Source organism: Lissotriton helveticus, chromosome 6, assembly GCF_964261635.1.
Source record: "Lissotriton helveticus chromosome 6, aLisHel1.1, whole genome shotgun sequence".
Taxonomy (NCBI): Eukaryota; Metazoa; Chordata; class Amphibia; order Caudata; family Salamandridae; genus Lissotriton; species Lissotriton helveticus.
Genome location: NC_136067.1, coordinates 349,994,369 through 350,066,457, shown reverse-complemented (window position 1 = coordinate 350,066,457; position 72,089 = coordinate 349,994,369).

Below are 72,089 nucleotides of genomic sequence, written 5' to 3'. Positions count from 1 at the left end.
AGGCTGTTGAGACCCCCCACCGTCTCCCTCCCGCCGTCCTGCTGTTATCAACATCCTCAGCGGGGCCGCCGAGTGGAGCGAGGCGAGGGGCTGCCTACAACTCCCGGCAGCCCTCGAGGTCTCCAGCCACACCCCCAGCACGCCGCGTCAGGAGGCGCATAAAGGGCGTCACTACTCCCTCTCGCGGGACGCGAGCGGGACGCTGGGCGAAGCCTGGGCCAAGGGTGGGCCCGTCCTAGCCCGTCACAGACCGGAGGAGACTGGGCTGGGCCCACCCCCCTAACATCCAAGACAAGGTAAAATTTCGTGTAAAAGCCTGCAACAAAGCTACAAAGTGTTTGATTACTATTCACGACACATCAACTATCTGAGGCTCATTCACTTCATTTTCCTTGGTCAAAAAACACACAATGTCACCAAGAGGCTCTAGAAGCAAAACCAAAAAAAAAAAACGTGACGACTACAGTCGGTCCCATTGAACAATTTCTTCATAAAGTAAACGAAACCATAGACCAAACAGTACTGATGATTGATCGCCGAGTCTCTTATGAGCTAGATCAAGCACGACGGTCATCCATGGGCATGTTGGCACAGGCCCAAACTCCAAATGCCGCACTTCAAAATAAGTCGACTTATCAGTAGCCTCGCAATTGTCTAATTCACAATCCTCTCAGGACCTCGAACAGACCCCCGATATTTTTGCAAGTTTACAGCCAACAAAAAATGATTTAACACAGCCAGAATCCAGAGGCGTCAGGGAGGGAGCAATCCCCAAACAACAGATTCATACAGAATCACCCCCTAAAACCCCAACACATATTATTGACACAAACTCTGACTCTGAACAATCTTTTAGTGACCAAAATCAACAGAATATTGTCACTATAGAATCTACTAATAACATTATTTCTGACGTACTCATAGTCGAAGACCACGTGAACAGGCCTAACTCTAAACATACTCGGCAAGATACGTTGGTTTCTCACCCGACAAGAACCACAAGACACACCAAGGTAGTACCATCCCTGCTAAAAGAAATCTTGGAAATAGTAAAATATCAGCTTCAACCTATACAAAAAAGTCTTGAAATAATAGAAAAGCAAATGGCTATACTAATCGCCACCGTCAAAACAACCACTAACCCAAGGAAAAATGACTTTCCACCCTCACTAGGCACAACCGCCAACCTCAGTAAAACCAATGCTACTAACACATCAAATCAATTAATGAATAATTCGGCTATCACAAATACCACAAATACAAATACAAGAGAACCGGAAAAAAAATCAACTAACCAAACTCTTTCTCTGAAAATTAAGCCCAACCAGGATAATGCTAAAATCACTTCTGGCCCTCAAAACCAATCACTTGCAAAACCTATTCCTGCTAAAGCACCACCGGTAACAACCCCTTCTATTCCATCTGCATCAAATACTTCCCGACAGGAACAACCACAGAGACAAATTAGTAAATCAGAACGACCTAATAAAAGATGGCCAAAATCAGTAAATCTCCCACCGGAAGCCGCACCCTTTGTAGCCATACTAACTGGGGTCCCAGAACTAAGTAAGGATACAGATGAACCTACCTGGTCCTTACTAAATAAAGCACGCTACTGGCTAAACAACAACAGGCCCAATCACCCAAATAACAACACCAGAATCATCACGGTGAGAAGGGCCTCTTGGATAGGTCACCAGCCAAAAACAATCCATGGTGATTGTATAATAGTTAACTTTGAGAACCCACGAGCAGTGGATTACATCTGTTCTTGGGGTACTCCAGAAAATAAAGAAGGAATAGACGTCAAACGTTTATCCTTTTTTTATCCTCGACAAAACCACCGTTTCGAGGATCCCAACTGGCCATCAAATTGGTCCTGGAGTCAACTGACCAAGGACCAAGAAACTGGAACCAGGGCGACAGGATTCAGGGAAATATCCAAAGGTACCACTCTCAGGGGGACTGGGGATACGATCATAGAGACCGAGGAGACTGGAATAATTATGGCAGGGGGGCATATCAACATTCCCACAGAGAACCCTGGACCGGAATTCCAACTTTCAATCACTACAGTTGTTTGGACATGGTCGATTGACCGTCTTCACACTCTCATACATCAAGATTTCTGCCCAATACTAGAGTATACCTACTTTCTCCAGTCAATAACCCAAAGATCAAGAAGCCTGAAAAGTCTCAAAGCCTACCCAAAGTCAGAATACATGACCAATCTTTAAAAACCACAATTCAAAATGCAGGTAGTCAGACTAAAGACCGTCCTCATCATACCAACTTTGACACCAGACAGCAGACTCTGCCACACCTCGCCTCAAACAAACGAAAATGCGAGGTAGCTTTGAATGCAAACCCTCCAAACATAACAGCAGAGGCAGAACCTCTCGACCCGTTGATCCAATCTGTTAACATTACTTCAGCAGTCGAGAGGAATATGTTATTCTGGAACGTGGCGGGCCTAGCAACTAAGTATATTGAGAAAACCTTCTTGGACTTGGTTCACACAAACGACTTAATCTGTCTTCAGGAGACATGGTTGAACGACCCAATCCATCTGCTGGGATACAGAACATACTTCTCCCATGCAACGAAATCACATTCAGGGAGAAGTAAAGGAGGCCTAATTACATATATCTCTAATCTTTGGCCTAGTCAAGAAACAACGCCTATAGTACTCCACCAGAATTACCAGGTTATCAACATTAAAGTAACTTATCAAGTTATCCACACTATAATAAACTTTTATAACAATATGAGTCCGACGGAATTAACCAAAGCTTTGAGCGAAATTAGCGATGTGATAAATGAGTTAAAAATTAAATACGCCAAAACTACACATTCAATAATTTGGGGCGGAGACTTCAACCTTCATATATGCAGCAAAAGTAACGCCCCCATATGTGGCATCATAGACGATCAAGATATCCCTTTAACTCATTTCTCTCACACGGAGGAAGGAAATAACATGCAGGCCATCATGTTCGAGCTAGATATAGGGTTTGCGAACATGATAATGACGCCGATTACCCAATTTACATCAACTTTTCATGGAAGAGGCGCTCAAACATTAATTGACTACATTCTAGTTTCCACTAACACTGCTACATGCATAAAGCACTTTGAAGTGAATAATAACGCACTCAGTGATCATTATCCACTCAGATTAACGTACTTAGAGCCTGATTATCACAAGAACCAAGCTAAGGATCATTTGGGTTTATTGCACCAAGATACACTCACATTAAACAGACTGAACGGTTTCACCCTAAAATGGGGTAACTTAGACCAAGAAACAATCAGCGCAAGAATAATTAAAAAATGCAGGACCCACATCGACAACTGCCTAAACCCCACCGCAACGGCATCTGAAATTCTGAACAACTACAATGCAATAGTGAAAATCATAGGGAACGAATTAACCAAACCCAGAAAACAAAACAATACACTAAGAAAAGGTTGGTTTAATACCCAGTGCACAAAAGCCTATACAGATTTAAAGAAAGCCCTAGCAAAGAAAGATCGAAACAGAGAAAAGATAGTGCAACTAAGGAAATCATATACGCACGCACTCAAACGAAGGAAAAAAGAGATACAGTGCAACCTCTGGACTCAACTTCTAAACAACAGCACTGAAAAAAACAGTGCAGCCTTCTGGAAAACAGTTAAAACCCCATTCTTGGCCGGAAACAACGAAGATCCCTCCCTAGATGTTGCAATAAATGCGGAGGACTGGGTGCAGCATTTCTCAGGGGTTTTTGGAGAGGTAAAATCCGGAGACTCAGCTCCTCCGCCTCTTCTTCCCTTGGTGAAATATCCGATAGAAATAGATTTCACCATCAATGAAACAATGAAAGCTATGAAGATCGCAAAAAATGGTAAAGCGCCAGGACCAGACTCCGTTCCTATGGACTTCTACAAACTCCTTCCTGATCTCTGGTCCCCTCTCCTAACCAAAGTTCTGAACGCAGCTAAAGAAATTAACCTCCCTAACTCTTGGTCAACATCGATCCTGGTACCCATTTTCAAGAAAGGCAACAGGGACAGTCCTTCCTGTTATCGCCCCATTTCCCTCCTGGACTCGGTCGGAAAGATGGCAGGGAGGATACTTCTCGACCGTCTCCAGGAGTGGTCCAAAGAACATGGGGCACTTTCAGATCTTCAATACGGGTTCAGAGCTGGCCTGAGTACCGTGGATCAAGTTTTGAATCTAACATTACTGGCTGGAAAGTACACAACAGCGAAAAAATCAAGCCTACACATGGTCTACGTTGACCTAACGGCAGCGTTTGACTGTGTGGAACATTCAAAACTCTGGTTAATAATGCTGCAAATGGGGATCCAGCCAGCAATTGTAGACTTTCTACGCGAGTTATATTCCGGCGCCATGGGAAAAGTACGATATGGGACAGAAGGCCAACTTACAGATAGCTTCCCAATACAGAAGGGGGTCAGGCAAGGGTGTGTGCTGGCCCCCTTCTTATTTACGCTCTACACTAATGGACTAGAAGCTGCAATGTTACAGGGCGTAACAGATTTTCCTGAAGTGGGCCGGCGACCAATCCCGGCATTGTTATACGCCGATGATGCGGTGATCCTCGCGCGAACCCCGATCCAGCTACAAAGGGCCCTAAATAACTACTGCACCTTCATGTCAAGTTTAAACCTAAAAGTCAATATAAAAAAAACTTATGTGATGCACGCCGGCATTAAGGGGAAAAAAGTGAAGACAATCTTCGTGGATAATCTGCCCCTTGAAAGAACCAAAACGTATTCATATCTCGGCATCACTATTGACGAAGAGTTTAAATGGAAAGAAGCAATCATCTCACGTAAGTTGTCACTTATAAGAACAGTCGGCGCTTTAAAAGCATTCTCTATCCGTCTAGGAAAAATACCCCTGGCCGAGATGATTAAGATCTATAATGTAAAATCCATTAGCACGGCGATCTTTGGAGCAGTAGTTTGGGGAATAACAAATGTCGAACAAATCCAGAAAGTCGAAAATTCCTTCTTAAAATTTCTATTAGCTGTCCCAAAGAGCACAACTACTTTTGGCTGCCATTTAGAACTTGGAGTGGATCATATCTCAGATCTTATTAAGATCCAGCCCATAATGTTGTGGCGCAGAATATAGGCCACGGATGAATGTCAGCTCACAAGAGCAATTATTGAGGACTGTACGAAACTAGAGTGTATGAAAAGGATAAAATGGTTATGCTATGTAAAATCTTTTTTGCAGATATTGGTCTTTTGAGGTTTTTTGATGAACCACAGTCAGTAACAGACATAACAAAAAAAGATCTAAAAAAGCTATGCCTGTCTCATCTAACCCAACTACGGATAATGACCGAAATAAGAAAGACATCAGTTCAACACTGTCTAATGATACAATCGGCTCCATTTATCCAACCGTACCTGCAGCATGACCTGACGCAATTTGAAAAACTCCTTCTCACCCGCTTTAGGTTTAATCTCTTTCATATTATGGTTTTATTTCCTTCCCCGAACGTTTGGACACATAATATGACAGCGTGCCCCTGTGACCTCATTTCCCCTCAGTCCACAATTCATGTACTTTTCTTCTGTAAATTTTATATGCCACTCCGTAAAAGGTGGATTTTACCAATTTTAAAAGTAATGAAGATTCGTAGATGCCGCCCTGCATACCTGGTGTTGCAGTTTTTGGAAAACAGCTTAGTGTCAAAATCCGTGGCACATTACCTAAAATTGTGCCTTAGGCATCGTATGAACTTATGAAAATCATAGAGCTGCCTTAAACATGGACTTTAGTAAATGTTTCGTCCTTTTTACGAGAGATCAATTTTAACATACCATGAGCTTAATGTTTTACAAAAAAGTTTTATCATTGTGTATCTTTGTACTTTTATGGCTTTCCCAATGAAAACCGAATAAAGTTGCTTTTGATTTGATTTGACCACCCTATTATTGTCGTCTATAGCAGGCCACTCACTTTCACCAGTGACTCCTTCTTAATCCTGGAGGTTGGTCATCACCCACCCTCTACCATTTTCTCAATAGGAAGAAAAAAAGTTTCACACTGTGCAAAATCAAAACAAAACCCAAAAGAGAGAAAAAGTAAAACTGCTCAACAGCTTTCCACCACCCTACTGGTCTCCTCCTGAACCCTTGGCATTAGTTAAAGCAGGTGGAGTGCCAGCATCCAACAAGATCCTTCCTCTTCTCTTCCGACATTGGTGTGCTCGAATATGTCCCTCGAAGTTGTTTTAATGTTGCCCAGGTCCCTTGCAAGTGAGAGAAGAGTTGTGTGTTCCATGAGGGCCATCCTCATCTTTTCTGGACCGCAGGCAATTTCCCCACCGATCCTTCCTGGGGTCAGTAAATCTTTTAATTCTCTTTATTCCAATTCCCTTGTGTAAGTCTTTCCTCTTTTTCTATTTTTTTTGCCGAAGGTGCTCTTTTCCTCTTTCAACTGTTTCACCTGGCCTGTCTTTTATTTTTAACCTTTCGTTCTTCTGTTTTGTAGGCTTCTGCTGTCCTGATGCTAGATGTAGTTATTGTGGGAGCATCTCCGCAATCTCAGTAAGTTTCACACTCCCTCGGCCCTCTCACAGCTTTATTTCTCTTTAGAGAAGTCAATTTGGATGATGGGCATGACAAAACATCCTCCTCATCACCACCTACCACGTCATTGATTACTAGGAGAGCTGAATTGACGTATACTTGAATCTCTGTATGAATGTTGACTTCGTATCAGGGCTAAGGAAGACAGACATGCTAAGGAAGACAGATTCCTGACTCATTCCTATGCCTTAAGGAGTCTCTTGTGTCCTGTAGTGGCTATCTATCTATCTATCTATCTATCTATCTATCTATCTATCTATCTATCTATCTATCTATCTATCTATCTATCTATCTATCTATCTATCTATCTATCTATCTGTCTGTCTGTCTGTCTGTCTGTCTGTCTGTCTGTCTGTCTGTCTGTCTGTCTGTCTGTCTATCTATCTATCTATCTATATGTCTATCTGTCTATCTGTCTATCTATATATCTACGGTATTCGGAGTGCAAAGAATGCTTTGCTCCACTCTGAGATGCTTGGTGGTGCTTTGCATCAAGTGAATGTTATTGGAGTGGATCAGCACAAGCACCCATATGTTCTGACACAAAGCCAGATCTAAAATGGCAAAACTGGGTTCTGCTTCAATATCTAACATCTACTTGAATCAGGTACTAGCATTTCTATAAACGTTCTACATATTGGATGTGTGCTGCACTGCACAGCACACATAAATCTCATGGAATATTTCAGAATTTAGCTCAACTTGGATTTTGTACTGAAAGGATATGCTTCCAGTACATATGCTATGCTAGACGTGAAGGAAATTACCCATTTAGGGTCACCCCGGTCACTAATGACCACCTCTCAGCCTTCCATACAAAATGAAGAGTTGGTCAGACAGTTGAGAATACAAACCAATAACTTTATTCATGTACACTCAGAGCGAAGCACAGTCTGCCCAGTCACTAAGAGTGCTGAAGGGGGACTGAAATCAACAAGCATAAAGATACATTATGTACGTTTCGTAACTGGGTTAGAACACGCCCATAGTGGACTTTTCCAGGCAGATACTGCTTAGGTAATGAAATACAAAGAAAATGATCTCAGCGCTCATATCGTACACAAAGTTGCCTCAGTCGGGCCCGTCACCAGACAAGTGTGAGAGGGCTTCTATCAAGGAAAAAAAGGTATGCTCTAATAAGAACAGTCTATTTATTAGTGAAACAAAACCCAACCTTGGAGAAACAAAACCTAACAGAGGCCTTTTCTCAGAAACAGCGAAGGACTGGTTTTGATCATGATTCAAAATGGCCCCTGAAATAGAAAATGGTGTCACGAATGTTAACTTACATAGAGCAATGTGAAAGCATAAACTTTTCTATTCTAATAGATCCTCCTTTTAGCATGAGCTAAAACATTTTCTACCAAGAATGAGAAAAACATAAAATCAGAGAACAGGAGACCGTAAATAGAACTACTTATGAGCACTCCATATTCTCATCAGGAAGGGAGACTGTAAAGAGGGAAGAAGTCTCAAAAATTACCTCTTCTATCGGCATTAGATCTTCTATCTCCTTCTGCAACATAATTGCAGCATTAGTGTCATGAATAGACCTTTTCCTTCTGGGGGTAAGAATAGTAGGGCATTAGGAACAACAAAAGGGAATGCACTGAACAAGGACACAGCAAAGGACCAATATCACCACAGGATAAATCACCTTTTCGAGAATCTAACCCCAGCTGCTGAATAGCGACTAACTCCAATTCCCACTTTCCAGTCCCCTGACATTTTCAAGAATGTCTAATATGTGTTTAGTGATATTCTTCTCCATATTCATGATCACGACTACACACTGATCGCCCACTAATGCTCATACACCACCACTCTAAGCTAAAATGAAGTCTACTGTGTACCTGGTTTGTTCTAAATATACTCGCATACTGTCCAGTTGGGTGGTGAAGTCACCCAAGACTGCTACTGTGGAATTAGACAATATCTGCAGCTTACATCCGAAATATTCTCTGGCTTTCTCACCACTGGAAATAGCAGTACCACCAAATGTAATTATGGAAGAAAGAATGTAACCAAAAGTGTTCCCATTACTATAATTATTGACCTCTAGATTGGTCACACCCTCATATAATTCTTTGGTCAAGGTCCTCTTAACGTTAGTCAGAAAGAAATTCCCTTTGGGTAAGGTAACAATAGTACAAAAATACTTACAAACAACCATTTAAGTCACCCACATATCACACGGAAGCAATGTAGACAGATGAAACTAATATATGTGAAAACACTCTAAAAATATTTTCTAAAAACAATTTATTCAGGATGCATTACATTAAATAAAAACAGAATCAGAAAATGGGAAACACACAAAAGACGATGCATTAAACAATAAAAACCACATTCAAGTAAAAAGGAGTATACGGGGAAAAGGATAGAACTCAATCAAAAAGACAACAATTTTGAATTCCTCCTTAGTTTGTATTCCCAGATTCACTCCTTAGGCGTCGACGCGTTTCGGCGGTGTATTCATTTAAATCCGCCTTCATCAGGACAGTAATAACGTTTCCCAAATAAATTCTGAAATTAAATAAAACCAATCTTGAGCTTACTCGCTAAAGATGAAATATCCACTTAATATACAGAAACCTCGAAACACTTTTTAAAAAACGTAATGCTTCCAACTAATTATGCTACCACAAATATATATACATTGCTTCCAAACCAAAACACATAGTGCATCATTCATGCTCATATAAGTATACAGAATTCATAATCTGACAGTAATAATTCAACACTTTTGATGATAGTCACAGCATTAAAGGCATTAGAATATATCTTTTCAAGCCTTAGAAAGAATCCAGGAACATTTGATTTTCCATGAGTATTGGTACGCTACAATTACCAAAGCTTAATATACTAGAGGTGGCACGAAAAGAGAGCAATGATACAGCACCTACCTCAGACACAAGACAAGTCTGACAGATATTGTTAGGGGTATTCAGCCTCCTTCGTATCACCACAACTTATTCGTCCAGCGAATTCGTTATTCTTTTATACATAAAAACCTATTTAGAAAAAAACCTATTTAGGAAAAATGAAGTGGTGGTTGGCCCTCTATATTCCATAACTCACGATTTACAAGGAATTTGACTTATGTGTCTCCATTTGTATCTAACTATTCAGCACTCTCCGCTATTTTCCTATGCTAATACATTAGGAAGTTGGACTTTTTTTTTATTTTTCAAATACTTACTGGTTAAAAATTGATGGTATGAGGCGTAAATACGTCTTTTTGACTCATGGAGATCTCCAGCTGACTGACTGGTAGCTGAGGAAATACACAGTAATAGGCTATTATTTAACTGACTGCCACGCTGTAAGTACTAGTTACTGTGCCGAATTCTAGAGGCATACTTACAAATAATTAAAAAACTAGTGCCTAAGCACGCAGTAGTCAGGTATTCAATTCCAACTTCGGTCTTTTTAATCAGGCTTTTGCATGGGTTCTGGAGGTATGATCCAAAGATACCCGCTGTACAAGGGAAGCCTCCTTGTCAACCCTACATCAGGCTATTGCGCGTTTGGTCACAGCATGGGTTCGGGGAGTATAATCCACATATACCCGCTGTACGAGGGAAGCCTCTCGGTAAGCCCTGCATATTATAACAGGAAAAGGGCAAATATACTCGTTACGAGCGTGTTCGAGAGGATGCTAACGCACTATCATCTAGAGCCCCCATTCAATGCAGTTACCTTGAGCGCTGTATTCGCGGACGTCCTGCGTGCTTCTGTTCGTCTTCCCGGCTAGCAACGTCAAGGAACGAACCGCGATTCGTTCCTTGACGTTGCTAGCATCCTCTCGAACACGCATATCTGGTGTTCATTCCAAATGTACTCGGGTCTTTGTCATTCACCGGGGGCAGTGTATTTTTGTACAGTAATATTCCAGAACAATTAATATACAAGGAAGTGTTAGTACTATTCACAATGGGGCAACAAGCAGGATAATAACCAGCCTTCTGGGTGACTACTGGTTCTTTATAATGCCAACCCACCAATGAGACATTCTGCCTCTCAATATAGATATTATCACTATAAGTAGTGTTATCACAAACTGGATAACCCACTTCCAATGGATTCCTATAATATAGACATGGACCTGGATAACCAAAACCAAAAACTCCCTTACTGCCGAGGATGAGTATACGTATAGTTTACAAGTGACAATGGGTATGCAGTCCATAAACTAGTAATAGAATCAGTGGGGTAACAAGCTATTCCTTCTCCCAAGAATCTCTTATGTGTATCTAAAAATACGTTACTTGGGACCATTCTTTTACTTCTTTTCGAGGAAGTATCTCTACCCTTATTGTGTGAAGGCACATTGTAATCATTTTCCTAAATCCATAACACCCCACTCAATATTATGATCAGCAGAATCAACAGAATAACATATGCTATTTTCCATTTTAGGGTCCAAATCATACCATGTTGGGCAACACTAGCCATTGGCTGCTCTTCGTCAGCAATCTTTTTACCAAAGGGATGCATAGCCCATAATAAAAAGGGCCAAGATGCAAAGATACACAAGTTCCCAGTGTCTGTCAGAGCCTCATTGGTACAGGCTTCTATTGTCCATCAATACGTTGGCGCTCTTGATCACCGGCGGTGGAGCTTGCTCTGTCCTAAGCTCGAATCCCACGTAGATCAAGATGGTATACCTCCAAGGTATACTTCGATCCTTCCTATCTAATGTTCCAACAACTAAGATAAAGTAAACAAAACGTTCTACACTAATTTCAGCTAATTCCGTTGGTATCACAGTTCTGTACAACCTACCTTATGCAGTCCATCCCTAATCTCTCTTTTCCATGGAATCCGTATCTCTTAGCTGAGGGCGCTAATTGTACCTAGTGGCCTCAGGCACTGTATGGTCAGTGAACAAGGGCTCTTGGATAGCTCGTATTTCCGGAGGAACAGTTGCATTCAGCACATCTTCACTTTCCTTATCCATCTGTGTCCACATTAGATGGGCAGAGCTGAACGGGACAAACCGAGGCACCTGCTAGCACTCGGAGTCCCCAATGCCATCTTTAACCCACTGATCCTAGGGTAGAGGTAAAAGACCCCACCGACAATGGGTGGCATGCTCCCAGTTCTTTCGACCAGCAACCTTTACTGTAGTATGCATCACCAATAGAACCTGTTCCGGCCCCTTCCAGCGAGGCTCCAAACTTTTCTTTTGCTGCAAGTTCCGAAGAAGTACAAAATCTCCAGGCTCAATATTCTGGCCTGGTCCCTCTGGTGTAGAAGGCAGGGACTCGCATACCTGTGGGTGGATAGAACATAAACGTTCTGTTAACTGGCCAAGATAATCTAACAACTAGGGTACTCAATATATTGCTGAGTGTCCAAACATGGCTTCATATGGTGACAATCCTGTTCCAGAAATAGCTGTCGTTCTTGTTGACAAAAGAGCTAATGGTAAAGCATCTGGCCACTTTAACCCTGTAGTCTCTTGTATTTTTGCCAATTTGAGTTTGAGAGTACCATTGTACTTCTCAACCAAACCCGCTGACTGTGGATGATTGGCAGCATGGAATTTCTGCTTCACACGAAGACTCTCACAAATCAATTTAATCACTTTTGCATTTTACAAAGACGTAGTTATACAGGATTTTGAAATAATCTGTTAAAATGTTGCTAAAGACTATACCAAGATCGTGAAAAGGAGGGACCCTCAAGAAACAAGATGGTTCAATGCGGAGTGTACCGGGGTGCATAAAGATCTTAAGAATGCCTTGCATGCAATCCCCTGTGACCGAACTTTAATGAAGAGAGGAAGGCAAACTTATATGAGTAATTAAGCAGAGAAAGGATGAACTGAGAAGAAAAGCATGGGAAGATCTTGAAGGAGCTAGTGCTCTCAGGGATTCTCAAAGTTTCTGGGGGGTTATCAATCACCCCCTTTTCACAAACGAGGTGAAGAGCATAGAATCAACAATACTAGGGGAAGCCTGGGAACTTCATTTTACAAATTGTTTTCATTCAAACTGCGTCTCTCCAGATGAACAAAGGGATGGGCTAGTAATTAACATAGATACAGCATATTACCTTAGCTCCTCCCTGACCGTTAGTGAGGATAAAGACACTCTAACAAAGGGTATTTCCTCGCAAGCACCAGGCCCGGATGGGGTGCCCCTGGATTTATTTAAAAGCAATCACGAACTATGGGCTCCATTATTGGTTAATGTTTTTAAAGCTGTAATAGTGGGACATATCCCCTCATCATGGAAAGAGGCTGTAGTGGCGCCGATCTACAACAAAGGTAATATAAATGATCCAGCATGCTACAGGCCCATATCCCTGTGTAAAGTCTTGGGGAGGGTAATTCTTGCATGTTTGGAATCTTGGGCTAATGACTCTGGTCTCATATCCAACACTCAATATGGCTTCAGAAGGGGCATGGGAGCAAACGAACAGTGCCTCAAGCTGTCCCGGATTATGGGTAAGTACATTAAGGCGAGAAGGGGGTCAATCCACCTTGTCTTCATGAACTTTTCCAGTGCATTTGATGCAGTGAACAGGGGAAGTTATGGAATTTAATGGAAAAAATGGGCTGTATGGAGCCCCTGATAACCCTGTTGCAAAGGTTGCATGCCTCAACTACTGTTTCTATCCGTTATGGCCCAGGGGGAGAGAAGACTAGGGGCCATATGTCTCATTCCAAATTGCGATCGCAAATGCCGAAATTCACAGAATTTCAGCGCTTGCGATTGCAATTTGGCTCAGTGGTATGTATGAAAGAAAAACTGCCTCGCAAAATAAGGAATCGCAAAATTTGGGATTCCTTATTTTTCAATTGCATTTAAGGAATCGCAAATTGCGATTCCTTAAATGCAATGTAAGATGCACAGAAAAGTGCAATTTGGCCTTAAGGAATTACAAATTACCACCAACTTCAAGTTGGTGGTAATTTGCGATTTCTTTAAAAAAATCACTTTTTTGCATTTTTCAAAGTGCCATGTGGCACACATACATGCCCTTAGGGCATGTATGTGTGCCACATGTGCATGCATGTACTTTTCAGGGGGGCGACAGGGTGTCCTTTTGACACCCTGGCACCCTTGAAATTGCATTCTCAATTTGCGATTCTCTAATTGAGAATCTCAAATTGATAATGTCTTCCCATTCATTCCTATGCGCCTTTAGGCCCACAGGAATGAATGAGGAGGTATTCCTTAATTGCGAAATGGAATTTGTAGGATTCACAAAAATATTTGCAAACCCTACATAACATACATAGCGTTTTGCGATTCCCAAATAGCGATTCTCTAAAAATCGCTATTTGAGAATTGCAATTGTTTCAACGGAAGGGGTTTGTCAAGGGTGTATCTTGGCCCCTTTTTTATTTGTTTTATATACAAATGGCCTGGAGGCTTTTCTTTTGGAGCAACTGTCCTGATGGCCTTGACTGCCAATAGCCTTAAAAAAATCTTGAATGCCCTTACTGACTTTAGGTTGGCATTAGACTTGAAAGTAAATTTTAGTACATCTTTTATTATGGTGTGTGATCCTAAACAAACAAAAACAAGGACATTTGTGGTGAAGGATAAGATAATAGAGAAGGTGTTCAATTTCACTTATTTAGGGAATGTTTTTAAACTGGGAGCAACTGATTGTGGCCAGAGTCCAACACACTAGCAGAACAGTGGAGGGACTGTTCCGCTTTGCTTGCAAGCTCGGACATAAGGCAGTAGCGGAGATGATAACCCTATACAAATCTAAATGTTTATCAGAAGCCACTTTCGGGGCCGGTGTATGGGGACATCACAAAAGCAACCAGTTACAAACCCTGGAAAATAATTTTTAAAAAAGATTATTAATGATCCCTGTTATTTCTCCCAATGCTTTTACCCACCTAGAAGTGGAGTTGGATTTTGTAGAATAGAATAAATATTGCACCATTGATCCTTTGGGAAAAAGTGTAGACATCAGAGGACTTATCATTCTCAAGGAGTGTTCTTAGAGATTGCATGTCCCTTGAAAAGGCTCTTGCCAATCCCTGGCTCTGATATGTCAAAGAAAATCTTTATAAGATCTGGTTAGGGCACTATTATGATAACCCTGACTGTATTCAACCAAATATGAAATTGATGATAAAAATGCCTATTATGCTGAATTAGGTATGTCTAGTCGGGATTGTGAAACACGTAATTGTGTAGCTGGGCGCCCAAACCATTCACACTTTTATCTGTCTTTTACTATCCAAGTTCATTCACGTTTCCTTATGACCAGACTTCAACTATGCACATTGCACTTTCTTGTGGCTTTTCCTAAACAGGTGAGTTGGTGTGAGAGACTAACTCCCTGTCCGTACAACAATTTAGCTCAACAAAGCACGATGCACTTTGTATTGTTCTGCAATCTCTACAAAGATCCAAGGGCACATTTTATCAAACCTGTCTTGCGCGATATTAGACCCTGTTCTTATCAGTTTTGAAATGATTTTATAGTATTATTTATTTAATATTTATGTGTGGAGCACTAATATGATGAATTAGTCTTATTAATTATGACATTCTTGTAGGGGGAGTTAGAATGATGCTGGAGGATGATATATGTGTTGAATCCTACATTTTTAAAGTTTGATCATGTATTTTGGAACAGTCTTTTTTGTATAGGTTTTCTTAAGAACTATGCATGAAGCTGTTTTGCGATCACAAACACTGCGAATCTAAAAAAAACTATGTTTGCGATCGGAAAACACAGCTTTGCTATGTATGAGAAACATCCTGATTGCAAAGTTGCTAATCGCTAAATTAGCGATTAGCATTTGTGCGAAAAATGGAATCTGCGAATATATTTGCAAATTCGCAAACAGCTACACCACAATTGCAAAAATTGCAATTGAGGAGTTCTCAATTTACGAGTTCGCTAAACGGAATGTGACAAAAAATCACACTCTCTGTCAAGGTCTGCCACGCCCCTCACACTCTCCGGTACCAGGGTCCCCTTGACCATTTCCTCCAGTGGTGTGAAGCGGTGGCAGTGGAAGTCCCACCACCGGTCTTTTTAGCCTCCTCCAGCCTGGTAGCAACCTTTCCCTAAACTCTGCAGTGGATGACACCAAGGGAGTTTACCTTTCCTGTATCTCAGCCCATATCCTTCTTTTGCATGTCTCTGGCACATGCAGGGATTTCTTCCTGAATAGAAACTCATGGCTCACCACCTTCTCCTGTATCAAGACCTCCTGCTCGCTTTCAGAAACTTTTGTTTTCGCTTCCTTGTTGTTTCCCCCTTCTGGTTGTCCTGGCTGGCCATGCCTCCTCTCACAGTAGCAGTGCAGTGGTGCCTCAACTCTCCTCCCTGCCTCTCACTCTGCTTCTGAAACTCAGGTGCAGCATGGGTAGTCACACTTCCTGGTTGTGATGTCATCAAGCTGCACCTGAATTTCCGATTAGCATATTTGCGATTCCTTATTTGCGAGATCACAAAATTTGAGGATACACAAATAAGGAATCGCTATTTGGGTATTCGCATTTAAAAATGCAAATTTTATAGAATCGAGAATTTTTTATTTACATACCGATTTGCGATTCCCAAAATGAGATTCGCTATAAATCACAAATTTAGAATCACAAATTGGATTTTTCATACATATGGAAATATATTATCTATACATGTAAACATTTATGATTCTTAAGAATCGAATAAAGTTATTTTGACTGACTGACTGACTTCCGTTGTCACACCAGATAACTCGGGGCAAGCCGAAACTAGGAAAGAACTCCTTCAGGAGTACCTTTGCAGTTGTAATGGCTGTATTGGCTTTAGTGGGGTAAGCCTCAACCCATTTACTGAATGCTCACACAACTACAAAAACATACTTAAGATTATTGCATCTCTCTAACTCGATATAGTCCATTTGAAGGACTTCAAAATGAAAAGTGGGAGGTGCAAAATTACCAGGTGGTGTAGGGGTACCCTTCCCAGGATTATTCATCATGCAGACCATACAATATTTCAGCAAATGCATAGCTGTCTTAGAGATGTTATAATTCTGCCACACGAGATCTAACAGCTTACAAATGCTTTTTGCACTAATATGGGCTGGACAGTGTGCCATAGTAACCACAGGGAGAGCATATACATCTGGTAACATCCATGTCTGCTTCCCTGATTTATCAATCCAACATCCTTCCTCATTCAACTGTGCTGTACTTTCCTACCTCACTGCTAATTCTTCTATTGTGGCTTCACTTTGTATCTCCTTTACACTTTCAAGAGTATCTTCAAACATGACAACCTCAGGAACCCAGCTAGCTGGACCTGCTACAAACATTCTTTTCATTTTTCTACTGGCTGTCTCCTTAGCTGTCTGATCAGCAAAATAATTTCCCCTACCTACTTCATCGGTGACCTTCCTATGAGCACTACACTTTACTATTGCCAATTTCTTGGGGAGCACCAAAGCAGACAAAAGCCTCAATATGAGGTGTCCATGTTGGATTTTTGTGCCATGAAAAGTAAGGAACCGTCTCTCAGTCCAGAGTTGCCCAAAATTATGCGCGACCCCAAAGGCATACTGGCTGTCAGTATAGATGTTGACAACCAGCCCCTCGCTCAATTCACAGGCACGAATAAGGGCAGCAAGCTCAGCAGCTTGAGCCGACTGATAAGGGACCCATGATGTAACTACTACTGTACGCAGTGTGGTGATAGCATACGCTGCAATCGTAGTGCCATCTGGTGAATTTAAAACATGAGCCATCAACATATAGTTCCCATGGGGATTGGATAAAGGAACGTCAGTCAGGTCTACCCATCCTTTCATCTCTTCTTCCGTCCGGAAGATGCAATCATGTTGTTAGAAATGGGGATCTCTGGTTGGCTAAGGCTTGCACCAAAGCCAGGCAGAGACCACCACTCTAGTCAGGGAAAGGGAGTTACACGCCAAAGATAACCCCTGCTCACCCCCTTTGTAGCTTGGCACGAGCAGTTAGGCTTATCCCAGTGCCGATGTATAAAGCATTTGCGCAACACACACAGAAACAACGTACTAGGCTCACCACAAAAGGAACTCCACACAAGGTTATATATAAAAATAGCCTTTGTATTATCAAAAAACACATTAGATGGTAATAACACAATATACACTGTGCCAACTGGCACTGGTCAATATTTACAGGGGATTATTTACAAATGACAGGGCCACGTGGACCACTGTCAGAATCAATTCAATTCATAAACTTTGTTCGGTTTTGCAATAAAAACCATAAAAGTTGCACAACAACAATACAGTTAAAACGACCCGTGCTTGATCAATAAAAGAGCGCCAGAATTGCAATAAAAGACAGGATAATAAATAATTATAAAAAAGGTCAGAGAAAGGCATACATTATTGATCTAAATAGTTCCTATAATTAACACAAGCTTTTAAAAAACCCAATATAAAAGGTAAACAGTCTTCCTTCAATAATTGCAAATACATCATTGCGGGTCGAACCTGGTTAAAATTCAATCTTTTTAAAATTGGGACCAGGAAGTGTTTCTGAGGGAAAGCATAAAAATTACATAAAAACATAAAATGTAGCATATCCTGCGGAGACTGGTTGTCGCAGCCGCAGGAAGCTGTCACCATACCTCTAAAAGAACATTTGGGTCTGGCAAGTAGGAGGTCAAAGTGGATGGTCCCAGAACGTGCGATGGTATACTTGCTCAATATCAAGAGCAGATTAAGACATTGAGCTATAGTAGACCGACCCCGCACAAAACCGTATTGAACCTCCTACAGGATCATCTGTTCCTCAGCCCACAGTGTCAGTCTCTGCAGTAGGACACACCCCACCACCTTTACCACAGAGTCAATTAAGGAGATCGGTCTATAGCATAATGTGCTATTTCTGTCACCTTTTTTAAAGATAGGGATTATTGTAGATGTTTCCCAAGACTCAGGACAGCCGTACTGTGCTGCCGCATTAAATACCTGTTCTAATATCGGGGCCTAGAACGAATCACTTGGTAAACATAGTAAAAGTAAGAATATATCATAACCATAGACCACAACCAGTAACTACTGGCAGACACTATACTCAGCATCAACCTGTAACACAAATCATATCATGCACAGTATCACATAAGGCGAGAAATATATTCTCTACCAACCTCATAAGCCTAAACATAGTAAACATAGTAGACCATAATCTCCTAAGCATAACTCGCATTAGGAAATAAACGTACTAACATAAACCGCAGTAGGGAATAAATCAAACCTAAACCACAGTAGAAGATAAAAATAAAACATAACACAGTATGTAAAATCTCATAATCATAAAATCACATCTAGATGCATAAATCAGGGTGCATAAAACATACTATGTAAATACATTTCCTAGCACCTATATAAATCACACTAGGGCCTGGCGCCCTACAAACCTAATAGTCCCCCGGGCCCACTGGCCATCTCTAATGGTCTCAAATACCCTAGGTCCAAAAGAGTCAGGGCGCGCTGCCAATGCAGCGACAGTTAATGGTGCGCACTTTGCGCAGGCCTAAACGTAGCAGCTGGCACTAAGTGCTGCGCAGCTGTGAAGGAAAAGACGGGGGGGAAGGAGTGAGTCTCACTCCTACCTCAACATGTCCCCTAAAAGAAAGATCTAAACATTGCAGCTGCCCACTACTTGCTGGAAATATAGAAATGAGGCATGGGCTCTCAGTGGCCCTCGAAACAAATTTGCCCCCTTCGTTGGAGCCACACGGGGCTCTGAAAACCATTAGCCAAACGTTGGAGTAACCTAGGCTCTAAAAATAAAATGCCCCAAGCACTGGGGCCCTCAGGGTAGTGCGCGGGGCTCTGTAAATAATGATGCCCAACAATTAATGCCCCCAAGCGTTGGAGCGGCCTGCTGCCATCCGGGGCCGCTTTAAATGTGGAAATGGCCCTGTGCCTCGAAGGACACCACACGGGAAAAGAACACGGGCCCCTCTGGCCCTGTAAACAATTATGGCAAAATGTTGTAGCAGCTGAAAGAAATAGGGGGCCCAGCACTACGGCGCCCTCGGGCCCCTACGGGACTTGTAAATAGCTGTGCCCAGATGTTGGAGCCATCTAGGCTCTGAGAATAAGCTTGCCCATCGCTAGAGGCACATGGGCTCTAGACACAAAAGATGCCCCGCCGTCGGGGGGGCCCGAAACTGCGGGCCCGCTCACCAAGTTGGCACTGTGTGCCTACATCTGGCCTCCCCCCAGCTGTCTCAACTCACCGGCTCTTGGCGGAGGGAAGGCGCTCCACTTGGATGCGGCGGGGGCAGGCACCGGCAATGTGCCTCGTGCCCCCTTCCGTGGGAATCCTGCTGCCACGCTCAGCTACACCTGGTCCCCCGTCTTGGGACCGGGACTTTAGGATGGAGCCAGCGAGGCACCAGGCTGCCTCCTTCTCTTCCGGCCAGATCGCAGGCCCCGCCCACGTCCTGGGCAAGGGATGCCTGACTTCCGGTTTGGCGGAACGGGCCGTGGCGGTGATGTACAGTGGCAAAACGTGGGGTGGGCACCCGCTCTATCAAAAAGGGCACCAGTATGCAGGGTGGCACCTGCCTGTAGAGTAAAATCTAAGTCACGGGTGGGCACCCGCGCATTAACTAAATGGAATTGAAGACGCAGGGTGGGCACCTGTGCAATGAAATAAAAAATAAGTGGTGTGGGTACCCGCACTGCAGGCGTCACGGGGGAATCCCTAATCTGAAGATTCCCTCTTTCTCTATCTCTAGGCAGCGCAATGCTGCACAGCCTCCACTCCTCTTCCTGAGGGAAATAAAAATAAAAGCCCTCACCAGGCGCTAAGAGGGGAGTCCTTAAGAAATGGAGCACAAAGCTCCCAGCAAAGAAGTTATGGATGGAGCACCAAGCTCCCAGCAAAGAAATCAGGGATGGAGCACCAAGTTCCCAGCAAAGAAGTCTTCAGGGAAAAAGGGGCAGGCAGGGCCCTGGGAGGCCAGCCCTCCCCTGGGTGCCCAGCAGCAGCATGCCCCACAGGAACAGCACATCAAGAGTGGACATCTACATGGGATCATAGCCCCTTCTTTTATACACACATTTCTCTTTGTGACAAAGTGTAGGCAATGGGAGAACCAAATACCACTGGTTCAGGGGAGCTTTAGAGCACTTTGTTTTTCTCAGCTCCTCTCTCCCTTTCACAGGACAGGCCAGGGACATCAGACACATCACAGGAGGTGGAGCAAGCATTGTGGAGGGAAGGCACAGCCTTATTCAGGTCCTAGATGCAACTCCTCCCTCCCATCTACATGCAGATCTCCCTATTAACCACTGGGCAGACTCATCCTGGCTCCTGGAGCCATCCACATCAGCCAGCATCTGTCACTCACAAGCCAGACATGCAATCCACATCATGCAGGCAGACACACAGCACACAGAAATGCCAACTTCTAAAAATGGCATTTCTAAAATAACCACAATAAATCTGCGCACACTATTGCGCAGCATTTATTCTCATGAGTTTGCACATACTAAACTTGACCCTGCACTCCCCTCATATCAGGAATTACCATGGACACACATATCCCCCATGCATTCCTATGGGAGGGCAGGCCCATCTCACCACACGCACTCAGAGAGGGCACGCACTTTACAGTGGGCCACAGTGCTAAAGTGCGCAGAGGCCTAAAATCACTACAAAACATATAGAGATAAACCTGAAACTAAACAAGTGAACATTACTACAGGTACTAAAATCATTGGGACATATCCCTGTAGTTCCTGTGTAAATTGTAAACTAATAATGCCAGGTCAGAAAATCACTCTGAATGAGGAAACGCATACCCCTAAAGACATGTACAATTGTAAAAGCAGAAATGTAATCTACCTAATTACATGCCCATGTGGCTTAGGTTACATTGGTGAAACCGGAAGAGAAATAAGGGTCCGCCTGAATGAACATTGCTCAGCGATCAGGACCAATAAGTGTAATGCCCCACTAACAGATCATTGGGCCCAAAAGAAACATAAGATTGAGGACCTTAGGTGGTGTGTTGTTGAAAAAATAACTTTGTCCAGAAGAGGTGGGAACTGGGAGAAAAAACGAAAAATGAGAGAACAATTTTTCATGTGTAAATTCAGAACCCACACTGAGGGCCTAAATAACCGGGAGGAATGGGAAAGATTGTACCGATAAATACATCTCAAGTACTAATAACTGTCCCTGATAGGACCTGTCGACCAATGATGGGTAAATCAAACAATCTTGACGGGGTAAATAAAATAAATGACATCCACCATTTCTTAATCCCGTTGAAATAAATAATAAAAAAAACAACAAAAAAACGAGAAGCTTAGCACATCGGTTTGATAATATGCCATAACAGACTGCGGTGGTGGGTAAGATTCCACTATAATAAATAGCATAGATATAAATGTGAAATGGAAGGAAGAAAAGATGGGTTTCATTTTAACTATGTGCTTGATTTACCCTACACATAGCGCATTGTTAGCATAGACACCACTAAAAGATGGCGCCCATGACTGTAGGGAGTCACTCTTGAAGTAAAACCCTTGTTCATGTTTACAAAACGCGGAAGCCACGTGGATGCTGTCAAGCAGACGGCAAACCGGCAACTCCCATTAAAAAGAGCTCGGAAAAGGGTTCCGACCGCTTGATAATCAGAAGAAGGAATACATCGGGGGTGAGCCATCGAACTAGCGAAAAGGTGAGCAGCAAACTGTTTGAATGGCGAGTAGTGGTTGGACACTCGTAATTTAATAGGCATAGCGTGTAGACGACATAAAGAAGCTGTAAGTAAACACAGAGGTAGCCGCCCGCTGAGGGGGTAAGGAAAACTTGGAGCGGATGTAAAAAGAATGTAGTAAAAATAGAGTGAAAATAACGTAACAAAAAAGAATGCTCGCATTTAAAACGATGAGGAAGCGCCTATTTTGCCAACCCGCGTAGTAACATGAACAACCAATGCTAATGCCGGAACGTGTGGAGAGACACTTAAGCCCAGTATAGAGACGGGCTTGGGAAAAGCGTAAAATTAATATTTCAAACACACGAGGGGAATTGAGTCACAGGGTTTAACACAGAGAGACTCACCCGACTATATTTTAAAAGGTTGCATTATGTGGGCGTAAAAGAATCCCACGCTCAACAGTGCATGTTTTTGCAATATCCAAGAGGAAGCACCTAATGAGCAACATACACTGAGACGCTTAAGAATACGGGGACAGTATCGATAGTTGTGGAAGCAGAAGACTTTTAAAAGATGAGACTCCCTCCCCATTCGACTCTAAAGCGAAGGCATAACTCTGAATATGTGAATGAGCGCTTAGGCTGAATATGATAGGAAGGTAACATCTTGACATATATATATATATATATATATATATATATATATATATATATATATATATATATATATATATATATATATAACAGCTCCAAAACACCAACCAACTGCACTCTCGAGCGGGTGCACACAAAGCGGGGGTGTGCCCGCGAACGTATTCAAGCTCCAAAATCCACAGGATATTAAATCCAAAAGAATGCAGCACACGCAGGGGTGGTTCCAACCAAGATTTTAATGTCGGAACACTCACAGCAACAAGACGCGTTTCGCCATCGGGCTTCGTCAAATTGTGCAGAGAGCCGAGGCGCCCGTCAACTTTAAAAAACGTCATACGCCTATGACGTTTTTTAAAGTTGACGGGCGAAGCCCGATGGCGAAACGCGTCTTGTTGCTGTGAGTGTTCCGACATTAAAATCTTGGTTGGAACCACCCCTGCGTGTGCTGCATTCTTTTGGATTTAATATCCTGTGGATTTTGGAGCTTGAATATATATATATATATATATATATATATATAAAAAATATATATATATATATATATATATTTCTTACAGAGGCATACTCAAGAAGGACAATTGAAGGAAGTCCTTACAACAAGAGAATCAACGAGGGTTTAACCGAGCGGTGGACCTTGAACTAATATCACAAGGTGAGACTTGGAGAAAAATTAATACAAAAAATCTGCAAAAGAGTGTAGCTGACTAATGAGAATATCCCTCTCTTTAAAAGATTTGGAAAGCAGGAAACAAACCGAAAGAGAAGCAACGGTTGAACTGGGAATAACCATGCCAGAAAAACTTTTAAGAAAGGAGGTGAGCGAGGCACTAGAAAGCAATCTGGTCAGATTAATTGATGAAAATGAGTGATTAAAATAAATTATTCTGGTTTCTAGAAATTACACAAACCGATACCAGCAGAAAAGGCGTAAAGAAGTTTTTCACCGATGAAAACACCTGATTATCTTGACTAAGGTGTGTAGTTACATATACCAATTTAGATAATAACTCACTATTAATGGAGAATGGGGAATTAAATATGCGACTAAATGCATCCTAACAGGGCAACTCTGAACATAGCTGCCAGGAAAACGAATAAAACAGAACATCGCAAGCAAAATCAAGTATCTTGCGCATAAACTCAAGGTAGGGTAGTCCCTGATTAAATTATGCTCAATTTGGTATCCAAAGTAAATATTGGATACAATCATGGAGCTAATATGATGAATATCTTTGTTTACAGAGCGTGACTACAGTGAGCCGCTACAAAGTTTTACTTTAAACCTATACCCAAATTAGAACAAGCATTAGAAATGCAATTGGGCTCGGATTTATTTGAGTTTGAGCTAATGGCATTGTAAATGCCAATGTATTGTTGCTATGTGTTATGGAGTGTGTTCATGTGGTGTGTACTGCCAGTGATCTCCTTGTGAGTGTGAGAATATTGCACAGTTACTGCCTGTGATGTCCTTCTTATGATTGTGAGAAGCTTGCACCGCTGCTGCCTGTGGTCTACTTGTGAGTGTAAGAAGCTTGCACTGCTGCTGCCTGTGATGTCGTTCTTGTGAGTGGGAGAAGATTGCACCTCAGCTGCCTGTGGTCTCCTTGTGAGTGTAAGAAGCTTGCACAGCTGCTGCCTGTGATGTCCTACTCACTACTCTACTCTACTCACTACTCTGCACTCACTACTCACTACTCTACTCACTACTCTACTCACTACTCTGCACTCACTACTCACTACCCTACTCACTACTCTACTCACTACTCACTACTCTGCACTCACTACTCACTACTCTACTCACTACTCTGCACTCACTACTCACTACTCTACTCACTACTCACTACTCTACTCACTACTCTACTCACTACTCACTACTCTACTCACTACTCACTACTCTACTCACTACTCTACTCACTACTCTACTCACTACTCTGCACTCACTACTCACTACTCTGCTCACTACTCACTAATCTACTCACTACTCACTACTCTGCACTCACTACTCTACTCACTACTCACTACTTTCTACTCACTACTCTACTCACTACTCTACTCACTACTCACTTCTCTACTCACTACTCTGCACTCACTACTTTACTCACTACTCTACTCACTACTCACTACTCTACTCACTACTCACTACTCACTACTCTACTCACTACTCACTATTCTACTCACTACTCACTACTCTGCACTCACATCTCTGCACTCACTACTCACTACTCTACTCATTACTCTACTCACTACTCTACTCACTACTCACTACTCTGCACTCACATCTCTGCACTCACTAATTTGCACTCACTACTCTGCACTCACTACTCACTACTCTGGACTCACTACTCTGCACTCACTACTAACTACTCTACTCACTACTAACTACTCTACTCACTACTCACTACTCTACTCACTACTCACTACTCTGCACTCACTACTCACTACTCTACTCACTACTCTACTCACTACTCTACTCACTACTCTGCACTCACATCTCTTCACTCACTAATTTGCACTCACTACTCTGCACTCACTACTCTGCACTCACTACTCTGCACTCACTACTCCGCACTCACTACTCACTACTCTGCACTCACTACTCTGCACTCACTACTCTGCACTCACTACTCACTACTCTGCACTCACTACTCTGCACTCACTACTCTGCACTCACTACTCTACACTCACTACTCTGCACTCACTACTCACTACTCACTACTCTGCACACTCACTCTGCACTCACTACTCACTACTCAGCACACTCACTCTGCACTCACTACTCACTACTCTGCACTCACTACTCACTACTCTACTCACTACTCTGCACTCACTACACTACTCTACTCACTACTCACTATTCACTACTCACTACTCTACTCACTACTCACTACTCACCACTCACTACTCACTACTCACTAATCTGCACTCACTACTCACTACTCTACTCACTACTCTACTCACTACTCACTACTCTGCACTCACTACTCACTACTCTACTCGCTACTCTACTCACTACTCACTACTCTGCACTCACTACTCACTACTCACTACTCTACTCACTACTAACTACTCTACTCACTACTCTACTCACTACTCACTACTCTGCACTCACTACTCACTACTCACTACTCTACTCACTACTCTACTCACTACTCACTACTCTACTCACTACTCACTACTCTACTCACTACTCTACTCACTACTCACTACTCTGCACTCACTACTCTACTCACTACTCACTACTCTACTCACTACTCACTACTCACTACTCTACTCACTACTCACTACTCTACTCTCTACTCACTACTCTACTCACTACTCACTACTCTACTCACTACTCACTACTCTACTCACTACTCACTACTCTACTCACTACTCTACTTACTACTCACTACTCTACTCACTACTCACTACTCTACTCACTACTCACTACTCACTACTCTACTCTCTACTCACTACTCTACTCTCTACTCACTACTCTACTCTCTACTCACTACTCTACTCACTACTCACTACTCTGCACTCACATCTCTGCACTCACTACTCTACTCACTACTCTACTCACTACTCTGCACTCACTACTCACTACTCTACTCACTACTCTACTCACTACTCACTACTCTACTCACTACTCACTACACTACTCACTACTCTGCACTCACTACTCACTACTCACTACTCTGCGCTCACTACTCACTACTCTACTCACTACTCTGCACTCACTACTCAACTCACTACTCTACTCACTACTCTACTCACTACTCTACTCACTACTCACTACTCTACTCACTACTCTGCACTCACTACTCTACTCACTACTCACTACTCTGCACTCACTACTCTACTCACTACTCTACTCACTACTCACTACTCTGCACTCACTACTCAACTCACTACTCACTACTCTGCACTCACTACTCACTACTCTACTCACTACTCTACTCACTACTCTACTCACTACTCACTACTCTACTCACTACTCTACTTACTACTCTACTCACTACTCACTACTCTACTCACTACTCTGCACTCACTACTCTACTCACTACTCTGCACTCACTACTCTACTCACTACTCTACTCACTACTCACTACTCTACTCACTACTCTACACTCCCTAGTCACTACTCTACACTCACTACTCACTACTCTACTCACTACTCTACTCACTACTCACTACTCTACTCACTACTCTACTCACTACACTACTCTGCACTCACTACTCACTACTCACTACTCTGCACTCACTACTCACTACTCTACTCACTACTCTACTCACTACTCTGCACTCACTACTCTACTCACTACTCACTACTCTACTCACTACTCTACTCACTACTCACTACTCTCCTCTCTACTCACTACTCTACTCACTACTCACTACTCTACTCACTACTCACTACTCTACTCACTACTCACTACTCTACTCACTACTCTGCACTCACTACTCACTACTCACTACTCTGCACTCACTACTCTACTCACTACTCACTACTCTGCACTCACTACTCTACTCACTACTCACTACTCTGCACTCACTACTCTACTCACTACTCTACTCACTACTCACTACTCTACTCACTACTCTACACTCCCTAGTCACTACTCTACACTCACTACTCACTACTCTACTCACTACTCTACTCACTACTCACTACTCACTACTCTGCACTCACTACTCACTACTCTACTCACTACTCTACTCACTACTCTGCACTCACTACTCTACTCACTACTCACTACTCTACTCACTACTCTACTCACTACTCACTACTCTCCTCTCTACTCACTACTCTACTCACTACTCACTACTCACTACTCACTACTCTACTCACTACTCACTACTCTACTCACTACTCACTACTCTACTCACTACTCTGCACTCACTACTCACTACTCACTACTCTGCACTCACTACTCTACTCACTACTCACTACTCTGCACTCACTACTCACTACTACTCTACTCACTACTCTACTCACTACTCTACTCACTACTCTACTCACTACTCACTACTCTGCACTCACTACTCTGTACTCACTACTCTACTCACTACTCACTACTCTGCACTCACTACTCACTACTCTACTCACTACTCTACTCACTACTCTACTCACTACTCACTACTCTGCACTCACTACTCACTACTCTGCACTCACTACTCACTACTACTCTACTCACTACTCTACTCACTACTCTACTCACTACTCTACTCACTACTCACTACTCTGCACTCACTACTCTGCACTCACTACTCTACTCACTACTCTACTCACTACTCTATTCACTACTCTGCACTCACTACTCACTACTCTACTCACTGCTCTACTCACTACTCTACTCACTACTCTACTCACTACTCACTACTCTACTCACTACTCTACTCACTACTCATTACTCACTACTCTACTCACTACGCTGCACTCACTACTCTACTCACTACTCACTACTCTGCACTCCGTACTCTACTCACTACTCTACTCACTACTCACTACTCTACTCACTACTCACTACTCTACTCACTACTCACTACTCTACTCTCTACTCACTACTCTAATCACTACTCACTACTCTGCACTCACTACTCACTACTCTACTCACTACTCTACTCACTACTCTGCACTCACTACTCTACTCACTACTCTACTCACTACTCACTACTCTACTCACTACTCACTACTTCCGGTATTGGAATTGAAAAATGTGGGAGTTCTGCTGGATGCCGGTCTCACCTTTGTGGGCCACACTAAGAAAACAGCAGCATGCTGTTTCGGACTTCTTAGGGGTTTAAGACCTGTCCTTAAGTTTTTTGATGCCCCAACCAGGCAGCTGGTAATCCAGGCTACTGTCATCTCGCGCCTAGACTATGCCAGCTCTCTCCTGGTAGGGGCTAACCTGGCAGAAATTACCCGCCTACAACGGGTACAAAATGCTGCGGCCAGAGCAATTGTAGGCCTGCCCAGATTTTGCCCTGTGTCAAACGTCCTCCGCTCCCTGCACTGGCTTCCAGTGAGGAAGCGAATTTATTTCAAGGTTTTGTGTCTGGCCTTTAAAATTCTGAAAGGCATAGGCCCTCAAATCATGTCTAGCTTCCTGGCTTTTAATGTACCTACACGTACCCTTCGTTCTCAAGGTCTGGCTCTTGCTGTAGTCCCCAGATTCAGGCTCTGTCGGGCGGGCGGACGCTCTTTTAGTGTTAAAGCTGCTACCCTCTGGAATTCCCTCCCGGTTGAAATCCGCCTGTTGGAGGATCTTATGCTTTTCCGGAAAGCTATCAAGACTTTCTTGTTTTAAACTGTTCTCCAGTGGTCTTAATGTTTAGTTTCTGTTATGTTGTGTCCTACCTTGTCACTGCGCCAGGACGCTCCTTCGCTGGAGCAGCTGTGCGCATAATAAAAATCAATAACATAACATAACATAACACTACTCACTACTCTGCTCTCACTACTCACTACTCACTACTCTGCACTCATACTCACTACTCTACTCACTACTCTCTACTCTGCACTCACTACTCAACTCACTACTCACTACTCTGCACTCACTACTCAACTCACTACTCACTACTCTGCACTCACACACTCTACTCACTACTCTACCCACTACTCTACTCACTACTCTACTCACTACTCTACTCACTACTCTACTCACTACTCTACTCACTACTCACTACTCTACTCACTCCTCTGCACTCACTACTCTACTCACTACTCTGCACTCACTACTATACTCACTACTCTACTCACTACTCTACTCACTACTCACTACTCTACTCTCTACTCACTACTCTAATCACTACTCACTACTCTGCACTCACTACTCTACTCACTACTCTACTCACTACTCTGCACTCACTACTCACTACTCTACTCACTACTCTACTCACTACTCACTACTCTACTCACTACTCTACTCACTACACTACTCTGCACTCACTACTCACTACTCACTACTCTGCACTCACTACTCACTACTCTACTCACTACTCACTACTCTGCACTCACTACTCAACTCACTACTCACTACTCTGCACTCACTACTCAACTCACTACTCACTACTCTGCACTCTGCACTCACTACTCTGCACTCACTACTCTGCACTCACTACTCTACACTCTGCACTCACTTATTCTACACTCTACACTCTGCACTCACTACTCTACACTCTACACTGCACTCACTACTCTACACTCTGCACTCTGCACTCACTACTCTGCACTCACTACTCTGCACTCACTACTCTGCACTCACTACTCACTACTCTGCACTCACTACTCAACTCACTACTCACTACTCTGCACTCACTACTCAACTCACTACTCACTACTCTGCACTCACTGCTCACTACTCTACTCACTACTCACTACTCTGCACTCACTACTCACTACTCTACTCACTACTCACTACTCTACTGACTACTCACTACTCTACTCTCTACTCACTACTCTACTCACTACTCACTACTCTACTCTCTACTCACTACTCTACTCACTACTCTGCACTCCCTACACTCTACTCACTACTCTACTCACTACTCACTACTCTACTCACTACTCTACTCACTACTCACTACTCACTACTCACTACTCACTACTCTACTCACTACTCACTACTCTACTCTCCACTCACTACTCTACTCACTACTCTACTCACTACTCACTACTCTACTCACTACTCTGCACTCACTACTCTACTCACTACTCTACTCACTACTCTGCACTCACTACTCTACACTCTACTCACTACTCACTACTCAACTCACTACTCTACACTCACTACTCTACTCACAACTCTACTCACTACTCACTACTCACTACTCACTACTCTACTCACTACACACTACTCTACTCACTACTCACTACTCTACTCTCTACTCACTACTCTACTCACTACTCTGCACTCACTACTCTACTCACTACTCTACTCACTACTCACTACTCTACTCACTACTCTACTCACTACTCACTACTCTACACTCACTACTCGAAACTCACTACTCACTACTCTGCACTCACTACTCTACTCACTACTCTACTCACTACTCACTACTCTACTCACTGCTCTACTCACTATTCACTACTCTACTCACTACTCTACTCACTTCTTACTACTCTACACTCACTACTCACTACTCTACACTCACTACTCACTACTCTACTCACTACTCTACTCACTACTCTGCACTCACTACTCTGCACTCACTACTCTACACTCACTACTCACTACTCTACTCTCTACTCACTACTCTACTCACTACTCTGCACTCACTACTCTACTCACTACTCTACTCACTACTCACTACTCTACTCACTACTCTACTCACTACTCACTACTCTACACTCACTACTCACTACTCTACACTCACTACTCACTACTCTGCACTCACTACTCTACTCACTACTCTACTCACTACTCACTACTCTACTCACTACTCTACTCACTACTCACTACTCTACTCACTACTCTACTCACTACTCACTACTCTACACTCACTACTCACTACTCTATACTCACTACTCTACTCACTACTCTACTCACTACTCACTACTCTACTCACTACTCTACTCACTACTCACTACTCTACACTCACTACTCACTACTCTACACTCACTACTCACTACTCTGCACTCACTACTCTACTCACTACTCTACTCACTACTCACTACTCTACTCACTACTCTACTCACTACTCACTACTCTACTCACTACTCTACTCACTACTCACTACTCTACACTCACTACTCACTACTCTATACTCACTACTCACTACTCTACTCACTACTCTACTCACTACTCTGCACTCACTACTCTGCACTCACTACTCTGCACTCACTACTCTGCACTCTGCACTCACTACTCTGCACTCTGCACTCACTACACTGCACTCACTACTCTACACTCTGCACTCACTACTCTGCACTCACTACTCTGCACTCACTACTCTGCACTCACTACTCACTACTCTGCACTCACTACTCAACTCACTACTCACTACTCTGCACTCACTACTCAACTCACTACTCACTACTCTGCACTCACTGCTCACTACTCTACTCACTATGCACTCACTACTCACTACTCTACTCACTACTCACTACTCTACTGACTACTCACTACTCTACTCTCTACTCACTACTCTACTCACTACTCACTACTCTACTCTCTACTCACTACTCTACTCACTACTCTGCACTCCCTACACTCTACTCACTACTCTACTCACTACTCACTACTCTACTCACTACTCTACTCACTACTCACTACTCACTACTCACTACTCACTACTCTACTCACTACTCACTACTCTACTCTCCACTCACTACTCTACTCACTACTCTACTCACTACTCACTACTCTACTCACTACTCTGCACTCACTACTCTACTCACTACTCACTACTCTGCACTCACTACTCTACTCACTACTCACTACTCTACTCACTACTCTACACTCCCTAGTCACTACTCTACACTCACTACTCACTACTCTACTCACTACTCACTACTCTGCACTCACTACTCACTACTCTACTCACTACTCTACTCACTACTCTGCACTCACTACTCTACTCACTACTCACTACTCTACTCACTACTCTACTCACTACTCACTACTCTCCTCTCTACTCACTACTCTACTCACTACTCACTACTCTACTCACTACTCACTACTCTACTCACTACTCACTACTCTACTCACTACTCTGCACTCACTACTCACTACTCACTACTCTGCACTCACTACTCTACTCACTACTCACTACTCACTACTCTGCACTCACTACTCACTACTACTCTACTCACTACTCTACTCACTACTCTACTCACTACTCTACTCACTACTCTACTCACTACTCACTACTCTGCACTCACTACTCTGTACTCACTACTCTACTCACTACTCACTACTCTGCACTCACTACTCACTACTCTACTCACTACTCTACTCACTACTCTACTCACTACTCACTACTCTGCACTCACTACTCACTACTCACTACTCTGCACTCACTACTCACTACTACTCTACTCACTACTCTACTCACTACTCTACTCACTACTCTACTCACTACTCACTACTCTGCACTCACTACTCTGCACTCACTACTCTACTCACTACTCTACTCACTACTCTACTCACTACTCTGCACTCACTACTCACTACTCTACTCACTGCTCTACTCACTACTCTACTCACTACTCTACTCACTACTCACTACTCTACTCACTACTCTACTCACTACTCTACTCACTACTCATTACTCACTACTCTACTCACTACGCTGCACTCACTACTCTACTCACTACTCACTACTCTGCACTCGCTACTCTACTCACTACTCTACTCACTACTCACTACTCTACTCACTACTCACTACTCTAATCACTACTCACTACTCTGCACTCACTACTCACTACTCTACTCACTACTCTACTCACTACTCTGCACTCACTACTCTACTCACTACTCTACTCACTACTCACTACTCTACTCACTACTCACTACTTCCGGTATCGGAATTGAAAAATTTGGGAGTTCTGCTGGATGCCGGTCTCACCTTTGTGGGCCACACTAAGAAAACAGCAGCATGCTGTTTCGGACTTCTTAGGGGTTTAAGACCTGTCCTTAAGTATTTTGATGCCCCAACCAGGCAGCTGGTAATCCAGGCTACTGTCATCTCGCGCCTAGACTATGCCAGCTCTCTCCTGGTAGGGGCTAACCTGGCAGAAATTACCCGCTTACAACGGGTACAAAATGCTGCGGCCAGAGCAATTGTAGGCCTGCCCAGATTTTGCCCTGTGTCAAACGTCCTCCGCTCCCTGCACTGGCTTCCAGTGAGGAAGCGAATTTATTTCAAGGTTTTGTGTCTGGCCTTTAAAATTCTGAAAGGCATAGGCCCTCAAATCATGTCTAGCTTCCTGGCTTTTTATGTACCTACACGTACCCTTCGTTCTCAATGTCTGGCTCTTGCTGTAGTCCCCAGATTCAGGCTCTGTCGGGCGGGCGGACGCTCTTTTAGTGTTAAAGCTGCTACCCTCTGGAATTCCCTCCCGGTTGAAATCCGCCTGTTGGAGGATCTTATGCTTTTCCGGAAAGCTATCAAGACTTTCTTGTTTTAAACTGTTCTCCAGTGGTCTTAATGTTTAGTTTCTGTTATGTTGTGTCCTACCTTGTCACTGCGCCAGGACGCTCCTTCGCTGGAGCAGCTGTGCGCATAATAAAAATCAATAACATAACATAACATAACACTACTCACTACTCTGCTCTCACTACTCACTACTCACTACTCTGCACTCACTACTCACTACTCTGCACTCACTACTCACTACTCTACTCACTACTCTCTACTCTGCACTCACTACTCAACTCACTACTCACTACTCTGCACTCACTACTCAACTCACTACTCACTACTCTGCACTCACACACTCTACTCACTACTCTACCCACTACTCTACTCACTACTCTACTCACTACTCTACTCACTACTCTACTCACTACTCTACTCACTACTCACTACTCTACTCACTCCTCTGCACTCACTACTCTACTCACTACTCTGCACTCACTACTCTACTCACTACTCTACTCACTACTCTACTCACTACTCACTACTCTACTCTCTACTCACTACTCTAATCACTACTCACTACTCTGCACTCACTACTCACTACTCTACTCACTACTCTACTCACTACTCTGCACTCACTACTCACTACTCTACTCACTACTCTACTCACTACTCACTACTCTACTCACTACTCTACTCACTACACTACTCTTCACTCACTACTCACTACTCACTACTCTGCACTCACTACTCACTACTCTACTCACTACTCACTACTCTGCACTCACTACTCAACTCACTACTCACTACTCTGCACTCACTACTCAACTCACTACTCACTACTCTGCACTCTGCACTCACTACTCTGCACTCACTACTCTGCACTCACTACTCTACACTCTGCACTCACTTACTCTACACTCTACACTCTGCACTCACTACTCTACACTCTACACTGCACTCACTACTCTACACTCTGCACTCTGCACTCACTACTCTGCACTCACTACTCTGCACTCACTACTCTGCACTCACTACTCACTACTCTGCACTCACTACTCAACTCACTACTCACTACTCTGCACTCACTACTCAACTCACTACTCACTACTCTGCACTCACTGCTCACTACTCTACTCACTACTCACTACTCTGCACTCACTACTCACTACTCTACTCACTACTCACTACTCTACTGACTACTCACTACTCTACTCTCTACTCACTACTCTACTCACTACTCACTACTCTACTCTCTACTCACTACTCTACTCACTACTCTGCACTCCCTACACTCTACTCACTACTCTACTCACTACTCACTACTCTACTCACTACTCTACTCACTACTCACTACTCACTACTCACTACTCACTACTCTACTCACTACTCACTACTCTACTCTCCACTCACTACTCTACTCACTACTCTACTCACTACTCACTACTCTACTCACTACTCTGCACTCACTACTCTACTCACTACTCTACTCACTACTCTGCACTCACTACTCTACGCTCTACTCACTACTCACTACTCAACTCACTACTCTACACTCACTACTCTACTCACTACTCTACTCACTACTCACTACTCACTACTCACTACTCTACTCACTACTCACTACTCTACTCACTACTCACTACTCTACTCTCTACTCACTACTCTACTCACTACTCTGCACTCACTACTCTACTCACTACTCTACTCACTACTCACTACTCTACTCACTACTCTACTCACTACTCTACACTCACTACTCGAAACTCACTACTCACTACTCTGCACTCACTACTCTACTCACTACTCTACTCACTACTCACTACTCTACTCACTACTCTACTCACTATTCACTACTCTACTCACTACTCTACTCACTACTCACTACTCTACACTCACTACTCACTACTCTACACTCACTACTCACTACTCTACTCACTACTCTACTCACTACTCTGCACACACTACTCTGCACTCACTACTCTACACTCACTACTCACTACTCTACTCTCTACTCACTACTCTACTCACTACTCTGCACTCACTACTCTACACACTACTCTACTCACTACTCACTACTCTACTCACTACTCTACTCACTACTCACTACTCTACACTCACTACTCACTACTCTACACTCACTACTCACTACTCTGCACTCACTACTCTACTCACTACTCTACTCACTACTCACTACTCTACTCACTACTCTACTCACTACTCACTACTCTACTCACTACTCTACTCACTACTCACTACTCTACACTCACTACTCACTACTCTATACTCACTACTCTACTCACTACTCTACTCACTACTCACTACTCTACTCACTACTCTACTCACTACTCACTACTCTACACTCACTACTCACTACTCTACACTCACTACTCACTACTCTGCACTCACTACTCTACTCACTACTCTACTCACTACTCACTACTCTACTCACTACTCTACTCACTACTCACTACTCTACTCACTACTCTACTCACTACTCACTACTCTACACTCACTACTCACTACTCTATACTCACTACTCACTACTCTACTCACTACTCTACTCACTACTCTGCACTCACTACTCTGCACTCACTACTCTGCACTCACTACTCTGCACTCTGCACTCACTACTCTGCACTCTGCACTCACTACATTGCACTCACTACTCTACACTCTGCACTCACTACTCTGCACTCACTACTCTGCACTCACTACTCTGCACTCACTACTCACTACTCTGCACTCACTACTCAACTCACTACTCACTACTCTGCACTCACTACTCAACTCACTACTCACTACTCTGCACTCACTGCTCACTACTCTACTCACTACTCTGCACTCACTACTCACTACTCTACTCACTACTCACTACTCTACTGACTACTCACTACTCTACTCTCTACTCACTACTCTACTCACTACTCACTACTCTACTCTCTACTCACTACTCTACTCACTACTCTGCACTCCCTACACTCTACTCACTACTCTACTCACTACTCACTACTCTACTCACTACTCTACTCACTACTCACTACTCACTACTCACTACTCACTACTCTACTCACTACTCACTACTCTACTCTCCACTCACTACTCTACTCACTACTCTACTCACTACTCTACTCACTACTCACTACTCTGCACTCACTACTCTACTCACTACTCTACTCACTACTCTGCACTCACTACTCTACACTCTACTCACTACACACTACTCAACTCACTACTCTACACTCACTACTCTACTCACTACTCTACTCACTACTCACTACTCACTACTCACTACTCTAATCACTACTCACTACTCTACTCACTACTCACTACTCTACTCTCTACTCACTACTCTACTCACTACTCTACTCACTACTCTACTCACTACTCTACTCACTACTCTACTCACTACTCACTACTCTACACTCACTACTCGAAACTCACTACTCACTACTCTGCACTCACTACTCTACTCACTACTCTACTCACTACTCACTACTCTACTCACTACTCTACTCACTATTCACTACTCTACTCACTACTCTACTCACTACTCACTACTCTACACTCACTACTCACTACTCTACACTCACTACTCACTACTCTACTCACTACTCTACTCACTACTCTGCACTCACTACTCTGCACTCACTACTCTACACTCACTAGTCACTACTCTACTCTCTACTCACTACTCTACTCACTACTCTGCACTCACTACTCTACTCACTACTCTACTCACTACTCACTACTCTACTCACTACTCACTACTCTACACTCACTACTCACTACTCTACACTCACTACTCACTACTCTGCACTCACTACTCTACTCACTACTCTACTCACTACTCACTACTCTACTCACTACTCTACTCACTACTCACTACTCTACTCACTACTCTACTCACTACTCACTACTCTGCACTCACTACTCACTACTCTATACTCACTACTCACTACTCTACTCACTACTCTACTCACTACTCTGCACTCACTACTCTGCACTCACTACTCTGCACTCACTACTCTGCACTCTGCACTCACTACTCTGCACTCTGCACTCACTACTCTGCACTCACTACTCTGCACTCACTACTCTGCACTCACTTCTCTGCACTCACTACTCTGCACTCTGCACTCACTACTCTGCACTCACTACTCTGCACTCACTACTCTGCACTCACTACTCTGCACTCAGCACTCACTACTCTGCACTCAGCACTCACTACTCTGCACTCTGCACCCCCCAATCTACACTCTGCACTCACTACTCTGCACTCACTACTCTGCACTCTGCACTCACTACTCTGCACTCACTACTCTACACTCTGCACTCACTACTCTACACTCTACACTCTGCACTCACTACTCTACACTCTACACTCTGCACTCACTACTCTACACTCTGCACTCTGCACTCACTACTGTGCACTCACTACTCTGCACTCACTACTCTACACTCTGCACTCACTACTCTACACTCTACACTCTGCACTCACTACTCTACACTCACTACTCACTACTCTGCACTCACTACTCTGCACTCACTACTCTGCACTCACTACTCACTACTCTACACTCACTACTCTGCACTCACTACTCACTACTCTGCACACTCACTCTGCACTCACTACTCACTACTCAGCACACTCACTCTGCACTCACTACTCACTACTCTGCACTCACTACTCACTACTCTATTCACTACTCTACTCACTACTCTGCACTCACTACACTACTCTACTCACTACTCACTATTCACTACTCACTACTCTACTCACTACTCACTACTCACTACTCACCACTCACTACTCACTACTCACTAATCTGCACTCACTACTCACTACTCTACTCACTACTCTACTCACTACTCACTACTCTGCACTCACTACTCACTACTCTACTCCCTACTCTACTCACTACTCACTACTCTGCACTCACTACTCACTACTCACTACTCTACTCACTACTAACTACTCTACTCACTACTCTACTCACTACTCACTACTCTGCACTCACTACTCACTACTCACTACTCTACTCACTACTCTACTCACTACTCACTACTCTACTCACTACTCACTACTCTACTCACTACTCACTACTCACTACTCTACTCACTACTCACTACTCTACTCTCTACTCACTACTCTACTCACTACTCACTACTCTACTCACTACTCACTACTCTACTCACTACTCACTACTCTACTCACTACTCTACTCACTACTCACTACTCTACTCACTACTCACTACTCTACTCACTACTCACTACTCTACTCTCTACTCACTACTCTACTCTCTACTCACTACTCTACTCTCTACTCACTACTCTACTCTCTACTCAGTACTCTACTCACTACTCACTACTCTGCACTCACATCTCTGCACTCACTACTCTACTCACTACTCTACTCACTACTCTGCACTCACTACTCACTACTCTACTCACTACTCTACTCACTACTCACTACTCTACTCACTACTCACTACACTACTCACTACTCTGCACTCACTACTCACTACTCACTACTCTGCGCTCACTACTCACTACTCTACTCACTACTCACTACTCTGCACTCACTACTCAACTCACTACTCTACTCACTACTCTACTCACTACTCACTACTCTACTCACTACTCTGCACTCACTACTCTACTCACTACTCACTACTCTGCACTCACTACTCAACTCACTACTCACTACTCTGCACTCACTACTCACTACTCTACTCACTACTCTACTCACTACTCACTACTCTACTCACTACTCTACTCACTACTCTACTCACTACTCTGCACTCACTACTCTACTCACTACTCACTACTCTGCACTCACTACTCTACTCACTACTCTACTCACTACTCACTACTCTACTCACTACTCTACACTCACTAGTCACTACTCTACACGCACTACTCACTACTCTACTCACTACTCTACTCACTACTCACTACTCACTACTCTGCACTCACTACTCACTACTCTACTCACTACTCTACTCACTACTCACTACTCTGCACTCACTACTCTACTCACTACTCACTACTCTACTCACTACTCTACTCACTACTCACTACTCTCCTCTCTACTCACTACTCTACTCACTACTCACTACTCTACTCACTACTCACTACTCTACTCACTACTCTACTCACTACTCTGCACTCACTACTCACTACTCACTACTCTGCACTCTCTACTCTACTCACTACTCACTACTCTGCACTCACTACTCACTACTACTCTACTCACTACTCTACTCACTACTCTACTCACTACTCTACTCACTACTCTACTCACTACTCTGCACTCACTACTCTGTACTCACTACTCTACTCACTACTCACTACTCTGCACTCACTACTCACTACTCTACTCACTACTCTACTCATTACTCTACTCACTACGCTCTACTCTGCACTCACTACTCACTACTCACTACTCTGCACTCACTACTCACTACTACTCTACTCACTACTCTACTCACTACTCTACTCACTACTCTACTCACTACTCACTACTCTGCACTCACTACTCTGCACTCACTACTCTACTCACTACTCTACTCACTACTCTACTCACTACTCTGCACTCACTACTCACTACTCTACTCACTGCTCTACTCACTACTCTACTCACTACTCTACTCACTACTCACTACTCTACTCACTACTCTACTCACTACTCATTACTCACTACTCTACTCACTACTCTGCACTCACTACTCTACTCACTACTCACTACTCTGCACTCACTACTCTACTCACTACTCACTACTCTACTCACTACTCACTACTCTACTCACTACTCACTACTCTACTCTCTACTCACTACTCTAATCACTACTCACTACTCTGCACTCACTACTCACTACTCTACTCACTACTCTACTCACTACTCTGCACTCACTACTCTACTCACTACTCTACTCACTACTCACTACTCTACTCACTACTCACTACTTCCGGTATCGGAATTGAAAAATTTGGGAGTTTGGCTGGATGCCGGTCTCACCTTTGTGGGCCACACTAAGAAAACAGCAGCATGCTGTTTCGGACTTCTTAGGGGTTTAAGACCTGTCCTTAAGTTTTTTGATGCCCCAACCAGGCAGCTGGTAATCCAGGCTACTGTCATCTCGCGCCTGGACTATGCCAGCTCTCTCCTGGTAGGGGCTAACCTGGCAGAAATTACCCGCTTACAACCAATCAATCAATCAGGTCATTTGTAGAGCGCACTACTCACCCGTAGGGTCTCAAGGCGCTGGGAGGGGGGGGGGTGCCGCTACTGCTCGAACAGCCAGGTCTTGAGCTTCTTCCTGAAGGAGAGGTGGTCTTGGGTCAGGCGCAGATTGGTCGGGAGTGAGTTCCAGGTCTTGGCGGCCAGGTAGGAGAAGGATCTTCCTCCTGTTGTCGCTCTTCGGATGCGGGGGACGGCGGCGAGGGCGTGGTTGGTTGATCTGAGGAGGCGCTTGGGAGTGTAGAAGTTGATCCGGTTGTTGAGGTAGCTCGGGCCTTGGTCGTGTAGGGCTTTGTGCGCGTGGGTGAGGAGCCGGAAGGTGATTCTCTTGTTGACCGGGAGCCAGTGCAGATCTCTCAGGTGTCCGGAGATGTGGCTGCGTCGGGGGATGTCGAGGATGAGTCTCGCCGAGGCGTTCTGGATCCGCTGGAGTCTCTTCTGGAGTTTGGCAGTAGTTCCGGCGTAGAGGGCGTTGCCGTAGTCCAGTCGGCTGGTGACGAGGGCTTGGGTGACCGTCTTCCTCGTCTCGGTGGGGATCCACCGGAAGATCTTACGTAGCATGCGCAGGATGTTGAAGCATGACGAGGAGACGGCGTTGACTTGCCTGGTCATGGAGAGGGAGGAGTCCAGGATGAAGCCCAGGTTGCGTGCGTGGTCCGTCGGTTCGGGTGCGGTGCCCAGGGCGGGGGGCCACCAGGAGTCGTCCCAGGCGGAGGGCGTGGAGCCCAGGATGAGTACCTCCGTCTTGTCTGAGTTCAGTTTCAGGCGGCTGGTCGTCATCCATTCGGCTACGTCTCTCATCCCTTCGTGCAGGTTGGCTCTGGCGGTGGCGGGGTCGTTGGTCAGGGAGAGGATCAGCTGGGTGTCGTCGGCGTAGGAGATGATGTTCAGGTTGTGTTGGCGTGCGATGGCCGCGAGGGGGCTCATGTAGACGTTGAAGAGGGTTGGGCTCAGCGAGGATCCTTGGGGTACGCCGCAGATGACTTTGGTGGCCTCTGACTTGTACGGTGGTAGGCGGACTCTTTGTGTTCTTCCGTCGAGGAAGGAGGTGATCCATTCCAGTGCCTTCTCCTGGATTCCGATGTTGCTGAGGCGCTGTACTAGGGTGCGGTGGCAGACAGTGTCGAAAGCCGCGGAGAGGTCCAGGAGGATGAGGGCCGCTGTTTCTCCGTTGTCCATCAGAGTTCGAAGGTCGTCGGTGGCGGCGATGAGGGCGGTCTCGGTGCTGTGGTTCGCTCGGAAGCCGGACTGTGAGGGGTCGAGGGATCCATTCGTCTCGAGGAAGGCGGCCAGCTGTTTGTTGACGGTCTTCTCGATGACTTTGGCCGGGAACGGGAGGAGCGAGATGGGACGGTAGTTCTTGAGGTCGGTGGGGTCTGCTGTGGGTTTCTTGAGGAGAGCGCTGAGTTCGGCGTGCTTCCAGCTCTCAGGGAAGGTGGCGGAGTCGAAGGAGGTGTTGATGATGTCCCGCAGGTGGGGTGCGAGGACAGCGTCGGCCTTGTTGAAGACGTGGTGAGGGCAGGGGTCAGTCGGAGATCCGGAATGGATGGAGTTCATGGTGCGGATGGTGTCTTCGGTGCTGATCGGGGTCCAGGTGCGGAGGGTGGTGGATGGTGGCGTCGTAGCGGTAGTGGCTTGCGTTGGTTGGTTGTTGAAGCTGTTGTGTATGTCCGTGATCTTGTTGTGGAAGTAGGACGCGAGGGAGTTGCAGAGGTCTTGCGACGGTGTGATGTCGTTGTTTCCGGCGTTGGGGTTGGAGAGCTCTTTCACGATGTTGAAGAGTTCCTTGCAGTTGTGTGCGTTGTTGTCCAGCCGGTCCTTGTATGCATTTTTCTTGGTGGCGCGGATCAGTTGGTGGTGTTTCCGGGTGGCGAGCTTGAGGGTGGTCATGTTGTCCGTCGTTGGTTCCCTTCTCCAGGCTTTCTCGAGGGCTCGACAGTTCTTCTTGGAGCACTTGAGTTCGTCGGTGAACCATGGTGTTTTTCTGCTGCAGGGTCTGCTGGGCGGGGTCCTTAGAGGGGCGAGTTCGTCCGCGCAGTTGCTGATCCACTTCGTGAGGTTGTCGGCGGCCTGGCTGGGGTTCGCTGAGTTGGCGGGAGGGTGCTGGCTCAGGGAGGCGGTGAGCTGGTCGGCTGTGATCTTGTTCCAGCTTCTTCGAGCAACCTGTTGCTGGAGGTGGTGGATCGTCGTTCTTCTGAAGGTGAAGTGGACGCAGCTGTGGTCCGTCCAGTGCAGTCCTGTTGCGTGGCTGAAGGTGACGTCTTTGCTGGATGAGAAGACGGCGTCGAGTGTGTGTCCGGCGAGGTGGGTGGGGGTGGTCACCAGTTGCTTGAGTCCGAGGTTGTCGAGGTTGTCGAGCAGGGTGGTGGTGTTGCGGTCGTTGTTGTTCTCCAGGTGGAAGTTGAGGTCCCCCAGGAGGATGTAGTCGGCGGAGGGGAGAGCGTGCGGGCTGACGAAGTCGGCGATGTCCTCGCTGAATCGTGTGCGCGGTCCCGGGGGTCGGTAGATCAGGGTGCCTCTGAGGGTGGTCTTCGGGTTGGTGTGGATCTGGAAGTGCAGGTGTTCCGCGGTGGTGAGGGTGTCGTCGGTGTTGGTCGTGATGCGGATGGTGTCTCTGTGGATGATGGCGATGCCTCCTCCGGTCTGGTTGTCGCGGTCCCTCCGGGTGATCTTGTAGCCCTCTGGGATGGCGATGGCGATGTCAGGGGCTGAGGAGGAGTTCATCCAGGTCTCGGTGATGAAGGCAACGTCGGGAGCGGTGGTGTCGAGCAGGTTCCAGAGTTCTACGGCGTGTCTGTGGATGGAGCGGGTGTTGAGCAGGATGCACTTGAGGTGGGTGCTGCTGGAGTTCGGTTTGTCGGGTGCAGGGAAGGTCCGGATGCAGGAGAACTTGCAGGCGAGGCAGCTGAAGGGTCCGTGGGTGTGCTTCGGGGTGGCTCGGTGACATCCTGGGATGTGGCCGGTGTTGAGCGCGGTGAGGTTGGCGGCGCTGTAGGTTCGTCGGGTCGGCTTCCGTCGGTGGGGACCAGGGTTCCTGGCGCTGGTCGCGATCCGGTCGCGGACGGGCGCAGACGGGCTTACCTTTGGCGCGCCTTCGGCGCACAATCGGCGCGCCCGCTGCGCGTGACCGCTGCGCGTTCGCACGGTCGCCATTTAAGGCGAAGTGCGCGGGTGGGCGGGGCAGCTGGGAGGCGGGAGCGGGGAGGGATACAGAAGACAAAAGGGGCGGGGACAAGCGGCGGTGGCGGGAAGGGAGGGCGGGGGGCGGCGCGGTAGGCGGAGGACAAGGAAGGAGCTGACACGGAAATAAGTGCAAAAACAGGCACAAATTACCGAGAAAAACGGGGAGAAAAGAGAGTTACGCCGAGAATCACAAAGCAAGCACAAATTACTGAAAGAAACGGGGAAAAAAGAGAGTTACGCAGAGAATCACAAAAGCAAGCACAAATTACCGAGAAAAACGGGCAAAAAAGAGAGTTACGCAGAGAATCACAAAACAAGCACAAAGAACAGGCAAAACAAGCGAAAACAACACTCGCAGCGGCGGCAGCCGGCAGACGAGGCAGCGCGAGGCAGAGGGCGGGCAGGGGCACACGCAGCAGCTGGTGGCCGTGCGGCGCGGGGGTGTCCCACAAGTGGGTCACACTCACCTGCGTCGCACGGTCGCCATTTAAGGACAAGTGCGCGGGTGGGCGGGGCAGCTGGGAGGCGGGAGCGGGGAGGGATACAGAAGACAAAAGGGGCGGGGACAAGCGGCGGTGGCGGGAAGGGAGGGCGGGGGGCGGCGCGGTAGGCGGAGGACAAGGAAGGAGCTGACACGGAAATAAGTGCAAAAACAGGCACAAATTACCGAGAAAAACGGGGAGAAAAGAGAGTTACGCCGAGAATCACAAAGCAAGCACAAATTACTGAAAGAAACGGGGAAAAAAGAGAGTTACGCAGAGAATCACAAAAGCAAGCACAAATTACCGAGAAAAACGGGCAAAAAAGAGAGTTACGCAGAGAATCACAAAACAAGCACAAAGAACAGGCAAAACAAGCGAAAACAACACTCGCAGCGGCGGCAGCCGGCAGACGAGGCAGCGCGAGGCAGAGGGCGGGCAGGGGCACACGCAGCAGCTGGTGGCCGTGCGGCGCGGGGGTGTCCCACAAGTGGGACGGGTACAAAATGCTGCGGCCAGAGCAATTGTAGGCCTGCCCAGATTTTGCCCTGTGTCAAACGTCCTCCGCTCCCTGCACTGGCTTCCAGTGAGGAAGCGAATTTATTTCAAGGTTTTGTGTCTGGCCTTTAAAATTCTGAAAGGCATAGGCCCTCAAATCATGTCTAGCTTCCTGGCTTTTTATGTACCTACACGTACCCTTCGTTCTCAAGGTCAGGCTCTTGCTGTAGTCCCCAGATTCAGGCTCTGTCGGGCAGGCGGACGCTCTTTTATTGTTAAAGCTGCTACCCTCTGGAATTCCCTCCCGGTTGAAATCCGCCTGTTGGAGGATCTTATGCTTTTCCGGAAAGCTATCAAGACTTTCTTGTTTTAAACTGTTCTCCAGTGGTCTTAATGTTTAGTTTCTGTTATGTTGTGTCCTACCTTGTCACTGCGCCAGGACGCTCCTTCGCTGGAGCAGCTGTGCGCATAATAAAAATCAATAACATAACATAACATAAAACTACTCACTACTCTGCTCTCACTACTCACTACTCACTACTCTGCACTCACTACTCACTACTCTACTCACTACTCTCTACTCTGCACTCACTACTCAACTCACTACTCACTACTCTGCACTCACTACTCAACTCACTACTCTGCACTCACACACTCTACCCACTACTCTACCCACTACTCTACTCACTACTCTACTCACTACTCTACTCACTACTCTACTCACTACTCTACTCACTACTCTACTCACTACTCACTACTCTACTCACTACTCTGCACTCACTAGTCTACTCACTACTCTGCACTCACTACTCTACTCACTACTCTACTCACTACTCACTACTCTACTCACTACTCACTACTCTACTCTCTACTCACTACTCTAATCACTACTCACTACTCTGCACTCACTACTCACTACTCTACTCACTACTCTACTCACTACTCTGCACTCACTACTCACTACTCTACTCACTACTCTACTCCCTACTCACTACTCTACTCACTACTCTACTCACTACACTACTCTGCACTCACTACTCACTACTCACTACTCTGCACTCACTACTCACTACTCTACTCACTACTCACTACTCTGCACTCACTTCTCAACTCACTACTCACTACTCTGCACTCACTACTCAACTCACTACTCACTACTCTGCACTCTGCACTCACTACTCTGCACTCACTACTCTGCACTCACTACTCTACACTCTGCACTCACTTACTCTACACTCTACACTCTGCACTCACTACTCTACACTCTACACTGCACTCACTACTCTACACTCTGCACTCTGCACTCACTACTCTGCACTCACTACTCTGCACTCACTACTCTGCACTCACTACTCACTACTCTGCACTCACTACTCAACTCACTACTCACTACTCTGCACTCACTACTCTACTCACTACTCACTATTCTGCACTCACTACTCACTACTTTACTCACTACTCACTACTCTGCACTCACTACTCACTACTCTACTCACTACTCTACTCACTACTCACTACTCTACTCTCTACTCACTACTCTACTCACTACTCACTACTCTACTCTCTACTCACTACTCTACTCACTACTCTGCACTCACTACACTCTACTTACTACTCTACTCACTACTCTACTCACTACTCACTACTCTACTCACTACTCTACTCACTACTCACTAATCACTACTCACTACTCTACTCACTACTCACTACTCTACTCTCTACTCACTACTCTACTCACTACTCTACTCACTACTCACTACTCTACTCACTACTCTGCACTCACTACTCTACTCACTACTCTACTCACTACTCTGCACTCACTACTCTACACTCTACTCACTACTCACTACTCAACTCACTACTCTGCACTCACTACTCTACTCACTACTCTACTCACTACTCACTACTCACTACTCACTACTCTACTCACTACTCACTACTCACTACTCTACTCACTACTCACTACTCTACTCTCTACTCACTACTCTACTCACTACTCTGCACTCACTACTCTACTCACTACTCTACTCACTACTCACTACTCTACTCACTACTCTACTCACTACTCACTACTCTACACTCACTACTCAACATTCACTACTCACTACTCTGCACTCACTACTCTACTCACTACTCTGCTCACTACTCACTACTCTACTCACTACTCTACTCACTATTCACTACTCTACTCACTACTCTACTCACTACTCACTAATCTACACTCACTACTCACTACTCTACACTCACTACTCACTACTCTACTCACTACTCTACTCACTACTCTGCACTCACTACTCTGCACTCACTACTCTACACTCACTACTCACTACTCTACTCTCTACTCACTACTCTACTCACTACTCTGCACTCACTACTCTACTCACTACTCTACTCACTACTCACTACTCTACTCACTACTCTCCTCACTACTCACTACTCTACACTCACTACTCACTACTCTACACTCACTACTCACTACTCTGCACTCACTACTCTACTCACTACTCTACTCACTACTCACTACTCTACTCACTACTCTACTCACTACTCACTACTCTACTCACTACTCTACTCACTACTCACTACTCTACACTAACTACTCACTACTCTACACTCACTACTCACTACTCTACTCACTACTCTACTCACTACTCTGCACTCACTACTCTGCACTCACTACTCTGCACTCACTACTCTGCACTCTACACTCACTAATCTGCACTCTGCACTCACTACTCTGCACTCACTACTCTGCACTCACTACTCTGCTCTCACTTCTCTGCACTCACTACTCTGCACTCTGCACTCACTACTCTGCACTCACTACTCAGCACTCACTACTCTGCACTCTGCACCCCCCAATCTACACTCTGCACTCACTACTCTGCACTCTGCACTCACTACTCTGCACTCACTACTCTACACTCTACACTCTGCACTCACTACTCTACACTCTACACTCTGCACTCACTACTCTACACTCTGCACTCTGCACTCACTACTGTGCACTCACTACTCTGCACTCACTACTCTGCACTCACTTCTCTGCACTCACTACTGTGCACTCTGCACTCACTACTCTGCACTCACTACTCTGCACTCACTACTCTGCACTCACTACTCTGCACTCAGCACTCACTACTCTGCACTCAGCACTCACTACTCTGCACTCTGCACCCCCAATCTACACTCTGCACTCACTACTCTGCACTCACTACTCTGCACTCTGCACTCACTACTCTGCACTCACTACTCTACACTCTGCACTCACTACTCTACACTCTACACTCTGCACTCACTACTCTACACTCTACACTCACTACTCTACACTCTGCACTCTGCACTCACTACTGTGCACTCACTACTCTGCACTCACTACTCTACACTCTGCACTCACTACTCTACACTCTACACTCTGCACTCACTATTCTACACTCACTACTCACTACTCTGCACTCACTACTCTGCACTCACTACTCTGCACTCACTACTCACTACTCTACACTCACTACTCTGCACTCACTACTCACTACTCACTACTCTGCACACTCACTCTGCACTCACTACTCACTACTCAGCACACTCACTCTGCACTCACTACTCACTACTCTGCACTCACTACTCACTACTCTATTCACTACTCTACTCACTACTCTGCACTCACTACACTACTCTACTCACTACTCACTATTCACTACTCACTACTCTACTCACTACTCACTACTCACTACTCACCACTCACTACTCACTACTCACTAATCTGCACTCACTACTCACTACTCTACTCACTACTCTACTCACTACTCACTACTCTGCACTCACTACTCACTACTCTACTCACTACTCTACTCACTACTCACTACTCACTACTCACTACTCTACTCACTACTAACTACTCTACTCACTACTCTACTCACTACTCACTACTCTGCACTCACTACTCACTACTCACTACTCTACTCACTACTCTACTCACTACTCACTACTCTACTCACTACTCACTACTCTACTCACTACTCACTACTCACTACTCTACTCACTACTCACTACTCTACTCTCTACTCACTACTCTACTCACTACTCACTACTCTACTCACTACTCACTACTCTACTCACTACTCACTACTCTACTCACTACTCTACTCACTACTCACTACTCTACTCACTACTCACTACTCTACTCACTACTCACTACTCTACTCTCTACTCACTACTCCACTCTCTACTCACTACTCTACTCTCTACTCAGTACTCTACTCACTACTCACTACTCTGCACTCACATCTCTGCACTCACTACTCTACTCACTACTCTACTCACTACTCTGCACTCACTACTCACTACTCTACTCACTACTCTACTCACTACTCACTACTCTACTCACTACTCACTACACTACTCACTACTCTGCACTCACTACTCACTACTCACTACTCTGCGCTCACTACTCACTACTCTACTCACTACTCACTACTCTGCACTCACTACTCAACTCACTACTCTACTCACTACTCTACTCACTACTCACTACTCTACTCACTACTCTGCACTCACTACTCTACTCACTACTCACTACTCTGCACTCACTACTCTACTCACTACTCTACTCACTACTCACTACTCTGCACTCACTACTCAACTCACTACTCACTACTCTGCACTCACTACTCACTACTCTACTCACTACTCTACTCACTACTCACTACTCTACTCACTACTCTACTCACTACTCTACTCACTACTCTACTCACTACTCTGCACTCACTACTCTACTCACTACTCACTACTCTGCACTCACTACTCTACTCACTACTCTACTCACTACTCACTACTCTACTCACTACTCTACACTCACTAGTCACTACTCTACACTCACTACTCACTACTCTACTCACTACTCTACTCACTACTCACTACTCACTACTCTGCACTCACTACTCACTACTCTACTCACTACTCTACTCACTACTCACTACTCTGCACTCACTACTCTACTCACTACTCACTACTCTACTCACTACTCTACTCACTACTCTCCTCTCTACTCACTACTCTACTCACTACTCACTACTCACTACTCTACTCACTACTCACTACTCTACTCACTACTCACTACTCTACTCACTACTCTGCACTCACTACTCACTACTCACTACTCTGCACTCTCTACTCTACTCACTACTCACTACTCTGCACTCACTACTCACTACTACTCTACTCACTACTCTACTCACTACTCTACTCACTACTCTACTCACTACTCTGCACTCACTACTCTGTACTCACTACTCTACTCACTACTCACTACTCTGCACTCACTACTCACTACTCTACTCACTACTCTACTCACTACTCTACTCACTACTCACTACTCTGCACTCACTACTCACTACTCACTACTCTGCACTCACTACTCACTACTACTCTACTCACTACTCTACTCACTACTCTACTCACTACTCTACTCACTACTCACTACTCTGCACTCACTACTCTGCACTCACTACTCTACTCACTACTCTACTCACTACTCTACTCACTACTCTGCACTCACTACTCACTACTCTACTCACTGCTCTACTCACTACTCTACTCACTACTCTACTCACTACTCTACTCACTACTCTGCACTCACTACTCTACTCACTACTCACTACTCTGCACTCACTACTCTACTCACTACTCTACTCACTACTCACTACTCTACTCACTACTCTACACTCACTAGTCACTACTCTACACTCACTACTCACTACTCTACTCACTACTCTACTCACTACTCACTACTCACTACTCTGCACTCACTACTCACTACTCTACTCACTACTCTACTCACTACTCACTACTCTGCACTCACTACTCTACTCACTACTCACTACTCTACTCACTACTCTACTCACTACTCTCCTCTCTACTCACTACTCTACTCACTACTCACTACTCACTACTCTACTCACTACTCACTACTCTACTCACTACTCACTACTCTACTCACTACTCTGCACTCACTACTCACTACTCACTACTCTGCACTCTCTACTCTACTCACTACTCACTACTCTGCACTCACTACTCACTACTACTCTACTCACTACTCTACTCACTACTCTACTCACTACTCTACTCACTACTCTACTCACTACTCTGCACTCACTACTCTGTACTCACTACTCTACTCACTACTCACTACTCTGCACTCACTACTCACTACTCTACTCACTACTCTACTCACTACTCTACTCACTACTCACTACTCTGCACTCACTACTCACTACTCACTACTCTGCACTCACTACTCACTACTACTCTACTCACTACTCTACTCACTACTCTACTCACTACTCTACTCACTACTCACTACTCTGCACTCACTACTCTGCACTCACTACTCTACTCACTACTCTACTCACTACTCTACTCACTACTCTGCACTCACTACTCACTACTCTACTCACTGCTCTACTCACTACTCTACTCACTACTCTACTCACTACTCACTACTCTACTCACTACTCTACTCACTACTCTACTCACTACTCATTACTCACTACTCTACTCACTACTCTGCACTCACTACTCTACTCACTACTCACTACTCTGCACTCACTACTCTACTCACTACTCTACTCACTACTCACTACTCTACTCACTACTCACTACTCTACTCACTACTCACTACTCTACTCTCTACTCACTACTCTAATCACTACTCACTACTCTGCACTCACTACTCACTACTCTACTCACTACTCTACTCACTACTCTGCACTCACTACTCTACTCACTACTCTACTCACTACTCACTACTCTACTCACTACTCACTACTTCCGGTATCGGAATTGAAAAATGTGGGAGTTTGGCTGGATGCCGGTCTCACCTTTGTGGGCCACACTAAGAAAACAGCAGCATGCTGTTTCGGACTTCTTAGGGGTTTAAGACCTGTCCTTAAGTTTTTTGATGCCCCAACCAGGCAGCTGGTAATCCAGGCTACTGTCATCTCGCGCCTGGACTATGCCAGCTCTCTCCTGGTAGGGGCTAACCTGGCAGAAATTACCCGCTTACAACGGGTACAAAATGCTGCGGCCAGAGCAATTGTAGGCCTGCCCAGATTTTGCCCTGTGTCAAACGTCCTCCGCTCCCTGCACTGGCTTCCAGTGAGGAAGCGAATTTATTTCAAGGTTTTGTGTCTGGCCTTTAAAATTCTGAAAGGCATAGGCCCTCAAATCATGTCTAGCTTCCTGGCTTTTTATGTACCTACACGTACCCTTCGTTCTCAAGGTCAGGCTCTTGCTGTAGTCCCCAGATTCAGGCTCTGTCGGGCAGGCGGACGCTCTTTTATTGTTAAAGCTGCTACCCTCTGGAATTCCCTCCCGGTTGAAATCCGCCTGTTGGAGGATCTTATGCTTTTCCGGAAAGCTATCAAGACTTTCTTGTTTTAAACTGTTCTCCAGTGGTCTTAATGTTTAGTTTCTGTTATGTTGTGTCCTACCTTGTCACTGCGCCAGGACGCTCCTTCGCTGGAGCAGCTGTGCGCATAATAAAAATCAATAACATAACATAACATAACACTACTCACTACTCTGCTCTCACTACTCACTACTCACTACTCTGCACTCACTACTCACTACTCTACTCACTACTCTCTACTCTGCACTCACTACTCAACTCACTACTCACTACTCTGCACTCACTACTCAACTCACTACTCACTACTCTGCACTCACACACTCTACCCACTACTCTACCCACTACTCTACTCACTACTCTACTCACTACTCTACTCACTACTCTACTCACTACTCTACTCACTACTCTACTCACTACTCACTACTCTACTCACTACTCTGCACTCACTAGTCTACTCACTACTCTGCACTCACTACTCTACTCACTACTCTACTCACTACTCACTACTCTACTCACTACTCACTACTCTACTCTCTACTCACTACTCTAATCGCTACTCACTACTCTGCACTCACTACTCACTACTCTACTCACTACTCTACTCACTACTCTGCACTCACTACTCACTACTCTACTCACTACTCTACTCACTACTCTACTCACTACTCTACTCACTACACTACTCTGCACTCACTACTCACTACTCACTACTCTGCACTCACTACTCACTACTCTACTCACTACTCACTACTCTGCACTCACTACTCAACTCACTACTCACTACTCTGCACTCACTACTCTACTCACTACTCACTACTCTACTCACTACTCTACTCACTACTCTCCTCTCTACTCACTACTCTGCACTCACTACTCACTACTCTACTCACTACTCTACTCACTACTCACTACTCTGCACTCACTACTCTACTCACTACTCACTACTCTACTCACTACTCTACTCACTACTCTCCTCTCTACTCACTACTCTACTCACTACTCACTACTCACTACTCTACTCACTACTCACTACTCTACTCACTACTCACTACTCTACTCACTACTCTGCACTCACTACTCACTACTCACTACTCTGCACTCTCTACTCTACTCACTACTCACTACTCTGCACTCACTACTCACTACTACTCTACTCACTACTCTACTCACTACTCTACTCACTACTCTACTCACTACTCTACTCACTACTCTGCACTCACTACTCTGTACTCACTACTCTACTCACTACTCACTACTCTGCACTCACTACTCACTACTCTACTCACTACTCTACTCACTACTCTACTCACTACTCACTACTCTGCACTCACTACTCACTACTCACTACTCTGCACTCACTACTCACTACTACTCTACTCACTACTCTACTCACTACTCTACTCACTACTCTACTCACTACTCACTACTCTGCACTCACTACTCTGCACTCACTACTCTACTCACTACTCTACTCACTACTCTACTCACTACTCTGCACTCACTACTCACTACTCTACTCACTGCTCTACTCACTACTCTACTCACTACTCTACTCACTACTCTACTCACTACTCTGCACTCACTACTCTACTCACTACTCACTACTCTGCACTCACTACTCTACTCACTACTCTACTCACTACTCACTACTCTACTCACTACTCTACACTCACTAGTCACTACTCTACACTCACTACTCACTACTCTACTCACTACTCTACTCACTACTCACTACTCACTACTCTGCACTCACTACTCACTACTCTACTCACTACTCTACTCACTACTCACTACTCTGCACTCACTACTCTACTCACTACTCACTACTCTACTCACTACTCTACTCACTACTCTCCTCTCTACTCACTACTCTACTCACTACTCACTACTCACTACTCTACTCACTACTCACTACTCTACTCACTACTCACTACTCTACTCACTACTCTGCACTCACTACTCACTACTCACTACTCTGCACTCTCTACTCTACTCACTACTCACTACTCTGCACTCACTACTCACTACTACTCTACTCACTACTCTACTCACTACTCTACTCACTACTCTACTCACTACTCTACTCACTACTCTGCACTCACTACTCTGTACTCACTACTCTACTCACTACTCACTACTCTGCACTCACTACTCACTACTCTACTCACTACTCTACTCACTACTCTACTCACTACTCACTACTCTGCACTCACTACTCACTACTCACTACTCTGCACTCACTACTCACTACTACTCTACTCACTACTCTACTCACTACTCTACTCACTACTCTACTCACTACTCACTACTCTGCACTCACTACTCTGCACTCACTACTCTACTCACTACTCTACTCACTACTCTACTCACTACTCTGCACTCACTACTCACTACTCTACTCACTGCTCTACTCACTACTCTACTCACTACTCTACTCACTACTCACTACTCTACTCACTACTCTACTCACTACTCTACTCACTACTCATTACTCACTACTCTACTCACTACTCTGCACTCACTACTCTACTCACTACTCACTACTCTGCACTCACTACTCTACTCACTACTCTACTCACTACTCACTACTCTACTCACTACTCACTACTCTACTCACTACTCACTACTCTACTCTCTACTCACTACTCTAATCACTACTCACTACTCTGCACTCACTACTCACTACTCTACTCACTACTCTACTCACTACTCTGCACTCACTACTCTACTCACTACTCTACTCACTACTCACTACTCTACTCACTACTCACTACTTCCGGTATCGGAATTGAAAAATGTGGGAGTTTGGCTGGATGCCGGTCTCACCTTTGTGGGCCACACTAAGAAAACAGCAGCATGCTGTTTCGGACTTCTTAGGGGTTTAAGACCTGTCCTTAAGTTTTTTGATGCCCCAACCAGGCAGCTGGTAATCCAGGCTACTGTCATCTCGCGCCTGGACTATGCCAGCTCTCTCCTGGTAGGGGCTAACCTGGCAGAAATTACCCGCTTACAACGGGTACAAAATGCTGCGGCCAGAGCAATTGTAGGCCTGCCCAGATTTTGCCCTGTGTCAAACGTCCTCCGCTCCCTGCACTGGCTTCCAGTGAGGAAGCGAATTTATTTCAAGGTTTTGTGTCTGGCCTTTAAAATTCTGAAAGGCATAGGCCCTCAAATCATGTCTAGCTTCCTGGCTTTTTATGTACCTACACGTACCCTTCGTTCTCAAGGTCAGGCTCTTGCTGTAGTCCCCAGATTCAGGCTCTGTCGGGCAGGCGGACGCTCTTTTATTGTTAAAGCTGCTACCCTCTGGAATTCCCTCCCGGTTGAAATCCGCCTGTTGGAGGATCTTATGCTTTTCCGGAAAGCTATCAAGACTTTCTTGTTTTAAACTGTTCTCCAGTGGTCTTAATGTTTAGTTTCTGTTATGTTGTGTCCTACCTTGTCACTGCGCCAGGACGCTCCTTCGCTGGAGCAGCTGTGCGCATAATAAAAATCAATAACATAACATAACATAACACTACTCACTACTCTGCTCTCACTACTCACTACTCACTACTCTGCACTCACTACTCACTACTCTACTCACTACTCTCTACTCTGCACTCACTACTCAACTCACTACTCACTACTCTGCACTCACTACTCAACTCACTACTCACTACTCTGCACTCACACACTCTACCCACTACTCTACCCACTACTCTACTCACTACTCTACTCACTACTCTACTCACTACTCTACTCACTACTCTACTCACTACTCTACTCACTACTCACTACTCTACTCACTACTCTGCACTCACTAGTCTACTCACTACTCTGCACTCACTACTCTACTCACTACTCTACTCACTACTCACTACTCTACTCACTACTCACTACTCTACTCTCTACTCACTACTCTAATCGCTACTCACTACTCTGCACTCACTACTCACTACTCTACTCACTACTCTACTCACTACTCTGCACTCACTACTCACTACTCTACTCACTACTCTACTCACTACTCACTACTCTACTCACTACTCTACTCACTACACTACTCTGCACTCACTACTCACTACTCACTACTCTGCACTCACTACTCACTACTCTACTCACTACTCACTACTCTGCACTCACTACTCAACTCACTACTCACTACTCTGCACTCACTACTCAACTCACTACTCACTACTCTGCACTCTGCACTCACTACTCTGCACTCACTACTCTACACTCTGCACTCACTTACTCTACACTCTACACTCTGCACTCACTACTCTACACTCTACACTGCACTCACTACTCTACACTCTGCACTCTGCACTCACTACTCTGCACTCACTACTCTGCACTCACTACTCTGCACTCACTACTCACTACTCTGCACTCACTACTCAACTCACTACTCACTACTCTGCACTCACTACTCTACTCACTACTCACTATTCTGCACTCACTACTCACTACTTTACTCACTACTCACTACTCTGCACTCACTACTCACTACTCTACTCACTACTCACTACTCTACTCACTACTCACTACTCTACTCTCTACTCACTACTCTACTCACTACTCACTACTCTACTCTCTACTCACTACTCTACTCACTACTCTGCACTCACTACACTCTACTTACTACTCTACTCACTACTCTACTCACTACTCACTACTCTACTCACTACTCTACTCACTACTCACTAATCACTACTCACTACTCTACTCACTACTCACTACTCTACTCTCTACTCACTACTCTACTGACTACTCTACTCACTACTCACTACTCTACTCACTACTCTGCACTCACTACTCTACTCACTACTCTACTCACTACTCTGCACTCACTACTCTACACTCTACTCACTACTCACTACTCAACTCACTACTCTGCACTCACTACTCTACTCACTACTCTACTCACTACTCACTACTCACTACTCTACTCACTACTCACTACTCTACTCACTACTCACTACTCTACTCTCTACTCACTACTCTACTCACTACTCTGCACTCACTACTCTACTCACTACTCACTACTCTACTCACTACTCTACTCACTACTCACTACTCTACACTCACTACTCAACATTCACTACTCACTACTCTGCACTCACTACTCTACTCACTACTCTACTCACTACTCACTACTCTACTCACTACTCTACTCACTATTCACTACTCTACTCACTACTCTACTCACGACTCACTACTCTACACTCACTACTCACTACTCTACACTCACTACTCACTACTCTACTCACTACTCTACTCACTACTCTGCACTCACTACTCTGCACTCACTACTCTACACTCACTACTCACTACTCTACTCTCTACTCACTACTCTACTCACTACTCTGCACTCACTACTCTACTCACTACTCTACTCACTACTCACTACTCTACTCACTACTCTCCTCACTACTCACTACTCTACACTCACTACTCACTACTCTACACTCACTACTCACTACTCTGCACTCACTACTCTACTCACTACTCTACTCACTACTCACTACTCTACTCACTACTCTACTCACTACTCACTACTCTACTCACTACTCTACTCACTACTCACTACTCTACACTAACTACTCACTACTCTACACTCACTACTCACTACTCTACTCACTACTCTACTCACTACTCTGCACTCACTACTCTGCACTCACTACTCTGCACTCACTACTCTGCACTCTACACTCACTAATCTGCACTCTGCACTCACTACTCTGCACTCACTACTCTGCACTCACTACTCTGCACTCACTTCTCTGCACTCACTACTCTGCACTCTGCACTCACTACTCTGCACTCACTACTCTGCACTCACTACTCTGCACTCACTACTCTGCACTCAGCACTCACTACTCTGCACTCAGCACTCACTACTCTGCACTCTGCACCCCCCAATCTACACTCTGCAGTCACTACTCTGCACTCTGCACTCACTACTCTGCACTCACTACTCTACACTCTACACTCTGCACTCACTACTCTACACTCTACACTCTGCACTCACTACTCTACACTCTGCACTCTGCACTCACTACTGTGCACTCACTACTCTGCACTCACTACTCTACACTCTGCACTCACTACTCTACACTCTACACTCTGCACTCACTACTCTACACTCTACACTCTGCACTCACTACTCTACACTCTGCACTCTGCACTCACTACTCTGCACTCACTACTCTGCACTCACTACTCTGCACTCACTACTCTGCACTCACTACTCTGCACTCTGCACTCACTACTCTGCACTCACTACTCTGCACTCACTACTCTGCACTCTGCACACACTACTCTGCACTTACTACACTAGGTGGTAGTACTGGCGGTGGTGGTACGTGTTGCTATTCAAGAGAAATACTTATTAGACAGCGCTTCAAAGGAAATAGGCGAACACCATGTCCTTGTAATCGGGAACACTTCCTTGCAAACACACATTTTTCAGAGCAATAATAAATCACATAAAAGTTCAATACAATAGACGTTCACATTTCTCAGCCCCAAAAACGCTGCAGACGAACGCGCGCCCTATACATGCAATGCAGAATGGTGAACGCGCTCTCACCATCTGGATTGCATTACAAGGGCACTCTGACAGCTCCTAATTAAGATTAATAGTCTGCCGTGCGCGTAACCACATACAATATGCCAACATGGCCGCCTAACATTACATCTGCCCAATCACATCACGACTACTAAAAATACATCACCGCGAGGACCAATTAACATTCAGATAATACAAAAAAACACGCGCACTAAGGAATCTGTCTTTCCCGAGCACTAAAGAAACTTTTTTTTTTTTTTCTTCTTTTACATTAGGATCTCGGAGCTCCGCCCCGAGCCCTAAAAAGGATATTTTTAAAGTTATGCTATCTCTATAATGTATGAAGACAATGAGGAGGGAAATGTGTGAATGCATGGTCAAGTGAGTCAGTACGCCCAAGCCCATATTTAACATTAAGGGGGATGGCGGTCCCAAAGGGTCACGATACTGGTTTTAATGCATAGTGGGACCACAAACTGTGTAAGACACAAGATTGAAAAAGAAAGGAAAAAAAACTGTAAATGTACTGTGAATGAACTTTGACATTGGTATCTTTTATTCACAGATAATTGTGTACATCAAAATTGTCCTGAGGAAGGTGGGGCATAGCGCCACAACCACCGAAACGCGTCGACTACCCCGTTGGGGATGTATTGATTGTATAATTTTATTAGTATAATTTTATGAATATTGTTGATGGAAGTGATGTCTTTGAAAGTGTGTTGATCCCTTGATTTCTGTGTCTATAAAAACTGACAAACACTGGGATCTAGGTACTACTTGATTGACAGAAATTGGTTTTTAACAAATTGTAATGAATTCATGTTTTACAATGTATTCCCCAAAAATTTTTAAAGACTTTTTATAATAAAATTTTGATGTTTTGTACACTGAATACCTTATGTTTTGTGGTTTCACTATAGCATACAACACAAATAGGCTGAAGGGTATGAGATAGTATGTTGTGAAGAGTGAATGATTGATTTCCCCAGAGAAATCAAAACCCAGGGAACACCTAAACTTTTTTCTGCTAAAATCACTACCACCATGTCAGAGCTTAAGGCAACAAGTTTAGGGGTGAAACTGCCAAAAGGGCCAAGCCCAACACATTTTTATCAACTTCATCATTCTCAGAAGGGACGGGTTGTAACATGGCTGGATTCAGAGCGGAAAATCTTTTAATTTTAATGTGTTTAGCAAACAATTTCAGTTCATAGACTGTAAGACCTGCACTGTTGAGGTGTTGTGTCTTTGCCTTATTCAAGAGTTCATCCACAGCATGGGGTACCATAACTGTGAAGTCAGTATCAAGCACGAGTCCAGCCGATTGTCTGATTGAAGTGGCCACAGCCGCAACTGCTCTTAGACAATTCGGGAGGGCTCTCGCGACTGGATCAAGCACAGCAGAGAAATATGTAAACAAGCTGTTGCTTATCCCCAAATGTTTGAGTTAGGACAGAAAGCGCGCAACCAGCCATCTCATGGACGTAGAGCACCAACGGCTTGCCATAGTTAGGTGTACCAAGCATGGGAGCCAAACAAAGAGCAGTTTTTAATTGCTCACAAGACTGCTGACATTCCGGTGTCCAAGGCAAAGGTTCATGTACTTCTTTTGTTGTTAATGCAAGCAAAGGTTTCATTAGTAGAGACTAGTTAGGTATCCACTGGCGAAAGTAGGAAGTGATACCTATAAAAGCGCGCACATCTTTTTGAGTTTGTGGAATGGGCATTCTAACAATGGTACTGATACCCTCCTAGGTCAACCTCCTACCCTCCTTCGACAGTAGGAGACCTAAGTAGGTGACCTCCTGTCGACAATACTGCCATTTAGAAAGAGAAACTTTATATCGATGATGAGCTAAATGTAATAATAATTTAACAGTACTCTCTTTACAGCCTTGTACCGTATCAGAAGCAATAAGCAAGTAATCGACATACTGCACCAATACATTACCTGAGGGAAGAGAAAGAGAATCCAACTGGCTCTTTAAAGCTTGACTATAAATACTCAGACTCTCTGTATACCCCTGAGGATCTTGACAGAATCTAAAACTTCTACCAGCTAGGGTGAACCCAAACAGATATCTAATATCTGGATGAATATGAATACTAAAGAATGCATTTTTTAAATCAATAACAGAAAATAATTTAGCGGTAGAAGGAAGCATTGTCAAATGTGTGGTGATATCAGGAATCACCGGAAACCACAATCTTATTAACTTCACGCAAATCAATCACAAAACAGTAAACACCCACATGATCATCAGAGGAACCTGAGGGTGTCCATTTAGGAATCGGAAGAATGGGACTATTACAAATATTGACAGACGTCTCTTCAACTACTCCTTTTTGTATCAAATCCTGAATAGTCTGTAGAAGGGCTCGTTCTCCTGCCTGAGGTATTTTACTCCTGAGGAATACGAGGCAAGATAACATTGTCTTTAACCTGTATCGAAACCGGTTGTATACGCAAGAGTTCCACATCTGTATCACCTGTCGCCCATAGAGTGGTTGGCACATCAGCAAATTCAGAAGGAAGAGGCGCATCCATGGGCAAACACTGTTTAGCACCCACATCTGGGCCCATTGTCATATAGACACCTGCCGGGGAACAATAGATGGTAGCATGCAGTTTCTTCAACAAATCCAAATCCATCAAATTTTCTCCACAATTGGATATCACCAAAAACAGGGAATCCACAGTAAAAGGACCAACAGCCAAAGCACGGCGTCTTGAAAAGGGGCTTACAACCGGTGTACCTGAAAAACCTATTGAAACATTATTATGGCCAGACAGAGCCATCCCAGGGACCAAAGATCGAGAAACAGAACTCTTTGTTGCACCTGTGTCCACCAAAAAGTCCTTAGTCGAGCCTTGCAAATCCGCAGTGACATAAGGACCACACTAATCTACAGTTATTAAAACTGGTCCCTTACTCTGTCCCTGGATATCCTAGCTGTAATACATCCCTCTCACCTCATCCGTATCATAGTCATCATGATAATACTGTCCATCGCAAGGGTCATCAAAGTAATTGTTATCAGAACGACCCTGTGAGACCACAGCACTCTGAGCTCTATCGGTCCCACGACCTTGGCCATGAGAGTCCCGTCCTCTAGGAACCGCAACCTTCTGCAAAAATACAGGACACTCGGTACTCCAATGACCCTCCTCCTTATAGTATGAACACTGATTTGGCCCTAAAGGTATTGTGTTCGGCTGTCTATTAGTGCGCAGAAGCTGTCTGGAAGGACCACCGCATACTCTACCATTTTCCCTAAATGCTTGCTGTAACAGCACCTTCGTTTCCAACTCTTCATGCTTTTTATCTGTTTTCTCTTTCTCCTCTTGGTCACGATGTTCGTAATATTGAGCCATATTCAAAATAACAGAGGGGGAAGAGGTGGACCAAGTAATCTCAGACACCTACAAATGAGTCACAATTTCAGGAAGCAAATTAGAAACAAACTTAACAACAAACAACCAAATTCCTCCTTCGATAGACATATCCTGCCCACTGTAATCCAAAAATGTATCTTCAAACCGAGTAAAGAAATCCGACACACTTTCATTCTTCTTCTGTTGACAAGTCATCAACTTATCCCAACTTATCTTCTTGGGCGGAATAAGTAAGTGCATATATGTAATGATGCGACCTGGCAAAGCAAGTATCTTGGCACGGGGCTTATCACCTGGCTTCCTTTCCTGATCCCATCCATTAATCGCATCCCATGTGCTACCAACTCTGCGACATGATCTTGAGTATGAACCTGTCCCCAAATATCAACCGGAACAAGAAGACCAACGAACATTTCAATATCAGCAAGAGCCATTTCAGTAGAAGAAGCAGCTTTAGTCAATTCTTTATAATAAGCAGTGGGATTTTTCCTAGGATCAGGCAAATGAGTCTTAAGAGATAAAACCTCAGTTCTTATCCAAGGATCATAAACCCATTGTTCCTGAAAATGGGCGGCGACACCCGGTCTGGTAACAGCACCGTGCTGATCCGTTGGTATTTCTGGATGATAGACAGGATGAACCTCCCGCATTGGAAAATGAGATACCGACTTAGGACTATTCTCATACAACCTACCCCTATAAGCAATTAAAGTTGTAAGATTTCCAAAAACTTGTGTCTGGCATCAAACCACTAACATACATACGATCTCTAATATCAAACAAGATTTGGGGCGTAAGGCCCAAAGTGTTTCTGCCAAAGACTGATCAATGTAGCGGCCATATGCTTAAGGGCATGTTGCTGTATAAAAGGCTCAAAAACTTGCATAACTTCCCATACATCCTCCACACTATAAATGGCATTACGAGCCAACTGTGCAGCCTGATTAGCTATTACTTTTTTCTCTTCATCCCCCACCCCAGATCGCACTAAATGGCCCATGCGTTCCTTAAATTTCATCCCATCTCTATCCTCAAATCCGTGGACTGTGGTCTCAGCACTTAAAGACTTCGGGGGGGATGAAAAACCATAGAAGGAGAAGCAACAGAAGTGACAGGTACAATTGTCGCCGGTACTTGACCCAGAGGAGAAAGAGCCAAGGATACAAGTGTTGAGACAGTAGTTGTGCTGGGAGTCACAGTTGCCGAAAATGGAGAAGACAAAGAAGGAGCAGGGGTTCCGTAGCCATAGTCATGGATACGGGAACAGTTCGAGCAGATACAACAGGCTTCAGCAACTGCAAGGGAACCGCGGGGTACATACTCTGTGGGGCATATGGAGATGGGGGTTAAGTATCTAATAATTCCTCCACAAAAGTATCATTTTCTTCTTGGGCCAAATAAGACTTATCAATATTTAACCGAAACCCCCTGTCTTTACATTCCACTCCTGTCTCCTGTTTTTCTCTATCATGTGCTACAGTTTTCTGGGTCAGTGTTTGCATTCTCCTCTTCAGTGCATCTTTTTCCATCTTTAAATGTCTCTGTCTAGCCACCTTCTGCCTTGTACAAAGAGAATCAAACATTGACTGCCTACTTCGTCTTTTAAATAACTGTTCCTGTAAAAACCCAATATTTTGCTCATCAAAAGTGCCCGTCAACGGCTATTGTAACTCGGCATTGTCCCTTGTATATTTGTGCCACAATGTACCAAACATAAGGCCAAGACTGTGCTTCTCATACATGTCAAAATTAGGAGTGCCTTCTGGAGGCGCCGGCTGAGCTTCTTCCAATCTTGCATCTGCAGAACAACAATGACAACACAAATACAAGATCTTGCTGAAGCCAGGCATTTTTCAAGCAAAATCAATTTGTTATTTTTACCTGGCAAAGCAGTTGCAAATGCTTTCATCAAAAACAGTTCTCAGACTGTACCAAACTTAAAACAACATTGGTACCATGTGCACAAAGAACCAAAACAAACTCACCTGATATGAGTAAAACAAAAGAATCAATTCTCCACTGCCGACTCTTCAGACCCAACGGTCAGATCCAAAGGTTTCGACATTTAGGACTTCAGTTTGGGATGACCACTGGGTGATGCACCATCTGGCAGAACGGAAGGGGCTGCTGCGAGCAATCAATACTTCTTGTGAAGGGATCCCTGAACCGTCAGTCGGACCCGACGATGGCTTTGAGCTCCCCTCTCGGCAGAAGGGGATGGATCAGTCAGGCGAAGGAGTCCCTGTTCGCGAGCCAACTAAAGGAAGGTACACGTTTACTTTCACCCGGGTCACTAATGACCACCTCTCAGCCTTCCATACAAAATGAGGAGTCAGTCAGACAGTAGAGAATATAAACCAATTTCTGTTTATTCATATCCACTCAGGGCGGAGCCCAGTCTGCCTAGTGGCTAGGAGTGCTGCAGAGGGACTGTAATCAACAAGCAAAAGGTACATTATGTACATTTCGTAACTGTGTTAGAACGCGCCCATAGTGGACTTTTTCAGGCAGATACTGCTTAATGAAATACAAAGAAAATGATCTCAGCAATCATATCTTACACAAAGTTGCAAAGTCCAAGGTTGTTCCATTCGGACCAGTCACCAGACAAGTGGGAGAGGGCCTCTCTCTAGTAAGATAGGTATGCACTAATAAGAACAGTCTATTCATTAGTGAGGCAAAACACAATCTTGGAGAAACAAAACCTAACAGAGGACTTTTCTCAGAAACAGCAAAGGATTGGTTTCAATTATGATTCATAATGGCGCCTGAAACAGGAAATGGTGCAGAAAATGCTAACTTACATAGAGCAATGCAAAAGCATAAACTTTTCTATTCTAACAGACGTCAGCTGCATACTATACCTCAGCACTATAGTGCAAAGTTTGTGTGTGGCACTAGCCACCCTTCATAGTGCACCAGTGCAGGAGATGACAGCTGCCGTAGGGAATTTTTTATGAAATACTGCGCAGTGCTGCTTTCTCCCCCTTTGCTTGCTGGAATGTGTTGTGCTAAAAAATAATAAATCTGCCTTTAAATATTTGAAGCTTTGGGAACTACTAAGTTAACTGTTTAACCAGTTAGAGAATACTTTGTCCTGAGGCAGAGAATAGAGAATGCAAGCACCATTGGAGTTGTAACCTCGTTCCATTGTTTAGGGTTCATCCAACCAATAATTTGAGTTATGGACATTATACACTGAACTGGAAACCTCTTGGGGACAACCTTTATGGTGAGAGACAGACCCTCGGCCTAAGGCAACACTGCACTGTAAATCGTGGAGTGCTATGTGAGGAGTTAGGCTCACTGCTGTATACAACATCTTAAAGGAAAATGACATGGCACTCATTTGAGTGGTCCTGGTGGTCCACTCAGCACATGTGAATGTTCCTGTTTTGCATTAAGTGGATCGCTCTGCAGGCTTTGAAGCAAGTGAAGTCTCATCATCTGTAGTTAATTTTCACACTGGCATCTGTCATGGGCCTGGTGAGAGTTGAGCCCCAATTAAATACCTAGGTATTTAACGAAGCCATCAGATGTGGCACTTTTCTCACTGCTTCCCAAGTTCAGTCACTAGCATGTGCCAGTAAAGACTTGCAGGACTGTTGAGACTGTTAACCAGACTACTAGTATGACAGGACTAGAGTCCAACCTGCAGCACCTCCACTAGCACCTTCAGTGCCTACTGTCATCTGTTCGGTACTTGCAGAGTGCAGCTGCACTTTATTTTTGTTGGATTCTGATTCTCTCCTGCAGCTGTTTTAATGACAACCTTCGAATTGGAGTGACAATCAGCCAATAATCACTATGCACAAGTCAGGTAATGCTCAGTGTGTGAGGGCTATGTTGAAGCTTCTGAAGAGAGGGATCACTGTTCCATCTAACTAAGGCTATGGAGAAGCCTACTCACTGTAATTTGAAGACAGAAGATGCATGTTAATAGAATAACAATATAAAAAAGGATTTCACTATCAAAGATTCCACTTTCATGCATTCTGCCCAGGTAGTTACACCATCAGGGGCCGTATTACACAAAGTGCGGGGGGGGGGGGGGGAGGCAACAGGTGTTTGCACCCGCTTTGAGCGCCCTCTGGGTATTTTGAGATTTACAGAAGGGGCCGCAGATGCTCGTGGGGCCCATTCTGTAACACAAATAGTGCTGGTGCACATAACGCCCCAACGCTATTTCCAAGGGGCTTTCCATCAATTGCATGGGGGTGTGCCCCATGCAAATGTGGGAATCCCTTTCCCTCTGCTCCTGTGCTATATTACAGAGGCAGGCGCAGAGGCAAAGAAGCTTTCAGGAGGCGCTCTGACAGTGCGCCATCTAAAAGGTGATGCACTGTCAGTGCGCCCCTGAGAGCAGCCCTCTGGAAGGGGGAAAGTGGGCCCTATGGACCCCCCAGATATCCCCTTGCATGCAGGTCAGTCACTGACTGCACCTGCCTGCAGGGGGATCTCTATTCCCCTGCAAAAGTGCAGACGGGTTGCCACCTGCCCTGTGACAACACTGAGAGGCTTCAAAGCAGCCGCTCTGTTTTTCACATGAATACACTGCCTCCAAGGCAGTGCAAGTTTGTGGAGGCCCTGAGGGCACTGCATTCATCATAATTCGGAGCATTTCCCTTCATTGTGCTAGGCGCACCTTTTAAAAGGTGCACCCAACACAATGAAGGAAAATTCACTGCATGTATGATGCGGCCAATGCTCTGCTCAAAGAAAAATAAGCCTCTCTCTAAGTAGGCGCATACACCTACTGTACCATTGAAATGACTGGTGCACATACATAATGAAAGTCAATTACAAAACCAAAAGCTGTAATGTGGACTGATCAATGTGTGAATGGTGCTTTCAACGACAAACAACTTAGTAATGGAAACCTGTTGGTCTCGTTCTCTCTTCTATTTTATACAATATAGTATAAGTTCTGCAAGTTAGGTAAAGATGTCTCTTGCTGTTGATAACATATTGAAATACATGTATTTGTCTCTATTTTTTCCGATAGTCTCTTTTTACATTTCTTTTAGATTTGATGCATGTCCCAAATATTCGACTTTGTATCAAAAACTTTAAAATGTTAATATTGTGGGGCTCATTACAAGTGACATGGTAATCCTGATGGAGCTGGTAACAAGAGTTACTGGCACCATCAGCGTAATGAGATTTAGGGCCGGATTTGGATTTCGGCAGACTGTTCTCCATCCATCAAGATGGTAGGAGAAATCACCTTGCCACTGTTCCGGATTACCGTCCACTAATTCAGAGATGACCACGAGACCAGCAGTCCTCTTTCTACCTTGAAAGGCCCTCACTGTGGTTGCTTTAAAAGTACAAAAATTGTGGTGGTTGGCACTGTTGGCTTTTATACTCATTCACCAAACTTTTAAACATTTCTTGTTTTTCAGAATGAAACTTGCAAAGTGTGATGTATTTCTAAAAAATAGACTAATGACCCACTCTCAGAGTGTTCCCCAGGCTTTGAAGGTCATTATTGTTTCTTTCTATTAGCACCTTGAAAAATAGGACTTCACTCAGTCCACCCTATGTAAGGCAGAGAGTTTTATGCTCTTCCTCCGATGGTCCCTACCACCGATGGCTAGGTCCAAACTGAGGGGGCATGGTGTGCAAAATAATGATGGACTGGAATGCGGCCCAAATACTTACCAGTGGCTGAGATTAATTTGAGCATTCCAGCCATTACTTTTTTGTATATTTTAGTGGGCAGCCTTACGTGGGACGGGTATGCGCAGACATGGGTACCATGCACACTGTGTCACTCGAACCTAGATATATCTGGCAGATGTACATTAACTAGGTCGAAACTAGATCTGGGCTGCTTGTGTTCCAGTTCAGTGAGGACCTGGCCTGGAACTTAGGACTGGGCTGTTTCCATTGGTGCATAGTCAAGACTGATTTACATATGTCTGGGTCCAAACCGAGGTGAAATGGGGTGCAAAATAACAATGGATTGTGATGCGGCCAGAGTAATTCCCAGTGGGAGAGGTTAATTCAAGCATTCCATCCATCAGTTTTTTGTATACTTTAGTGCTATGCCAGTGGGCCAACAGAGAAAGCTTTCCAATGTGGGCTTCATTGACAGAAAGTTTACGGTCCGCCTCTCTCTAAATCAGGCAGGTGGATAGAGTGGTTGGCGGACAAAGTCCTCCTTCACATACTGTTGGCCAAACTCTAAATCAGGCCCCTAATCTGTGTGTGAAACACTTGGAAAAACATATAGGAAGTCTGGTGTGTTTTCCCCAAAAAAATTGTATTCCCATTATTGCACAAACCCACAAGGACCCCTGTAAGGTAACGTCAGGGAGGGAAAATAGCAGGGATCATGTGGGGGAACTCCTAATAAGGCCACGTGTACATTTTAAGTTTTAAGAAGAGGATAGGGAAATATTTCTATGGGTGTAAAAGCAATGCTAGACAATTGTACTATTACATATGTTACCTTTGAAGTATTTGCTAAAAGTGAACCCCAAAACTGACAAAAAACATATGAACATTTGCTGTAGTTGCATGTGTAAGAAAATTCACAATAAGGTATATATATATTTTGCGCAATTGCAGTGTGTTTCACGAGAACGGAAGCTCACTGCAGATTCACAAAAGTAACATTTTTTTTTACATCTAATTCCTTTGTGGAAGAAGTACTACTTTTCTCTTTGTTAGTAATAAGAGGTTATTCAAAAATGATTTACAAACATGAGCACTTAGTGGCTTACAATTTCTGAAAATAATTTGAGTATAAGGGCAGGAGATTAGGAGCAGATTTTAAGAAAAGTGTTACTACACTACTTGGTGTATGCTTTTGTACAGGCAAAGAAAGCACATTATTGACTGAAACTGGGATCGGTTGATTTCGAGTATTCTGTAATTACACAAAGTGCCCGCCTGTGCTCATGGTTACCTCGCGGCAACCCCACCCCTGAGTGAATTTTGAGTCTCTGGAGGTGGAAAGTGCTTTAGACCCAGAGGGGGGGATTATCCAATTGAAGCACAAGCCCTTGAGCATTTCCTTGACATCATGTTAACGCGTGACATTTGTTTGTAGCAGCAGTCTGTTTGTGCACCAAGAAACCGAGCTGGTTTGGAACTACTTCGTGCCTGACAACGGAATGTGTTAATTTGTTTCACAATGGTGTTTTGGTACAGAGGTCCCCCCTCACGAAAACAACCTTCTGTAAACGCTGCAAACTGTACAGAAAAAATGCAGTTTAAAACAAGTTTGGACAAGGCTTTTCGAGGAAGAGGAGGCTTTTCTGTTATTTAAAAAAACACATTTTCTTTCCTCGTGCCTTATTGATAACTTCACCAGATAGCATTCTTGGCATTTTAGTATATTGTTCTACAGTTTAGTACATGCATGCTTAGTTGCTCACTTTCGAAAATATTTTTTACAATATAGACTTTGGGTACTATGATTATATCTTCAGACTTACCATAATAACAAGTTTGATATGTTTAATATTTCTCTAATGATGGATATGCATTCAGGGTAAATTTCGTGACCTATGCAACACTGGAAACTTTACTCCAGAGCTCTTCTTGCTCTTCCGGTATGTCTACTTACCTGCTAATGTCCCTGAATGGGTATATTTTGTTTCAACGCATCCACCATACCACTGCCTGTTTCAACATATGTGATCCACAGCATGGCATACTTTTTGTTGATAGGATAAGCCATTTGTCTTTGCTATTTGTTGTTTTACGTCCACAATACTCCTGTAGTTCTCTGTCTTTCCAGGTCGCGCCTACCGACATCTTTTATTGTGGACAATACCAACGCTTACAATTAACTTTGAATGAGCTTGCTGCTTACTATTTGTTGGCTTGGTTGTCAATCTCATTTTCTTGCCTCTTATTTGACGGCTTTCCATCCTCTTTTTGTGTTTTCCTTTGGTGCACTTTTTATGGTTTCCTTTTTACCGTTTCTAAAATGTTCGTTTGGCATCCTGGAATGGTATATAAAAACAAAAAAACACAAAATAGCCCCACAACATGTTGCATGCATGTGTAGGTGTGGTGATGCATGAGAGTGCAATGTAATGGGTCTAGCCTGCACACCTGCCTAATTTCAACCAATTGATCGGATTTAACAACAATTTTGCTTCGTTTGGGAGCTGTCCCAGTTGGAATTGTGCCCACAATTCTTTGTCAAACAGCTCTGTGAGGACCTGGTGTGACCAGGTCTGACTGGGAGCTCAACCTGAGTCCATAAAAGGTTTCAAGAGTTATATAAACTGATTTATGTACACTTGTCCCAATTCAATATCATTTAACATACAAAAGTTCTGGTTCAAAATAAACGTTGTTTTTACTATACCTAAAACATCATATTCATGTGGTTTCAGCAAAAACGATAATGGTAATTGAATAAAATACAATTTGGCTGATACATTGTTAAATCACATATGTATATTTCATTCCTTGCATCTCAACAGAAAGTCCTTAAATAAATGATAAACATCAAAACATATCCCAATGCATTTCGGGTCACTACTGGACCCTTCTTCAGGGGTGGTCCTTATTCAAACAGTTTGAATCCTTGATATTCAATAGATGTTCTGTTTATGAGCACTTCAAAGTAGTATTTCAAACTCTGTGAAAATAGTAATCGCCATAATGATAATGTCAGTATTTACATGTGAAAGTATGCACAGTGTCAAAAGTGATGCTAATGAAAAGATAAATAAATCGTGAAGGTGCTGTAAAACTCACGACAGCTAAGCTGAAGAAAAGAAACTAGTTCGGGGGGTGAACTGTGATAGTGCTGAGAAACCACCTTATTTAGAAAACCCTGCTCCCACATACGTGCTTATCACCGAACACCACGTGATGGGAAAACTACGTGCAACTCGAGTGCATCCAGAATCAAAAATCTCAACTTACCCGCCCAACATACACAATTGTGGACGGTTTCAAGAATTTCAACAAGCGTATCTGGTTCTGTGGATTACATATATGCTTATGTCAAACAAATGCTATCATGAGAGAAAAACGTCTCCAAAACTCTATGTGTCTCACTAGCTTACCGAAAAACAAGTGTCACGAGTATAAATCCCGGAGTGCCCGCTGTCTGCGGTACATCATAGACGTGCTGGCCAAAGGCTCCCTGTAAGTAAAAGATGCAAACGCATCAGTAACCCGCCTGTGTTTTCCCGTGTGATAATAGATCACATAAAAGCGGCAAGCGCTTGCGGCATGCCTACCTTCGGTATCGTGGCGTCCTCTAACCCTCGACCTTGAAACTGCTTCCGGAAACAACATCCGGTACAGCGTGATGTGCTTAAGTAGTCATGCGCCCTGGCCTTAACCTGATG